This window comes from Cibotium barometz, chromosome 66, assembly GCF_041138505.1.
Source record: "Cibotium barometz isolate CiBa-2024 chromosome 66, ASM4113850v1, whole genome shotgun sequence".
In the NCBI taxonomy this organism is placed as follows: domain Eukaryota; kingdom Viridiplantae; phylum Streptophyta; class Polypodiopsida; order Cyatheales; family Cibotiaceae; genus Cibotium; species Cibotium barometz.
The window spans coordinates 10206968-10279056 of NC_141111.1; the positions used below are offsets into that span (position 1 = coordinate 10206968).

Sequence of the window (72089 nt, forward strand, 5' to 3'; positions counted from 1 at the left end):
GTGCAAAAGCGTGTACTTTGCAAAAGCAAGTTACCCCAAGACACATCGTAGCTCATGCTACTCTGCCTGCTGCTACTGCAAAAGCGTCTACTTTGCAAAAGCAAGCTACCCCAAGACACACAAAGATATTGTCCTCAAAGGAAGTCCCTAAGGAAGCACAAATGACTAGGCACTCAAAGATCGGCACAACGGAAATAGCCGAGCTACTATAAAAAGTGGATCCGACAAGGGGACAACTACAAATGCGTCATCTTCCTCATCTGATGAAGAAAAGATGCTACCATCTGCCCCTAAAACTAGGGATCAATCAAACCCCAATCGTTTGCCCAAAAAGTTAGCTAAATATCCAAACTCGATTGAGGAGAAAGATAGGTTGAAAGCCGCTCACGAGCTAGTCAGGAAATGTCAAGCTTGATTGGAGGAGAAACCTCAGGTAGTTCAAACTATGGAAAGTTCCTCTATGACTAACATAAAACCAATTGCCAGGATCTCAACAGAGGCCTCAACCACCAAGTATTATTTGAGGATATCCCTCAGGAAGTTGACCCAGAAGCCATTATAGCTCCGCACCAGGTGGACCCTGTGTGGCTACATATCTTAAGAATCTGAGGGACTACCACCCAAAAAGATCAGACACACTGATGTTCATATCCCTATACCCTACACTTTGAAAAGCCTAAACATGCACATGGATAACTAGATTCACAAACTTACACCCTCTTCGAGAGATACTGATGGCCTCTCTTCCTTTCTGTCTTCACAAATCTAGATTCCCATTAGCACCTTACTTCAAGGTAGCCCGAATATATGGAAGGATTTAAAGGATTGGATGGAAGGAAGGCTTTGAGTTGAATGGAGGAGCACGTGGAACTAGGAAGTTCCAACAAGACTGATGAAGAAGGATCCATAGAACTAAATGGAATCACAGGCGTACCTATGGTCTGGTGAACAAGTTAGGGCAGTATTTTGAAGGAGATGAACTCAATGCAACACTACCCCTAGCTTTTAATGAACTCCAAGTCCCCGCCATCTTAGGTGGTGGGACAAGTGAGCATTGTTACCAAAAGCAATGCTGGGAAAAATGGATAAAACCTCCTATGGATGACACTACATTGAAACTAGCTCTAAGAGAGTCACTTCAAAGCTCATCGCTATGAATCTGTAGGATTTGAAGATCAAGCTTCTCGAAACCAATTTTTGACACACCTTTGTGGTGATAAACTTTGGCCAGCAGCTTGTTTCCTACGACTGCATCCTAGGACGGCCCTTCATGAGAGAAACCAAGATGATCCATGATTGGAACACGGATCACTTCTACATTCAAAAAAAAGATCATAGAAGTATGAGCAGCAACTCTCCTCCTACTTTGCATTTGTGTGACTGCATTGAGAAAAACTATGTGGATGAAGCCGTCTCGCACACTCAACAAGTTAATGTTGGTGCTCAATTTAACTTCATTCCCTTTTCCAAATATACCTGTTTTCTCAATGGGAAATCCTTATACATGTCGTCTATCCTACAACTTGTGTATATAAGGGAGTCAAGGCAAGGGTACTCATAGGAGTACTTGGTATCCCTTTTTTGATCGAACACTCACCTATTCCAAATATACCTGTTCTCAATGGGACATCCTTATACATGTCATCTATCCTGCAACCTGTGTAAAAGGGAATCAAGGCAAGGGCACTCATAGGAGTACTTGCCTTCCCTTTCTTGATCAAACACTCACCTATTTAGTGAGGTCCAACAAAGTGATAGCATTGCATAGATGGTTGTTTAGACATATTATTTAAGTCTTGCCCTCACATCATGATGTTGTTGCTGCTAGGTATACTGGGTACATGTGCTCACCCTCCATCACATAATGAATTAGGATTTGTGGGATGGTCTAATTGCTTCAAATGGCTCAAAAACAATGTTGTTAGTCACCTCCCCCTCCTCACCTTCTTCAAAAAAATTTGTCAAGGTGAACTGGGGGTCACTCCAGGTAACGGAGGTTATGGTGTGGAAGGATTAGTGGTGGCAAGGGTACATCAGGTACCCTAAGAAGAATAACTTGCTATGCCACTTCATGGCTAGGTTAAGGTGCATTGTGATGTACAAGTGCTAGTAAAGCTAGCAGTTTACCTCAGATTAGGCAGTAAGGCCTCTATGTAAAGGCCTGGCTTGAGAAGCTCTTTAGTGGTAGCAATTAGATGTTTCATGGTTTCCCCATCTCTAGCAGTAAGTGTTAGTAGAGAGTTGGTCTAGGTCACAAATGTGAACATTCCATACTAGTGTGGTTTACTTAATAAATCTAGCACTGCACTAATTCTCTCTTTGGGTATAGATGAGGTTGGCCAGCTTGGTCTCGCAGCCTTGACTTATTCTCCATTGTTGGGTTTGTTGCATCAATGCGGCTCTGCTAACTATTCTACATATGTTGCCTTGAAGAGTTTCCTTCCTTTTCCCTTCATATTTTGTGATTGTTGTTTTAAAGGAAGCTTTAAAAGTGCCTTTGTGCAATTCTTGAAAATGAGTTCCCTTCTTGAAATTGTCTTCAAAGTCCATGGTGCTTCTATAGCACTACTCAAAGGAGGTGTGTCCAAGAGCATATAGAAAATTATGCAAGGCCACATCTTCAATTCCCTCTAGGAATCGACCGATCAGTCTTTCATCAAAGAACTCGTCCGTATCAAGACAACAGTGAGAGTAAAGATATCCCAACCAGTTGATATAGTCTCGGATGGAATCTCCTTACGTTATGCAACTGTTTGACCAGAATCCATTGAATTCCTTGTCTTGAATGCCCTACTTTCAAGGCATCAAAGGTAGCCTTGTCTTCTATTTTTAATGATCAAAACCACTAACCCACTTTTCCATCAAGTGTGAGGCCAAAGGCACTCACCTTAATCTGATCTTATACATGAGCGAATGCTCCAAATGTGCAAAAAATCTACTTCCATTCCTACATAGTGCCTTGACAATGGTCTCAAATCATATGAATAAGATCCGTACAAATGGTGCTACAGACTTTGCAGGTGGATGGCAGACCCCTCTATAGTCACTCTGCAGCGTGGCAGCCAAGCATGGCAGGACATGAGGCTACCGATCATCTGCCAACGTGAGTTGCAAATGGAGGTAAGGTAGATGGGAAAGAAAAGCCTAGAGGGTAATATCCCATCTATGGGTCGTGTCTCAGCCAGCGGGTCAGTGTGCGCGCTCCGTAAAAAGGATCTATATAGTACCCTGGATATATTCCTCAAGGTGGGTACTTACTATACATGGGTACTGAGTGTGAATTGGGATGCTCAAGGCAGAGTCTCTCTCCTTGGTGCGAATTTTTTGGGTTTTGGTTAGCTGGTTCTCTACCTAGGCTTGGCACTCATCTAGGTTCTTGAAACAAATCTGCCAACACGGTAGTCGGTATAGCTCCCCAAATCATTAGATCGGGTTGGAATAGGTTGGCTGATCCCAGCCCAACCTCTGATCTTGGGTCTATCATATCAACGGCATGATGGTTCTCTCCAATTGGTAGTCCATGCGTGTTTCTTGGGAATGAGGCTCTTTTGATTGTGCATTTTGCAAGATAAATTTCCTTAATCTCGAGGCAAGACTCTTGTATGAATGTTTAGGGGATCCTAGTACTTGCTCTTGAGATAATGGTCTGTCCATACACGTTGGGTGCTCAATCCACCTGCCTCTAAGTTAGGGGTGGTTTGTTATGTGCTCATGTTCTCTTCACTTCTTTCACTGGTGCTATCAAAGACCAATACATTCTAGCGCCACACAGTGTTGATCGATGGGTCAGATCTAGCAAGAGATTGTGGGTAGAAGGACTCAATATCGAAGACCAATACACTCTCACTCTACACGGTGTTGATCGATGGGTCAGATCTAGCAAGAGATTATGGGTAGGAGGATTCAGTATCGTCAAATAATTTGTTTTGCACCGATCTCCCTGAGCGTAGGTGCATGAATGTTTTGCGTGAAGGTGCAAATCACACTCTGAAACAGGGATATTTTTTCCTTTGGAAGTTAGAGTATGGGTGTATGCTCACAAAGGAATGGTCATTCTTCTATGTGGGTACAAGCATGGCTTAACAAGAGCAGTGAAATTGTTCATCTTCAAAAGTATATAGGTACAATCGTGGACTTGATTTCGAGACAGATGTCCTCTTGGACAGAAACATACATTCGCAAGTGATTGGGTACAAACGTAGGTATATGTAGGTAGGGAATGGGCATTCTCTTGAGGGAGGAACAAACGTTCAACTTTGAAAAGAGTGCGGCCGTGGGTAGAGGGGAAAATGGACATCGTCTCTTTTACACATCATCATGCCATGTAGCAATCCTTTTCCCACATTCTTTTATATGGCGCTCACCATTCACACAATATCTCATATGGCATTCTTATCTTTCCACAACACATAAGATAATATCTTGCACCTTTAAGGTGTGTTCATTCACTTCAACCTTACATATTTCAACACGCCCTCTTAAGAGAAGGGTGTATTCTTTCCACTCACACTTGACCACTATCCAATTATCCAAACACTCACCTACGACAGTTTGGCATTGTGCCAAGGTCATAAACACACTCCCCCTCGATGCTAAATTGTTCTACTCAGTGCATGTGCATGTGTCTACTAGTCTAGACACTCAAGTCCATTACATTTTACTCGGGTGAAGCCACCCAAGTGCTTTTTAGAAACCCATTTGCCCAAGAGAAGAAGCCAACCCACAAAGTGCATCACCCAAGCGAACACAACTCAACACACACCACATTACAATGCATTTCGAGCATCCGCAGGCTCGGGAAGGGAACCCTCATAATTTGGATGAGATAATTTTACATCTGTTTTATGCATACAAGCAAGGACATGACACCCATCCAATATGGTCAAAAACACCATAGATTTTACAAAAGCCTATACTTGCCCTTTACTTTAGGGCCATGGAGGGAATAAAAATGTACAACTTTTTGTGTCTTGTATAGACACAATTTGTGACTCTTTTCAATGATGAATGCTTCTCTACATCACCATCATCATGCTCCGGGCATTGGCATTCGTAACCTTGATATGATGGTCCTGTTAAAATAACTCTCATATTGTAATAAGATAAGGGATAAGAAGGATGTGGATATCATGTATGTACAAACCCTATATATGGGTGGTGCCCTCTATTTCATTTCATATGAGCTAGATAGAGGGAGCTTTCATGGCTGAAAATCAAGGAACCTAATCTTTGGTTATATCTCTAGTATTATCTCACTCTTATGGCTCTCTCTCATCCTTACCTTGTGACTTATATAAGCTCACACGCATACAATCCATCTCCTTCTCTCTCTCTCTCTCTCTCTCTCTCTCTCTCTCTCTCACACCATAGTTCTCAATGTGTTTCACTTTTGCTGCTATGCAAATATTAACTTGGTATCAGAGCTTCCATGGGTTGTCCTCTCTCTTCTCCCTCACAACAAGCTTTAGCATGAAGGTGTGAAGGTTAAGGATAAGAGTTTGCTGGTGTTATTGTCTCAAGAAGAGAAGAGCTTATGTGCGCAACATAAGCAAGCCATTTCAAGAGATGACTTCAAGAGAAGAGAAGAAGAAGGTCAAGGCAAGCTGGTTTTGTTGAATCTTCTGCAACATCAAGTCTTCTTTAGCATCAAAGGAATCTGTAAATCTCAAGTGTAAGTCTAAACTCTGACTCATCTTACGGATTCATGCGCGAATAGTGCTCATCACATGCGGCTCATCCAATCGTGCTCCAATAGTGCACCAGTTGTGCTCAGCAAGCACCTCGTCCAGTCGTGCTCCAAGCAGTTCGTCCTGTTAACATGTCAATGAGCTAGTCATCTCGTGCCACGTTGTTTCAACAAATTCTGCAGTAACGATGAACCTGCACCACACGTTGTTCAATAAAGCCTTATCTTAATATAAGGCTAATAATCACTCAAACCCTTATCCTTTTTTTATTATCTAAATCCGGTTCACATTAGCCATTTTGCATGCCTTGGCTCCCTTGTACTAAATCCATCTTTTATAACCTATCTTTGTCATCAACTCAAATTGTAGCCTCGTCATCAACTTGAAAGCCACAACTTTATTGTGCATCATTGACAACCCATCACCCTAGCCTCCTCGTCGAGACGAGATGTCTCTATTCAAAGAGTCCACCTCGATCGACAAATTTTTCGGCGAACGACTTCCATACTTGGCAAGTCCAAGCCAAATACATGTTGATGCTTAAGGGTTTGTGGCCTTATGTGACAAGGAAGAAGATAGTGAATCAAAGCTATATGAAGAGGAGGTTGAAGATGATGAGCACACGCAATCAATCAATCACGCTTTATCTACACAAGAGCCTTATTCATCATGTGGCCGCATTGAAGACCACAAAAAGCATGTGGAATGAGCTTCAAAAGCTCTATGGCACCAAGGGTGAGCATTCAAAAATCGCTCTCAAGATCAAATGTTTCACTTGGATATGAAATCAAGAGCGGACCTTGGCACCTTCACTTCTAACATGAAAGGTATCATGGTTTAATTGGCATCAATTGACACCAAAGTGGACGATGAATATGCAATAGCAAAGCCATGCCACCTGAGTATGACTCTCTTGTGATTACTCTCAAGAACCTACTTGATCCATCCTTTGAAGAGCAAAGGATGAAGACAAATGGAGGAGTACAACCAATCAAGCTTTGTATGTGGGTAAGCAAGGTGTAATCAAATTCTCTTTTTGCAAAAAGAAGGGGCATATCAAAGCAAGGTGCTACAAGGAGGACCCTCAAAAGAAGCAGTGTGGAAAATGTGGAGAGCTTAGTCACTTGTCAAGAGAGTGCAAGCAAGGAAAAGAGGAGAACAACTATGCATCCATGACTACTTCAAATGATCAACTCTTTTAACAGAGTGAAATCCCACCTTTGTAACTCTTATCCATCTACATGCCTACCATATAAAGGCAAATTTATTTTTTATCTTAGTAGAAAAATTAGAGTAAGTCCAATGCTCCAATAGTAGCATTAAGAGGGGATGTTAAAATAACTCTCATATTGTAATAAGATAGGAATCCTTACAAGGGGATGGAGATCCCACCTCTAGTGTTACCTCCTCAAACGGCCTTGCCAAGAACTACTCCTACGAGGTTGTAGAGACTAAGCCAATTATTGATAAACCTCCTAATATGCCAAACTTTTATGTTAAGTATCCGGACTTAATAGTTGGAAGCCCACCAAAGGGTGACCACCACCATATAGCCCAACCCATAATTTGATGTTTGACATGCATCGGTTGACCACCCTAATACAAATAGCATCGAGGAGCTTACAAACCAAGGGGTATCAACGCACCAAGGCAAACTCCACTAGATGCCATGGCCCTCACAGAGTGCCCGATTCCCCAATGAGAGCAAATCTAAAACAACTACAAGCCCACCACCTCTGGATAGATGGTGTATAAAGTGTGGCATTGATCACTTGATTAGTGATTGCCTTCTCAAGCCAACAACTCAAAATCCCTCGATGAGGACATCATTGCCACGATGAGGTTAAGAATAGTGAGTGTGTCATGACCAACTTCATTTTTTGATGACGAAAAAGAAATACCATTGAATGTTGTGAGACAAGGGCCCAAGCTAAGAAATTGCAAGATCAAGCAATCCTATCCACAACTTCATCTATATATAAAAATCCCTAAAAGAAAAAAAGGGAAAAGAAATTATAGGGACCATAATAAGGGGAAAGCAGTACCAAATGAACCTAGTCTAAAACATTCGATCTAAGAACGTCCCAAAGTTTTGAGATGGTAAAGGAAATGAAGGAGAAGGACCCCACAAACCTACTAGGTTACTTTGAGATTGAGGATAATATTCTCATAGATAGAACATAAGAACTTAGGGAGAAATCTCGCAGAAGAGCATCACAAGCCCATAGGGACGAGAGACGCAAACAAACCAGGAATTCGATGGATGACCTTGGATACATTAAGATCAAAGATATTCTAGGACCTTCGATTCAAATCACTTTGGATGAGGAACGAGGGACAAAACGGAGTGCTTGATCAATAATGATTTATAGAATGGATGAACTCCTGGAAATGGCTAAGAAGGTAGTGGAAGGAAGATGCAAATCGAGACCCAAGCATTAGGAACCCTTCCCAAAAAGCTACAGGAATATCCTAACTCGAGAGAGGAGATCTCAAGGTTAAGTGAAGCACAAGATTTGGTATAGCGGACCTAGCTAGAAATAAAGGGACTAGCGCAACCCCCATTGTGATGTTTCTGCAAAAGATTTCTACACTAAGACCCCTAGTCTGGGAAACTTGGGGATTCTCTCTAGCAAGAAGAGTTCAAGATTGTCTAAATGAATGAAGAGGTCATGGTGACTCATATTTCAAAAGAGATATGGAGGCATGCTATGCCACAATGGAGGAGATTATTGACAACCTTGATGCTAATTGACTTCCAATCAATTTTTGCTTGTAAGTTCATCAATCTATATTCCCTATGACAATACAAATGTATTTTTGAAACATAACAATCATTTCTTACATAAGATGTAAGTATATAAACTCTCTTTCTATAGTTAAAGTTGGGTGTAGTTGGGTGAAGGTGAAGTTGGGTGCAGTTTGGGAAATTTGAAGTTTGGCCATGAAGTTATCATGCATGGGCTTGAAGGACATGTTACATGATTGTAGGGATTACCTTGCTAAGAATAGTAAGTCCTTATCTAAAAAATCTTATTCTCTTATCCATAAAAATATAAATTTTTGACATCCTGAAAATTTAAAATATTAGTGGCTTTCATGCACGTGAAAATCTCAAAATTCTTTGATTATGGAAAGATTTGCATAATAAATTATAATTGGTAATATTATGCATCAAAAAAAACCTCCAAACCAAATTTCAAGTGGACTTAGTTTTCCACACCACCATAAAAGTCTTTTTCACGCCATAATAACTAGGTAGTTTTTCATGTTGTGAAAAAATCAAGAACTTGACCATTATTGGGACGTTGGAGTAGATTATACATTGAAAATGCATCATTTGCAAGGTAGAGTTATCACCGTGAAAAACTCTAGATTTTTACATTGTGAAAGACCATGTAATTTTCCAAGCCATGAAAAACTCAATTCTTTGGAAACCAAAATATTGACAAAACATTGACACAGGTGTGATAATGAGTGTATCTAGACCCATTCTCATGTTCTTAAAATCTAGGAGACGGACTCACTCCAAAAGATCATGCATCTCACCACCCAAGATCCTCCTATCTGTTAAGTGTGTTATTTCACTATTCCCATTGAGGGGATTGACATAGAATGAGAGTTCCAAGTTACTTTTAATGACTTTGAAGAAAACATCTTGCATAGTTTTCTCATTACTCTATTGACCAATCAATGCAAACTATCACCTTACAACACCCAATGTGTATACATTCATAAGGCTCTTATGAGAAGAGGAGCCGTTGCCAAACATAAAACCTTTACCACCTAAATCCACCCCAATACCTGAACTTGACCCTACTCAACTCTTTTGTGTACAAAAAAAATGTTTTCTATAATCTAAAAACAAGAAACATATGATTTTTTCAATACAAAACTTGACCTGTAAAAAACCCATTTACCCTTGAAAGGCTTGCTGCTAATGTGGGTTGTATCAGGTCAAATAAAGAAGGAAACCTTGACTGAGTGAAAAATCTAGAGTTCTTTTCTATTTTATATTTTTGTATCTTATATTTCAAGTAAAATTCATGACTTGTATGTTTTACATATACTTTTCTCAAATAGTTATAAATATTCTGGGTATGTGTTTGTCTATATAAAAATTAGTAGAAATAAAAATTATACAAAGATATTTTTCAATAATTTAAATTGACATTACAAAACTTTATTAAAAAATGCTATAGATTTATCAACAAGCAAAGCCTACTTGACATTCCCCGACAACACCACCAAAGATGTTATGTAATGCATCCGCGCCTTGCCTCTTGAACAAGTGTGTCATGGGTACTTGTGACATACATTGTGTGTACATCATTCCTACTATACACCGATGTAGTTCCATGAGATGTGTCATCCAATTTTACTCTCCTTAAACCCTAATTCGGAGTTGTAAGAGTAGAGAGCACACTCGTTTTTTTGCAACAATGGAAGATAAACCTTACAAGCGTAAGATTTTGGATTTTATATTTCATAAGTTTTTTCTCACTAGGCTACCTAATCGATCCAAGGCACCCATGACTAGTTACGAGGCTTTTATAAGCAATTAACCTTAGAAGTTAAGTAGCCCATTTTATGGCCTTAACATCTTAAAAGCGCTTGCAATATGGAAGATACAATTTCACCACATACTTTTGTATATAAAGTGCAAGCATTGTCAATGAAGTGCCCATGTTAACCAATAATCAAACGATGGAATGAGAGCTCACAATCACAGAGAGCACGTACACACTAGTCCATTACCGTGGGAAAAACAAATTCTCTTGAATACCCATCCTACGATATTGTTCACCTACATTTCCACCACAAAGAGATGTTGTACCAAGTAACAATGCCACCATACATTGCACATGCTACTTCATCTCACAAGCACTCTAGTATTGAGATAAGCTTACCCCTTCACTCTTTTCTTTACTTCTGTTCTCTTTGTTTGTACATGCATCATGCACTTTACGTTTTGTATGTAGTCGATATATTAGTAGTTTTATATGTTCATTTTCATTTTGGAAAATCATGTCTCTTCTTTGAGTTTCACATTATTTTGTAATAGTCTACTAATACCAATGGCTTCATTTTCTTGAGAATAATCAAATGCTTTCCCCTAGACGAGAAACTTATACACAATCAATCCTTCTCATGCAAACAAAGGGCTTTTTTAAGCACTAGTGGCATGATCCGTCTCTGACGGGCAAGAGACATACACATAGTCATCCTTGGGATGGGAGAGGAGAGAGAGGCCATATATTTGAAGCCCATTTTTTAGCATGGCAGGTTGAAGTTCTCTGCATAAGGACATCAATCAACATACGGAAAATTTAACAATGCATGATTGTCACAAAAGCATACTGCATTATGGTATAGCAAAGAAAGGCGTCTAGACAACGGACTTTGGCGGGTTGAAAAAAATTACATGGGCGAGTTGAAAAAAATTACATGGGCAGTATATACGTCAGCATAAGCAGCATCAACATTAAGGAAAATCACATATTACAAAATTGTCACGTGTGCATGCATGTGGTGCAATCAAAACCCACGACTATTGAAGCCTTCAAGTTAACACTATATGTGAAGGCATTGTGCAGCTACAAAATTTGGCCAAATTCCCCATCAAAAGATAAGGTAACCTGACTATACATACAAGAGCATTGTGACTAAAACAATCAGACTTGACTGACCGGGCATGAGTCCCTCACAAAAATTGCAACATTAGCGAGTTCAGTAATAAATTGTTTGTGTTCTGTGGCACGAAAGCTTTGATTGAAGTGAAATACCTGTTGACCAAAGCCACCAATCTAGCTGCACAGTCAAAATCTACACAAGCAAAAGTTAGCCTGCCTTGATTTTCCCAATAGCCCAACATCCACACTAGTTGTTTAGAGTACCCTTACCTGCCTCCCTATCTTGGCACTCAGCAACTCTCCCAATTTTTCAACTGCTGTTATGGTGCAAGCTCGTATCTCGACCTCCTCTTCAGTACCAGGTGGCAACTCCTTGAAGCTATCCACTTTGCTGGCTAAGGATGGACTGTATGATATTATGCCAAGGTGCCTCAATATAGCTGGCACTATGTAGTCAGCAAACATAGTAAGACTCTTGATGTCTTTGAAAGCCCCAAAGCTCTTGCCTTTGAAAGCACCCCAAAGGTCTGCAACAAATATTTGTGCCCTTTTATAGATAAACACTTGACGCCCCTTATAGACACAGTGATCACGAAACCCTGAGAAAGGTAAAACCAGTTGGAAGTCAAACTGCCAATCTTGAGAGAGCTTTATAGATAAGCCCACATTAACTCATGGTTTCTAGCCATACATCCACCTTAGTTTACTTGGACTTCACATTATAAACTGTAAATGGAGCGGAGTATCACCAGGAAAGTGGCTTGCAATCATATTCACGAGTGTAATTGCAGAACCATTTGCAGCAGCAACAAGATTGGCTGCTTTGCCGCCAAAGCTTCGCTTCAGCTCCACACCAACCTGCTATCTCTCTTAGATTCAGCACCAACATACACAAAGTCCAGGAAATCTACAAAGAAAATAGATCCCAAGCAATCCAGCGGCATCCCTCCCACAAAGGAACATTCACTCTCTTTGTGAACCTTATAAGTTACAACCATCTCGAGAACAAAAATTTACCTCTCTAAGCAGGCGAGCACGCTCATCTTCTAATGGAAGCTCTCTGGGCCAATTGAGAATCTTTCGCAAGTCCATTCCTGCACACAGAAACAGCGCTTTTTAAATCATGTAAAAGCATGATTATTCGCTAAAATACCCAAAACTAGGTTCAAAGCTCTAAGGATTCATAAGCATTTTAACAAAGACATCATCCCCACCTATCCATTTCTTGCATGACCTTCACAACGCTCCTAGAAATGCATACCTGTAATATTTTCAAGGCGATCTGCATCGAAGGTGTATTTGTCTGCCATTAACGCTGATCTTAAACCAAGAGCTAAATGATCATATTGTAGATCTGCATCTATAGATTAAAACAAGAATAGTAAGTAGCTAAGTTTCACAGAAAGCTTGATGAGAACACTACGCATGCAACACCAAGCTATGTAAGTTGAGAAATATGCAGAGATTACAAACAGTTGAGTGTGATCACAGAAAGCAATAGAGCATGCAGGACATTGTGTGGGAAGACCTGGCAATGAGCAAACTGTGCAGCGAGTGCAAAACTATGGTCAGGCCAGACACAACAGGGACAGGAAGGCAGCTGCTAAAAGGTATGCCATTGAGTGTAATCACAGAAAGTGACAGAGCATGCCGGACAGCATATGGAAGGGGTGGTGGCAAAGAGCTTCCTATACAGCAAGTGAAAAACTGTTGTCAGGCCAGATGTGTTTGGGATAGGCAGGCAGGCAGGCAGCACTGAGCAGCTAGAGAGGGATGACTTTAGGAGCAACGATTTCTGCCCACCCTAGGCAAAGTATTAGCTCCCTACTGCCACATTCTGCACCTATCTACTTCATTCACAGTGTACAAGCCTCATGTACAACTTTTTGTATTCCACAATTCTCCTCTGTTTTTGACACAATTCACCCATAGTTGTCAGAACGAGAAACCAAGAAATGGAACCAGTAGTATGTCACATGCACCCACAGCACTTGGGTGGCATGTCTACATAGCCGTACTTGAGTGCAAGTTTTGGGTAAGTACTAGGGTTAAAGATGTGAATTGAGCATGTTGTGAGCCCTAGTCCAGGGTCGGCCACGGTAGGTCAGTAAGCCAACCGTGTGAAGTCCCGCACAAGGCACCCGTGTGTAGGTCCGAACAGTTTTGTAATCCACCTGGAGTTGAAGTGTGCCTAAGGTTGGAAGTGTGAACAATGTCCCAAGAGCCTTATTAAGCCAACTGCAGGGCATTGTACAAGTCTTTTAATGTGTTGGGCAACCTTTTAAAAAGTGATTATGTATGCATGGAGGGCTAATTAACTGGGCACTCTAAATGAGAGGCCGATTGGACTGCAAGCTCTGCGCACTTCTTAGTGGGTCAATAAAGTGGCACACAAAACAAGGGACTCGGAAGGGGCTGAGGAGTCGATATAAAACAGTCGAAATAACAAAAGCATTAGATAGATTGTGCATTGCAATCCTACATACTCGAGGAACTCATCCAGGTGGGGGACTGATGGTGGGTTATTGGGAACCAATCACGCGTTTGGTGCGTTCTCTTTTACCCTTCACTTCAAAAGTGAATCAAAAATGAGAGTAAAGCACTGAAAGACATTGCTGCATGCCTTACCACTCAAGCTTCTGCATGTGCATGTAGAATTATATCAAAGCTAAGGCTTTCTTGACACTGTGCACAATCTTGTGCAGAAAAAAAAATCCCTGGTAGATTATTTTATTGTGCTCAGAATAAACCATCGAGCCACCCACAGTGAGTCATCAGGAAGAGAAAACTCCCAGTGAGCCAAAGGGGTCTTCTCAGGACATAACTCTTGCAAAGGCCGAGTTGGTCTTGAACTCGCAGGCTGAGCTGGAGCTCCCCCCCGTCTGCGCACCTGAGTTCGCCATCGCCCTCCGCTTCATGCTGCCCTGCCCTCCGCCAGCCTCACACTGCCATTTCCTGTTCCGTCTCAACATCGACCTGCTCCCTCCTCTAGTGTCCGCCCCAGCTCCCCCCTTATCCTCTTCCGCCATTGAGTCCCCACCTCATCCTTTCGTGGCCTGCACCTCTGTGCAGCCATACCTATCTTCACCCGGCTCCTGCCTGTTTGCCCCATCCTGTTGAGCTACCGTCTCCTGTTCTGGCCAACCTTTTCGCCACCCCTTCTTCCTCGCCTTTGCCCACTGATCATTCCCCCCCTCCCCCCCGGCCCCGCACACCCTAGCCCTAGCCCTCTCCAAGTGTTTCCGCATTCGAGTTGTTCTTTCTCTTGAGGAGAGGACTCCATGGCTCATGGACCCGCTGCCTTCTAGTCTTGACGCCCTTGAGCAGATCTGTAAGATCCACCGAGGGGTCAGAGAAGCGAGGAACTAGAGGTCCGCTTTTGAGAAGGAAGGGCAAGGGATGGCCTCGGTCGGGGATGACGGACCAACTGCCATGGAGTCCTCCTGGAGGTTCGAAGACTAGAAGATGCCGTACCAACAAGGTCTAGTCTAGTGTTCTGAATCAGAGTCATGGTTCCCTTCCTGCTCAAAGCATCGGCCACTGGGTTGGCCTTTCTTGAAAGGTACTCAATCATGCTACCAAATTGCTGGAAAATTCGGCTCCGATGGTGCTGACGGTCACTCCTGCATGTTTCCCCCATCCTGTTGAGCTACTGTCTTTTGTTTTGGCCCCCCTTTCCACCAACCCTTCTTCCTCGCCTATGCTCGTTCATCACCCCCCCCCCCTCCCTGGGTCCCCCGCGCCTGTCGCCCTAGCCCTCTCCTCAAGTGTTTCCGCTTTTGCGTTGTTCTTTCTCTTGAGGAGAGGACTCCATGGCTCGTGCAGTCATTCGGACCCACTGCCTTCTAGTCTTGATGCCCTTGAGCTAATCCGTTAGATCCGCCAAGAAGTCAGAGAAGCGAAGAGCTAGAGGGCCGCTTCTGAGAAGGAAGGGCAAGGGACGACCTCAGTCATGGATAACGGAGCGACTGCCATGGAGTCCTCCAGGAGGAGCGAAGACAAGAAGAAGATGCACCAACAAGGCTTAGTCTAGTGTTCTGAATCAGAGTCAAGGTTCCCTTCTTGCTCAAAGTATCAACCATTGGGTTGGCCTTTCTTGAAAGGTACTTGATTATGCCACCAAATTGCTAGAAAATTGGGCTCCAACGGTGTTGACGGTCACCCCATTGTGCACTTGGCATTGTCTAAATCTAGCGCAATGCCTCATAGTCAATGCGAACCTCAAATTCTCGCCCATAAAGGAAATGCTTCCAATGTTTCAAGGCCTGAATTACTACTAGGAGTTCCTAATCATATACTGAGTAATCCTTTTCTACAGGTAGTAGTTGTAAGCCCAACAGAAGTGCCATGACAGATTCAACCACATATCCAAGAGATAAAGATATACAAGGATAAGAAAGAGAGAGAAATGAAATGAAATGATATATTAACGTCTCTAAGAGGCCATAATGGCCTATGAGACCAAAACTGAGAGTACATCTGAAGTTGGTGTCTCATCAAAGAGAACAAGACTAAAAAGTACAATAAACTGATTGTCCTACAATTATAAGAACAGAACTGCAAGACTCCGAGATGATACTGAGTAGAAAATACTGGAATATACTGGAAAATGTATATCAGGTAGATCCATGTATGCTGATCAGTTGAAGTGTTGCCCTCTCCTTAGATCAAGTATCTCCGCCATGGGGCTGTCTAGAATGGAGAGGTCGTAGAAGCGAGGTAGGCGCCTCCGATGCCGAGCAATAATGGCTCTGATCTGGCGATGGTGAGGATGCCGTGGTCGGGATCCTAGTGGGCGTGGGCGACGAGCACAACATAAGATAACTGCTCTATCAGTGGTGACTCCCTGGGAGTGTGGTCGGTGCTCTGATGGCCCAATGGAGGAGGTATTAGGAGGTGTGTGGGCTGGGTTGCTGGTGCTGGTGCCGAAGAAATCTGTCAGGGTCCTCTATCTAGGTACATCATGGCTCGGCCTCCTGTCTGCCAAGAGGGTCTCTCTATGTCTCCTGAGCTCAAGTAGAAACAATCCGAGGCATCTCTGATCCTCAAACTCCATGACCCTGCGTAACGGCCCAAAACCCTCTCGGAAGAGGCAGTGATATCTCCCTCGGATCTCATAATAGACTATACATCGGCAAATGTAGTGTTCCTCTGTCTCTACCTCCTGGTAGCATAGCTAACAAATGCGGTCATCCACGATCTAATGCACATATCGCCCTGTCTCAATCCGCAGCTGGTGTGATGAGGTCCGGATCTGTCCAATGGCACAACGTATCCCATGTGATAGGTGTACATCCATGTACGCCGGGCGGGTGATAAAATCATCCGGTGAGAGGTGTAGAAAATGGCTCTTGTAATGAGTCATTTTCGTGCCCAAGGGCTCAAGGGGGCTAGTCCATGTCCTCTCTGTGTCCACTCTGATGATATCCATCCTGATCACGCGGTTTTGCTCTGAGCCGGTGAGATCCAAAAATGGACAATCCAGACTGTACTGAAAGGGTGGTAGTGCCTCTATCCGCAAACCATGTAGGTCAAACCATGATCTCATCTGAGCGTACCAACAATGAGTATCTCCATCCTCTGCCAACTGTATGGATGAGGTCAATGCCAAACGGGAGTACCTCTGTTGAGGGAGCTCCCATAGCCACTGTAAAAAGGTAACTGCCTGGAATAGGGACTCGGTTACTACTGGTGGGGCACCCAGCTCAGCCCGAACAATCTCATGTGGTACTGATGATTTGCTCCGAATCATGCGGGCCATAATCAGTGGTCTCTCCATTCGCCTCCATCCCTCATCTATCCCTCTCTGAGATTTGTGATGTATACTTGGCCCCCAAATTGGAGCTCCGTACAGGAGGGACGGTGTGACCAGCGTATCAAATAGCCACAATTTGGTGCGTGGCTCCTGAAACTGTATTGTGCACACTGCCTCTCAAAGTGCCCCCAAGGCTGCATGCCCTCGAGCTAATCTAGCTGCTACTAATCTAGCTGCATGCCCTCGAGCTAATCTAGCTGCTGCTGCCTCCTTCAGGGAGAAACGTGGTCCTGTGAAAGTAACTCCCAAGTAGACATATGACCTGACGTACTGTACCGGCTCCCCTCGGAAAGTGAACTGAGACTCTGATCTCGTCACCCATGCCTGTGTGGTGTTAAACACCATAACCTTGGTTTTCCCAAGGTTCACTGTCAGATCTCTATCCGCACAGAAAGCCTGTAATGCACCCAGGTGTCTCTGTAGTCCTCCCGGAGAGTCTGAGATTAGAACAATATCATCAGCATATAACAAGATGGGTATCAACACCCCTGCCAGGCATGCCCTTGGGCCTCCCAATCTGTCTACATAATCAGAGACCGCATCAATGTACAGTCCAAAGAGGGTAGGCGATAGCGGGCATCCCTGCTTCACCCCTATCGTGCTAGTCACCCTGTCAGATAGTCCGCCTGGAGGTCGGCAATAGTACTCTCCACGCAGCCAGCCGACCCCCCTTCCAAAAAGCAAGAGAGAGAGAGAGAGAGAGAGAGATGGAGAGGGAGGCGTGTACTCTAAAAGTAGAGTAGCCCTCCCTCCATAAATATTCTAGTGGCCCTTTAAAGTTTATTAAACTTTCTAAGGGCAAGGATCATGGTCACTAATGATAGACGAAGGCAAGCCATGATACTTGAAGATGTTCACCATGACAGCCCTCAAGACCTCTTAGCATAGAGGATTCACATACAGATCTGTGTCCCACAAAAGCAACACACAATGGTCTCCTCTAATCAACCAAGACAATACAACAGGGCAGCCTTGAGCACGCATCTGGCAGTTCCATGTTCATGGCTTCAAACTCAGCCAAAGTACAAATCCATTGTCCAACTCTGTTTCCACCCTTCAAACTGCCATACCCCTCCTCTCACAAAAGGCCAGAAGAAACAACTCTGAAGCAGACATAAGCCAATGGAAAGAGAGAGAGAAAGAAGTGTTCAATGTATTCCAACTGCTCTGCACAGTTCTGCACTAGTCGACTTGACCGTACGAGACTGTACTTGCAGCCGCCAGCGTCAGCAAATCTGCAGCAGCCACCTGTACCTGTCCGTACCAGTATGTACAGCCACCTACGTCAGCCAGTCCGCAGCAGCCGGACTGAACCTGTCTGTACCCGTATGCACCTGCAGCCGCCTTTGTGATGCACCGCCTGTACCAGCTGGACTGAACTGAACTGTACCCGCCTCCTGCTGAACATGACTGTCTGTACCCACCTGGACCTGTCCGTACAGGTCTACCTGCAGCACACGTGTGTACGGCTTCTCTTCAGGCGACCTGTTCCAGCCTTCCTCCACGCAGCGCAGCCAGCCAATAGTACTCTCCACACAGCCAGCCGACCCCCCTTCCAAAAAGCAAGAGAGAGAGAGAGATGGAGAGGGAGGCGTGTACTCTAAAAGTAGAGTAGCCCTCCCTCCATAAATATTCTAGTGGCCCTTTAAAGTTTATTAAACTTTCTAAGGGCCACCCAAGGTTTATAAACTTTATGAAGTGAACACCTTGGTCCCCTTCACACTTGGGGTTGTCCACACATATTACTTTTGGCCGGACACCCAAGTATGCATCTTGAAAAATTTATTTTGCTCACCAACCACCATGCTCACACTTGTGCTGTTCCACTTTCACATAGTCATGACAGCTATATTCCTCCAGAGAAGCAAAGACAGTATCAGTCAGAAAACCGATGTTTTTTTTGTCATACCATTGGGCATGGTAAGAAGGATTGTCCAAAAAGGCAAACGGAGCAAGCCTCCAAAGAGGCTTCTGCCACACTTACCGCAGTATCCCCCGCTCCTCCAAACCCACCTGCTACCACCAATGCAGTTCAGATTTTACCTTCTATGCATCCCATGCCATCCGTGGTACTTGATGCTAAGCAGGAGGGTGTGCGACAACCACACAGAAAAGCCTGATCCGAGCTTATGGCTCTACCAAGGGCCGCCAATTCATAATCCTTTTTGACATGGACAATTCTGAGGACGGCATCTCTCCCCAGTTGGCTACCAACATGAGTTGTACCTTAGTGCCCTATCATTTGGAGGTAGACGGGTTTACACCTGGTCTCCGCACCCACATATCTTAACAAGCACAGCAGTTTTCTTTTCAGGTTCAAAAGGCCTCATTCCAACAAGATTTCATTCTCTCTCCTCTTTTGGGGTGTGACATGATCTTAGGAATCCAGTGGTTTCATCAAAATGAGCCTATTCCCAATTGGGGGCATGACACCTTTATTATCTGTAAAGGTTTTCCCGAGCATGTCATGATTCGTGAGGATAGGAGAATTCTTGGCATTCCTATGATTTCTCATCTCCAGGGCCGACGAGCTATCCGCAAGGAAGCGGAAAGAGCATTGATTTATGCTCAGACAGCTTCTATCTCATCGATAACATTTGTCTCATCTTCTTCTCCAGTTCCTCAGTTGGCAGATCTCCTTTCTCATTCAGATAGTTTTAAGGATGATCTCCCACCCAGTACCTGCCGCCAATTGGGAATAGGCTCATATTGATGAAACCACTGGATTCCTAAGATCATGTCACACCCAAAAGAGGAGAGAGAATGAAATCTCGTTGGAATGAGGCCTTTTGAACCTGAAAAGAAAACTGCTGTGCTCGTTGAGATATGTGGGTGCGGAGACCAGGTGTAAACCCGTCTACCTCCAAATGATAGGGCACTAAGGTACAACTCATGTTGGTAGCCAATTGGGGAGAGATGGCATCCTCAGAACTGCCCATGTCAAAAAGGTTTATGAACTGGCGGCCCTTGGTAGAGCCATAAGCTCGGATCAGGCTTTTCTGTGTGGTTGTCGCACACCCTCCTGCTTAGCATCAAGTACCACGGATGGCATGGGATGCATAGAAGGTAAGATCTGAACTGCATTGGTGGTAGCAGGTGGGTCTGGAGAAGCGGGGGATACTGCGGTAACTGTGGCAGAAGGCTCTTTGGAGGCTTGCTCCATTTGCCTTTTTGGACAATCCTTCTTACCATGCCCAATGGTATGACAGAAAAAACATCGGTTTTCTGACTAATACGGTCTTTGCTTCTCTGGAGGAAGATAGCTGTCATGACCCTATGAAAGTGGGAACAGCACAAGTGTGAGCATGGTGATTGGTGAGCAAAATAAATTTTTCAAGATGCATACTTGGGTGTCTGGACAAAAGTAATATGTGTGGACAACCCCAAGTGTGAAGGGGGACCAAGGTGTTAACATCATAAAGTTTATAAACCTTGGGTGGCCCTTAGAAAGTTTAATAAACTTTAAAGGGCCACTAGAATATTTATGGAGGGAGGGCTACTCTACTTTTAGAGTACACGCCTCCCTCTCCATCTCTTCTTCTTCTCTTGCTTTTTGGAAGGGGGGTCAGCTGGCTGCGTGGAGAGAACTATTGGCTGACTGCGCTGCGTGGAGGAAGGCTGGAACAGGTCGCCTGAAGAGTAGCCATACACACGTGTGCTGCAGGTACAGACCTGTACGGACAGGTACAGGTGTTAGAAGTCATCTCCTGTCTAGATTTATACACCAGGGCCTTTGTTGTGGGTGTGCCCGCCCTTATGAGGTGTTTTATCATTTTTCCCCACTCTCCGTATTTTTCCCCTATTTTTTCCCATTTTTCTGAGGCTTGGGAGGGCTGCCAGGTGATGCCAGGAGCACTCTGAAGCTGGCCGACTGCATCTGTAGCAGTCGTGGGCTGTCTGAGTGCTGGCCGACTTGTTCTGTGCAGACATGGGGCACCAGATGCTGGCCGACTGCTGTTTTTCAGCAGTCGTTGGTTTTGTCCAGTCGTGGGCCTCTTCCAGTGCTGGCCGACTGCCCTCTAGGGGAGTATATATAGCTCCTCAGCCCCCATACCTCATTTGTATCATATCTCGGGATCTTCTTGTGTATATAGAGCAGAGTTACACGCCTACATCTCTCTCTTTTTGTGCTGTTTTTTCTGCCTGCGTTTTTGCTCTTGTGTTCCCAGATTTGGTCATCATTTCCGCTGCATATTCTGACATGGTATCAGAGCCTAGGCTCTAGATAGGTCTTGGGATTTGTGTGAGCAAGAGGGGGCTGTTTTGTGGCTGATTGGTGGACTGTTTTGGGCTGATAGGGAAGAGGAGAAGCAAGAGGAAGGCGGGCTGATTTGCTGGACAGCCACTTGCAGGTATCAATTCTTCTTTGTTCCCACCCACCCACCCTTTTCAGAGTACATCCCCGCTATGGCAGATCTGTATGAGATGGCCGAGAGACATGTGAAGATCCCGACACTCCCCACGTTTCCGGTGGACCGTCAGTTAGACAGGAGCAACTACGGCATATGGAAGGTGATGATGGAATCCGTTCTGGAGTCTTACGACCTCGCCGATTTTGTCGTTGTTGGTGTTCCACGGCCGGAAGTAGAGGAAGGGGAGTTACCGTCAACCCGAAAGGACCGGGAGGCCTAGACGCAGATGTGGGATCGCGTCAACGCCAGGGTCCGTTCGTTTATTTTCCTCAATTGCACACCACAGGTAATCAATCATGTAAAGCACATGACGCTGGCCAGAGGTATATGGCAGCATTTGGCTTCTCTGTACAACAGGGTATCACCCATGAAGAGGATTTCTTTGGAAGTACAGATGCAGGTTATGAGCCCTGCAAAGTCGGCGACGATGCGGGAGCATATTAACAAGCTGCAGGCTCTTCAGCAGGAAGTTCTCCAGGCTGGGAAGGAGATATCGTCAGAGGACATGGCCATCACGTTGCTGTCACATTTGCCCTCTTCGTACTCAGCATTCTACTCGTCGTTGATTACCAGTGGCAGGCTCAGCACCATCACGTGGGAGGAGCTTGTGCCCATGGTCTTGGACCAGGAGGAACGATTTACGAACCCTCCTCAGGGTGGAGGTTCGGAGGCCTTTACTGGCCAACGGTCGAAAGGCCGTAACTCGGGCAAGGGGAAGGCTTCGTCGGAGAAGTCTTCTGAGAAGATGTCCGTTAGTGACCGCGAGAAACTGAAGGCAGAGAGGACCTGTAATGATTGTGGCGAGAAAGGCCACTACTGGAGGCAGTGTCCCAAGCGGAAGACCGAGAAGGGTGAAGACTCCTCAGCAATCATGAAGACTCCGGCTTTTGTGCACCTGGAGGTGATGGACACCGATGCTTCATTTTCTTCAGGCAGGGAGGAGATTGGAGGACTCTCCGCAATGGATACTCGGGAGTGGATTCTCGATAGTGGTGCTTCTAGGCACATGACTCCTTCCCGTTCCGGTTTACAGGATCTCTGCAGGCTTTCTGGTCAGATTCTTACTGGGGATACGTCCACTATCCCAGTTCACAGTGAGGGCAGGATGGAGATAGTTCCCGATGGCAGAGGGGGGAAGCATTCCTCCCAGGTGTTGTATGTTCCGGCACTTGGTTTTCATCTGTTGTCAGTGCATCAGGTTTGCAAGACTGGCGTACGGGTGGAGTTTGATGAGCATTGTGTTGCTCTCCGGGACAAAGCAACAGGCCAGGTGGTTTGGGAAGGTGGAGTGGAGAATGGAGTCTACAGGCTTTCAGCACTCTCTCTCCCAGGTCCTCAAGATTGTGATGAGTGGCAGTGTGGTAATGGCTACTCAAGTGTGGATACGCTGCAGGTGCGGGCTTTCCGGGACCAGATGGTGGATAGCGTACCAGTAGATGGCAGCAGTTGGCAGGAACTTTCCAGTACTGAGGTTGGTAGTTCTTGTGTTCGTGAGTCAGAGGAAGCTGAACAGGTCACTTATGCTCTGATGTCTCGTAGTGTTCGGGACATAGAACTTCCAGTAGTTGAGGATGTTCTTTCCACGGGGACCTTTCGGAAAGCCAGGCAGGTGACAGGTGTTTGCTTGCAGAAGGAGGTGGTTTCTCCAGGCTTTGTGGTTCCGGATTCAGAGGGGATGGTTGACAGGTTTCATCAGGTTTCCAGGACTTGTTTATGCACCGTAACAGGTGTTGATCCTTGTGAGCAGTGTGATGTCTCTGTGACTCAGAAGCTGTATGGTTCATGGATCTGGTTGATGGACACCGGATTGGACGGGAGCTTCCTGATGAGGCAGTTGAGCTCTTGGTTGCAGATGTCTCTTTGTGAGGCAGGATTGCGTTTCCTGTGGTTTCTGCGGCATGCGAAGGATCATGGACTCTTGTACACAGGAGGGGGATTGTTGGATGGAGTCCGACTCCGCGGTTGGAGTGACTCAGTTTGGGGAGGAGATTCGGACACGAGGGGATCTACTTATGGCCCAGGAGCAGTTTTACGGAGCAGGAGGAGGTTACATTGCAGGTTTGGGCTTCCACTGGAGGAACCCATGGTCATCCAGAGGCACTTTGTTCGTGAACAGATTGTTGCTGATGACATCTTGCTGGAGTTCTGTTCGACGGAGGACAGTACGGTGGACCTCTTCACGAAGTCGCTCTCAGGATTTGCTCAGGCGGCACCCCAGCTCCAAGTGGTTGGTCACACAGCCAAGAGCTGAGAGGGGGTGTTAGAAGTCATCTCCTGTCTAGATTTATACACCAGGGCCTTTGTTGTGGGTGTGCCCGCCCTTATGAGGTGTTTTATCATTTTTCCCCACTCTCCGTATTTTTCCCCTATTTTTTCCCATTTTTCTGAGGCTTGGGAGGGCTGCCAGGTGATGCCAGGAGCACTCTGAAGCTGGCCGACTGCATCTGTAGCAATCGTGGGCTGTCTGAGTGCTGGCCGACTTGTTCTGTGCAGACATGGGGCACCAGATGCTGGCCGACTGCTGTTTTTCAGCAGTCGTTGGTTTTGTCCAGTCGTGGGCCTCTTCCAGTGCTGGCCGACTGCCCTCTAGGGGAGTATATATAGCTCCTCAGTCCCCATACCTCATTTGTATCATATCTCGGGATCTTCTTGTGTATATAGAGCAGAGTTACACGCCTACATCTCTCTCTTTTTGTGCTGTTTTTTCTGCCTGCGTTTTTGCTCTTGTGTTCCCAGATTTGGTCATCATTTCCGCTGCATATTCTGACAACAGGTGGGTACAGACAGTCCTGCCCAACAGGAGGCGGGTACAGTTCAGTTCAGTCCAGCTGGTACAGGCGGTGCATCACAAAGGCGGCTGCAGGTGCATACGGGTACAAACAGGTTCAGTCCGGCTGCTGCAGACTGGCTGACGTAGGCGGCTGTACATACTGGTACGGACAGGTACAAGTGGCTGCTGTAGATTTGCTGACGCTGGCGATTGCAAGTACAGTCTGGTACGGTCAAGTCGACTAGTGCAGAACTGTGCAGAGCAGTTGGAATACATTGAACACTTCTTTCTCTCTCTCTTTCCATTGGCTTATGTCTGCTTCAGAGTTGTTTCTTCTGGCCCTTTGTGAGAGGAGGGGTATGGCAGCTTGAAGGGTGGAAACAGAGTTGGACAGTGGATTTGTACTTAGGCTGAGTTTGAAGCCATGAGCATGGAACAGCCAGATGCGTGCTCAAGGCTGCCCTATTGTATTGTCTTGGTTGATTAGAGGAGACCACAGTGTGTTGCTTTTGTGGGACACAGATCTGTATGTGAATCCTCTATGCTAAGAGGTCTTGAGAGCTGCCAGATTGGACATGCAGGTTTACTTTCCTTGACTGGCTTTGTTGTACTCAGTTAAACTTTTCCATTGAATTTGAATAAAGAAATACCGAAAGGGGCGTCAAGCTTTGGGGCCAACAGGTGTCGTTTTTCCTTTTTGTTCTAGAGCATTCTAGCTCTTGTTCACTTCTTAATTGTCTGGACTACAATTGGATAGGTGACTGCTAGTCTACCGCACTTTGGTTTCTACCAGAGGCCGGTTTCAAGGTTCCGTTTCGGGGACCTATCATCGACTTTCTTAAGGGGGTGAGCTCGTGGTTGTCTCGAGGAAAGCCATTGCTGAAAAATTCAGCAACATGTCAGACACAAAAGATGAATATTTTTATGATGAAGAGGAAGAGCAAGAGGCCTCTCTTGAGAGAAATGAATGTGAGGATATTTTTGCAAGAGAACAGGCTGCAGACGATGCACAATATGAGGATGTAACACAGCCAAAAGCATGCCTAGTAAAGAGGAAGATGATGCTCAATTTAAAAATTGTTTGGCAAGGGTAATGGATGTGTTTATGGCATTTGCAGCTCACTCAAAGTGAGAAGTTTGCTGAATTTATGAGATCCTCTTCTGAGCCTGAGAAGAAGAAGAAAGTGCGTTCTAGGAACACACCTCAGGGCATTAGTGCTGCCTTCCCACAGGATCCTTCTTTTGGACAGTTTCCGAACATGCAAAACACTTTTGGTGCAAACTCACAGAGTTCCTTTTTCGGACAGCCACCTATTCCGCAACAGTCTATGCATCCAGGCTATTTTGGTGGTGGCTCTGTGTTCCAATCTATGACTGGGGGTTACCCTCAGGGAGGCATGGGTATGCAAGGGAATTTTGGAGCTGATTTTCTGCCTGGTATGCAAGGGAATATGTATGGTGGAATGCAGCCCGGAATGCAAGGAAACATGTTTGGGGGCATGCAGCCCGGAATGCAAGGAGACATGTATGGGGGCATGCAGCCCGGTATGCATAGTGGTATATACGTTTGGAAACATGGGAGGAATGTATGGTATGCCAGGTGTGGGAACTGGCAATGTTGACCCTATGATGGGCATGAATGCTGGGGGTAGCAATCTTGTGAAGCCACTTCCTTACGATAATCTAACACCTATGGGTAAGGCGAAGGATTATAAGGAAGGGGGAGCTACAGTGAAGTTTGACACATTCAATGGGGCCAAAGACAAGCTAAAGGCACTTACCTTTTTACAGCAGTTTGATGCTGCTTTTTCTGGTGGAAATTACACAATATCCTCTAAGGTGAGAAAAGCTGCGACTTTTCTCAAGGGCAATGCATTGCAATGGTGGTCCACTCGTTTTTTACAGGGCATAGCACCATCTACTTGGATACAGTTTAAACAGGTGTTCTCTTCCGTGTGGCTCACATCTACTTTTGAGGTGGATGTAATGACAGCATGGCACAAGTTGGATGCATCGAAGTGTGAAAATCTTGAGGATTATAATAAGAAGTTTTGGGAAGCTTTACTCCCAGTTACTTCTTATCGTGCAGTGCCTTTGTCTGAGTAGGTGAAGAAGTATTGTTGTGGACTACACAAGGAAGTGCGTGACTATTGCATAAAGACTCGAGTAACAAATATGTCGTAGATGATAGAGAATGCTATGACGGCAAACGCGTTACTCACTAGAGTCTCATCCGGATTTGAAGGAAGTAAAAGCTCAAGCAAGAAATCTGAAAAGTCAGGGCATGCTTCGCGTGATGCAAAAGGGTCTACAGAAAAGCGCTATAAGAAGTTACCAATGCCCAAGAGAACTCTCGAGGAGAGACAGGCTTTGATGGATGCTCGGAAGTGCTTTTACTGTACAGAGGAAGGACATATGTCTTTTAATTGTCCTAAGCGTAAGTTCCAAAAGGACTCTGACACTAAAGGGGAGCCCAAGTCTAAGAAACCAAAACCTTCTGCAGGGTTAGTTCCTGATCTTGTTGGGGAACAGCCTGGTGGTGAAGAGACTGAGTTGTGCAGGGCATGGGGCAAAGTGAGATCAGAATGCCTGGATTTTCTTTAACACGGGTGCTAGAGCCAACTTTATCTCACCGGATTTGGCTGGCCGATTGGGGATCCGCACAGAGGAGATGGGGCTTTTGTATGAGGCTAATATGGCTTGTCCTGGGTATGCAGAACCCGTTACCCCTATTATTGGGAAGCTCAGGCTTCATGTGCAGAGTTATGTGGACAGTGAGGAGTTCTTCATCATGCCATTTGATGGATGTGATGTTTTGTTGGGTATGCCATGGTGCCATAGAGTACATGCGAGGGTGGATACGTATAACAGGAAGATTACTTTGACTCATAGCGAGAAAGAGCATATTTTGGATGTAAAGCTTAAAGGGGAATCTGTTCCTATTGTATCAGCTTTGGCAATTTCATCAGTAATGAAAAAGCATCTTTCCGCGTACTTGGTCTTTGTAAAGGATGCAAAAGATGATGAGTCTAAATCTAATTTGTCTATGTTAGATAAAGACAGGACTGATTTCTCACGTGAATTCCAAGATTGTTTTTCCGAGTCATTGCTAGGAAAGCTTCCTCCGGAAAGGCCAGAAGATCATGCTATTGATCTAATTCCGGGGAGTACCCCACCAAATAGACCGGCGTACCGTATTGGTTACCAGATCTCCAAAAGGCTTTTGTTGTCCAATGTGATGCATGTGGGAACAGCATTGGGGCAGTTCTCATGCAGGAAGGACATGTGATAGCCTATGAGAGTCGTATATTACAGAATGCCGAGAAGCATTTGCAGGTTTATGCGAAAGAGATGTTGGCTGTAATTCATGCTCTTTCTACATGGAAACACTATTTGCTTGGGGCTTATTTCACTGTGCAGACAGATCATCAGACCTTGCGTTATTTCCTCACGCAAACTAAACTTTCTTAGAAGCATATGAGATGGGCCAACTTTTTGTCTATGTTCCACTTTCAGATTGTACATGTGGAAGGCAAAAAGAATGTTGTGGCAGATGCTTTGTCACGCAAGCCACAGGTCTCAGCAGTTTCACTTGCTTATCATCATGAGCTTGATGAGATGAAAGAGCAGTATGCCCATGATGAGGATTTTGGAAGGCTCTATGATCAGATGTATGAGGGTCAGCGGCATGATCATTATACTCTCAGGGATGGTCTTTTGTTGATGCATGGTAGACTGTGTGTTACCAGGCAATTACAACTCAAGGTTATCATTGAAAGTCATGCTCCACCATATGCAGGTTATAGAGGTATTGACGCTACGCTAAAGGCAGTTGAGATTTTCTTTTATTGGCCGACCTTGAGAAGAGATGTTGATGCTTTTGTTAGGCAATGCATCGTATGTCAGAAGGTGAAGTTTGACCATCAAGAGACACCGGGGTTACTTCACCTTTACCTATTCCAGATAGACCATGGGAGAGCAGGTTGCAGAAGATGCACAATATGAGGATGTAACACAGCCAAAAGACATGCCTAGTAAAGAGGAAGATGATGCTCAGTTTAAAAATCGTTTGGCAAAGGTAATGGATGTGTTTATGCAGCTCACTCAAAGTGAGAAGTTTGCTGAATTTATGAGATCCTGTTCTGAGCCTGAGAAGAAGAAGAAAGTGCGTTCTAGGAACACACCTCAGGGCAATAGTGGTGCCTTCCCACAGGATCCTTCTTTTGGACAGTTTTTCCGAACATGCAAAACACTTTTGGTGCAAACTCACAGAGTTCCTTTTTCGGACAGCCACCTATTCCGCAGCAGTCTATGCATCCAGGCTATTTTGGTGGTGGCTCTGTGTTCCAATCTATGACTGGGGGTTACCCTCAGGGAGGCATGGGTATGCAAGGGAATTTTGGAGCTAATTTTCAGCTTGGTATGCAAGGGAATATATATGGTGGAATACAACCAGGAATGCAAGGAAACATGTTTGGGGGCATGCAGCCCGGAATGCAAAGAAACATGTATGGGGGCATGCAGCCCGGTATGCATAGTGGTATGTTTGGAAACATGGGAGGAATGTATGGTATGCCAAGTGTGGGAACTGGCAATGTTGACCGTATGATGGGCATGAATGCTAGGGGTAGCAATCTTGTGAAGCCACTTCCTTACGATAATCTAACGCCTATGGGTAAGGCGAAGGATTATAAGGAAGGGGGAGCTGCAATGAAGTTTGACACATTCAGTGGCGCCAAAGACAACCTAAAGGCACTTACCTTTTTACAGCAGTTTGATGCTGCTTTTTCTGGTGGAAATTACACGGAATCCTCTAAGGTGAGAAAAGCTGCGACTTTTCTCAAGGGCAATGCATTGCACTGGTGGTCCACTCTTTTTTTTACAGGGCATAGCACCATCTACTTGGATACAGTTTAAACAGGTGTTCTCTTCCCTGTGGCTCACATCTACTTTTGAGGTGGATGTAATGACAGCATGGCACAAGTTGGATGCATCGAAGTGTGAAAATCTTGAGGATTATAATAAAAAGTTTTGGGAAGCTTTACTCCCAGTTACTTCTTATCGTGCAGTGCCTTTGTCTGAGTAGGTGGAGAAGTATTGTTGTGGGCTGCCCAAGGAAGTGCGTGACTATTGCATAAAGACTCGAGTAACAAATATGTCGCAGATGATAGAGAATGCTATGACGGCAAATGCGTTACTCACTGGAGTCTCATCTGGATTTAAAGGAAGTAAAAGCTCAAGCAAGAAATCTGAAAAGTCAGGGCATGCTTCACGTGATGCAAAAGGGTTTACAGAGAAGCGGTATAAGAAGTTACCAATGCCCAAGAGAACTCCTGAGGAGAGACACGCTTTGATGGATGCTCGGAAGTGCTTTTATTGTACAGAGGAAGGACATATGTCTTTTAATTGTCCCAAGCATAAGTCCCAAAAGGACTCTGACACTAAAGGGGAGCCCAAGTCTAAGAAACCAAAACCTTCTGCACGGTTAGTTCCTGATCTGGTTGGGGAATAGCCTGGTGGTGAAGAGACTGAGTCGTGCAGGGCATGGGGCAAAGTGAGATCAAAATGCCTTGATTTTCTTTGACACAGGTGCTAGAGCCAACTTTATCTCACCGGATTTGGCTGGCCGATTGGGGATCCGCACAGAGGAGATGGGGCTTTTGTATGAGGCTAATATGGCTTGTCCTGGGTATGCAGAACCCGTTACCCCTATTATTGGGAAGCTCAGGCTTCATGTGCAGAGTTATGTGGACAGTGAGGAGTTCTTCATCATGCCATTTGATGGATGTGATGTTTTGTTGGATATGCCATGGTGCCATAGAGTACATGCGCTAGTGGATACGTATAACAGGAAGATTACTTTGACTCATAGAGAGAAAGAGCATATTTTGGATGTAAAGCTTAAAGGGGAATCTGTTTCTATTGTATCAGCTTTGGCAATTTCATCAGTAATAAAAAAGCATCTTTCCGCGTACTCGGTCTTTGTAAAGGATGCAAAAGATGATGAGTCTAAATCTAATTTGTCTATGTTAGATAAAGACAGGACTGATTTCTTACGTAAATTCCAAGATTGTTTTTCCGAGTCATTGCCAGCAGAACTTCCTCCGGAAAGGCCAGAAGATCATGCTATTGATCTAATTCCGGGGAGTACCCCACCAAATAGACCGCCGTACCATGTCAGTGTAGCCCAACAAGAGGAAATTATAAGTCTGATACAGGAGTTGTTAAATAAAGGGTTGATCCAGCCTAGCTCATCACCCTTTTGCTCACCTGTGCTCTTAGTACAAAAGAAAGATGGTTCTTGGCGCATGTGTATAGATTACAGGGCGCTAAACAAGAATACCATCAAGAATCGATTCCCTATTCCGAGGATCGATGACATTTTGGACCACTTACAGGGCTCAACAGACTTTAGTCGGATAGACTTGAAAAGCAGGTATCATCAGATACGTATTAGACCCGAAGATGTGCATAAGACAACATTTCGGACCACTTTTGGGCTATATGAGTTCTTACTTATGCCCTTTGGTTTGACAAATGCTCCTGCCACAATTAACAGGATGATGGACAGGATTTTCCGGCCTCATAGAGCGTTTGTGGGCACATTCTTTGATGATATGATGGTTTGCCTTCGTCTATCATTAGTGACCGTGATCCATGCATGACGAGTTTATTTTGGAGAGAGTTGTTTGACAACCTGGGCACAACTCTCAAGTGTTCATCTTCGTTTCATCCACAAACAGATGGTCAATCGAAAGAGGCTAATTCTACAGTGTTAGATCTTCTTAAGTGTTATGTATCAGAGCACAAGCAACAATGGGAAAAGTATCTTCCTTTGGTGGAGTTTGCTTATAACAACACCGTCCATACCTCGACGGGCAAGGCGCCTTTTGAAATTGTGGAAGGAGGGAAGAAGGTACCACCTAATAAGATCTTTGAGGCTGATCAGTATGTGGAGAACATGGATGAAGCTTATCGGAGAGTTAAGTTGGCACTCCAGAAAACTCAGCAAAAGCAAAAGAAAGCAGCAAACCGTCACAGACGTGCATTAGAGTTTGCATTGGGTGATTGGGTTCTTTTGCGATTTGAAAAAGCTAGGCTCAAGAAAACGAAGGGTAAAGAGCGCTTATTCCCTAAGTTGAGCATGCGCTATTATGGACCTTTTCAGGTATTGGAAAAGATTGGTGAGGTGGCCTATCGCTTGAAGCTACCAGATCACTGGAGGATTCACAATGCATTTCATGTGAGTCTACTTAGACCTTTCCATGGGGATGTGCCTGAGGATGTATCAGATGAGGCTCAGCCGGAAGTTGAGGAACTTGATGAGGTTCTTATTCCAGAGCAGATACTGGCACATAAGGGAAGAAAGGTACGAGGTAAAGTTTCCCGTCGCTATCTTGTGAAGTTCAAGAACTATTCACCGATGGATGCGAAGTGGATGGAGGAAGGTGACTTAACAGATTCACCTCAGGTTTTGCAGCTCTATCTCAATGCCTTTGAGTTGGAGCCGACTCTTGTTACGGCTCATTCAGGTTCAGCAGAGCATGAGTCTGGAGCATTGCCTGATGCTCAAGAGGGGGGTAGCACCTCCACTCCCTTGATACAGATAGGCTCCGATGACATCTAGAGGTCGCTTGGTGCAACTTTTCTCACCCGAAATGTAGTGATGGCTGACAGTACATCTGTTTATGGGACTTCTATGATATGTGTACTAGTCACATTGGATGTTGCGGTTGTGTATGGTTCACAGTGGTATACAACTTGGACGACTACTACACCATTGGTTTGCAGTGAATGTTGTTACATATGCATGGCTTAGAGAGATTGGGACGTTGATCACTTTTCACTTTGGATATTTTGCTGTATCACCAGATTGCAATCGAGGACGCTTGCCATTTTTCAAGAGGGGGGTATGTCATGACCCTGTGAAAGTGGAACAGCATAAGTGTGAGCATGGTGGTTGATGAGCAAGATAAATGTAAGATAAATTTTTAAAGATGCATACTTGGGTGTCCGGACAAAAGAAATATGTGTGGACAACCCCAAGTATGAATGGGGACCAAGGTTTTTAAGTTTCTAAGGTTAACAAATCTTGGGTGGCCCTTAGAAAGTTTAATAAACTTTAAAGGGCCACTAAGATATTTATGGAGGGAGGGCTACTCCACTTTTGGAGTACACGCCTCCTCTCTCTCTCTCTCTCTCTCTCTCTCTCTCTCTCTCTCTCTCTCTCTCTCTCTCTCTCTCTCTCTCTCTCTCTCTCTCTCTCTCTCTCTTGCTTTTTGGGGGAAAGAAGAGTCGGCTCGCTGCGTGGAGAGTACTACTAGCTGCGCTGCGTGGAGGGGAACTGGAACTGGTCGCCTGCAGGAAACCGTACACACACGTGTGCTGCAGGTGCAGACCTGTACGGACAGGTACAAACGGGTACTGACAGTCCTGTCCAACAGGTACAGGCGGGTATAGTTCAGTCCTGTACAGCTGGTACAGGCGGCGCATCACAAGGACAGCTGCAAGTGCATACGGGTATAGACAGGTTCAATCCGGCTGCTGCTGACTAGCTGACGTAGGCGACTGCAAGTACCGTTCTGAGGCGGCTGTAGGGTGAATAGTACAGACAGGTACACACGTGTGCTGCAAGTACAAATCTATACGGACAAGTGCACACGTGCTGCAGAGTTGCTGACACAGGCGGCTGCAAGTACAGACTGGTACGGTCAATTCATCCGGTGCAGAACTGCGCATAACAGTTGGTAAACTCTGAACATATCTTTCTCTCTTTCTTTCCACTGGCTTATGTCTACTACAAAGTTGTTTCTTTTGGCTCTAGGGTGGAAACAGAGTTGGACAGTGGATTTGTACTTGGGCTGAGTTTGAAGCCATGAACATGGAACAGCCAGATGCGTGCTCAAGGCTGCCCTGTTGTATTGTCTTGGCTGATTAGAGGAGACCACAATGTGTTGCTTTTGTGGGACACAGATCTGTATGTGAATCCTCTATGCTAAGAGGTCTTGAGGGCTGCCAGATTGGACATGCAGGTTTACTTTCCTTGACTGGCTTTGTTGTACTCAGTTAAACTTTCCATTGAATTTGAATAAAGAAATACCAAAAGGGGCGCCAAGCTTTGGGGCCAACAAGTGTCTTTTTCCTTTTTGTTCTAGAGCATTCTAGCTCCTATTCATTTGTTATTTGTCTGGACTACAATTGGATAGGTGACTGCTAGTCTACCGCACTTTGGTTTCTACCAGAGGCCGGTTTCAGCATATCATTCATCCATTCATTGCAAAAGCCTTGAAATAGCATCTGGCAGCCTTAGAATATTTATTAGGATTTATCTGGCATTTTTTCCATAATTTCCAACATTTATTACTATTTACCATCATCTACAAGTCGTGTAGCATTTAATGTTGAATCGGCCAACATCTAGTGCCAACCGACCAACCTCAGTGTAGTATAAATAGGAGTGCTTTGCTCATTCATTCATATCATATCAGAATTCAGCAAACAAGTCTCAAGCGTTGGAGCCTTCAGCCTAAGGAGCATCAACGATTGAAGATTCAGCACCCATAGCACTTCAGCCTTCAGCGTTTTCAGCCAGTGTTTCATCCTTCAACCACTAGGAGCATCAACACATGTGCTTTCAGCATCCATCATCGAAACGCAGCAGTTTTCAGCATTCAGCCATCAGTAAACCTTGCGTTTTCTACATACACACAGTTTTCAGCATTCATCTCTTCATCGTTTTGCTACAGCCAATTGGTGAAGGTAAAACTCAGCATTCATATTCATTTACAGCATTCATACATAGCCTAGAACAGTCCCAAACAACCCCTATCTCAACCTCAAATTTGCAGCCCTTCTTCATTCCATTGGGAAGAGTGCATAGGCTCGAGATTGGACATCAATGGTGTTTCTACAGACGTGTACAGTTCAGCCCGACGCTTGGTCCTCCGAGATCTTGCGTTTGGCTTATCGTCAGTCCACCGTCAGTCTCTTCAAAGATAATAAAGCAAATACTATTCCGGTAACGGGATAGGGGGCCCTTCAGTGGGTAATTCGGGACCCCATACGGTGTACAGTTTCCATCTCTCTCTCTCTCTCTCAAATCTCTTAAAGTTTGAAGTCTTAAAGTGGATTGCTAAACTCGCGAAACTTAAGATACAGAAGACGGTGTGAGCATTTGTGTGACAGGATCCTCAATTACGAATACTTCCGTTGAATGTTACAAAGGTGAAGCAAATAGAAAACACAGATGTAGGCCCAGGTACAAGACCAATCAATGCTGGAAACTGATGTTTATTGCTGAAAACTGAGCATGAGGGAAGCTCGTAGGTGCTGTACAATGGTAAGAAGCAGAAGCAGCTGCTAATGACCTCAACTAAATGCAAAAGAATGAGATAAGCTGGGGGGAAAGGGAGCCAACCCTTATATATTCCCCCAGGATGTTGGTCAGCCAGCTGTAGCAGACCGACAGCAAGACAGTAGCATAAAATGCTACAAAAATGTCTAAAAATACCCCCAAAAAAATGGTAGAAAAATGCTGAATAATCTTTGCTAAGATATGCCAATGCACGGCCTCATAAATGGCCAATACAAGCATGAAAAAAAGTGATGTAGACCCTCGAGAGATGATATAATCCAACATGTCTACGCTGGAGGAAGCTCTATCGAATCCAGCTCTTATCAAATACCTATTGTGGGATTTGAAAGAATGGGAGTGGATATCCACATATAATCCTCTCACTAGTAGACAGGCCTATTTTTCATGTACAGTCTGGAATGTTGCATGACCCAAAAACCAAAGCAAAAAGAGGATATAAAGAAATGTGTATGAAACATTTCATTCCCAGGGAATGAAACGTGTTTCATTGCTACTATGGTAAAGACCCAAGCAAGGCCTAAACCTTGGCTCTAGCCGGACAAAAAGGGGGTGTGGGCTACAGTGTATGGGACGTCGTAATCTTACTGTAGAGCATGGTCGTGGTGTCGGCCTAGCCTCATGGCTCAAGAGTGCTCTGTGAGAGCTATGCTTGGGAGGTGAGCCATAACCTATCCATGGGTCCACACGTGTGTGTTGCAAGAGACGCTCGGGAGTTCAAGGTGTATTACACGAGATGTTTGGGAGTTCAAGGAGTTGCTTTGGTTGGTATCACAGCCCCACCAAGGCATCATCATACGTGCATACATCATCTCGAGGTCTCTAGCTTGTTTGTTATTATTGCTTTTTTTGCAATAAAGTCTAGAGATGGTGCTTTTGAGCTGTTCATAAGCATGTCCTAAGAGAAGGAGAAGGAACCATTGGTGTGTGCTAATCACAAGTGAAACTCACGGCGGGTGCCCGGGGGACTAGGGGCCTTTGACACACTTGTTGATACCATCAATGCATGTTAAAACACTTAAACATGGCCACAACCTTAACACATATCCATCATCACTTTGCATAAAACATAAAGCTGGACAAAACATCCACAAATGCTGAAAATGGAGCTTTCACGTGTGACACCGCATAGAGGCCGGAATGGGCCGACCCCCCCCTTGGAGTATTTTATTACCCAAGGAGAATAATATCATATACAAGCTTTGAGGGCCTTACTCTCCCCACGGGAGATGCCGGATTATCCCTATACAAATGCCATAACACAGCCCAACACGAGGCAACCAAGCCGGAACATAGGCTGTAGAAATGCCGAGCCAACAATATAATCCATATACCTCCATGTGGATACTGATTCTTCCCCAAAAACCCACAGGTCTTCATGCAATAGAGCTGGTACAGCAAGTACAACTCTCCATTCAGCCGGTACAGCAGATACAATGGCTGGTACAGCAAGTACAGTGGCTGGTACAACAGGTACAGTGGTTGGTACAACCAGAACGATGGCTGGTACAGCAAGCATAGCAAGTACAAATGCTGGTACAGCAGGTACAATGACTAGTACAGCAGGTACAATGGCTGGTACAGCCGGTACGGTGGCTGGTATAGCAAGTCCAATGGTTGGTACAGTCGGTACGATGGCTGGTACAGCAAGTACAGCAAGTACAAATGTTGGTGCAACAAGTACAATGGCTAGAAATCATAATAAATGATTAAATACCCTTGCCTTCAGTATTTCTTCGCGATGGAAGCCTCCAAAACAGTCCCCAACAGCCGGTATTCTTCATGGGCAGCCTTCAAGAGAGAGAGAGAGAAAGAGAGTAGCCATCATTAGGGCAGCCTGTAACGGTGGTAGAGGCTAGTGTGCAGCAAGAGAGCCTCTATTAACGAAGAGAGAGGGCTCCAATTTATAGATTTGGGCCTCCCATGTGCTAAAATGGCAAGAGAAGGCTACGATGACAAGTGGAGAGCCACACAATAGCTGAAGTGACAAGTGTGAGGCCACTTGTCTCACTTTGATCCACTTTCTAAAACAAATGTCAGGCCACTTGTCTCACTTTGGTCCACCTCCTTGCCACATGTCCCAATCTAAGAGATGGGTCCTTCCACTCTAAAAATATCCCAACTGGTAGACATTCTGTCATAGGCACTTTGCCAACTCTTGGTATCTGCTCAATTCAAGATGTAATGACGCGAACAGAATTTCCATCGGAGTCGGACCAAAAATAGCAACTCTCCTAAATTTTAGGAGTGTGGTCCTTTGTATTCTAGGATAATCCCCCATTCCCAAAGCTTGTACTTTCCAAATATTTAAACATCATGGAGTCCACCAGACCCCTTTCAGACTGGGAAATGTCCAGGCTGGTGACATCCTCCCCAGCTTCTTAAAAGTTGTCCGCAACTTTAAGCTTCAAGCCATATATTCAAGATATAATCATGTCCCATCGATTGGGCGAGACGAGACAGTCTCAAAAATCCAATATAACTGAAGAATCCATGTCCCAAAGAAATGGGCGAGACTAAACAAGTCTCCATAATACCAATATCAAAATCATGTCCCAAGATAAATGGGCGAGACAAAAACAGTCCCATAAGTCCAGATATCATAATCATGTCCCAAGATAAATGGGCGAGACAAATCAGTCCCATAAGTCCAGATATCACAATCCATGTCCTAAGTAAATGGGCGAGACAAAACAATCCCATAAGTCCAGATATCATAATCATGTCCCAAGATAAATGGGCGAGACAAATCAGTCCCATAAGTCCAGATATCATAATCCATGTCCCAAGTAAATGGAGACAAAACAGTCCCATAAGTCCAGATATCATAATCCATGTCCCAAGCAAAAGGGCGAGACAAAATCCATGTCCCAAGTCTCCTGCCAACAAGACATTGGTCCACATGACCCTTGGCATAGACATAAGTCCTGTCATGTCGACTTTACCACTTGCACTCCGTGTTGGTACTCTGACCACACACCTTGGATGAGAGGTGGGCTCAAGTAACAAGATAAAGCAATCACTCGCAAGCGTAGATAACCTGGTGTTCCATAAGCATTTCTGCTACACATAGTTTATAGGCATTTCGGCCACCAATAGTTTGTAGGCATTTCGGCCACCAACTCACACTACCCTCTCAAGTGCCCATGTTCCCTTCCATCTGCTCTCTATTGTTCCACCCACACATGGTAGAAACAATCTTCAAGAGAGCACGTAGGACAAGAGAACACTACACAGGGTATGTTGTGCTTGTCACTACCCTTTGAAGTGCCCATGTTCCCTTCCATCTGCTCTCTATTGTTCCACCCTCACATGGTAGAAACAATCTTCAAGAGAGTACGTAGGACAAGAGAACACTACACAAGGTATGTGAACCATGAGTTCCATAAGTCCAATGCATCCCAAATAAAGGGAGCCATAAAGAATAATCCATCCCAATAAAAGGGAGTCATAAACATAATCCATAAACCTGAGGATGAATTCAAATCCCTAGAAAAGAAGTCCAGGAATCCATAGACCTGTATACCATACCTCTTACCACATACTCCGTGCTAACCACACACCTTCGAGTAGAGGTGGACTTTATCCATAAAAGCATCATATCCATGAGATATCCAAAGATTTCTTCTCTATAAACTCGGACAGATTCGTCCATAGAAATTGCTTGTGAAGCCCAATATCTATATAAATCTCGTCCAAGAAAGAAATCTCCATAGATATAATCCATCCCAATAAAGGGAGCCATAAACAATGTTTCCCTGAAACCATCTCAAGGCAAACAACACCACCTTTCTCCTTGCATGGCTATACAAGGGTTAGTGAACATCAAAAATACTTCATAGTAAATAGCAAAATCACCAACTTTGCAAACTCAAAGTATACTTAGCTTTTTCTTTGCCAGGTAGATCATGAAGCCAAAAGAAATATCTCCTCACCATATCCTTAAGATATCCCGAGATATATCTCCATATAGCTTGCCTGTAAGCTTGATAATATAATCCACAATATCCATATGGAAAGAGTGCTAAACGTGTGCACATAAAGCCAACTCCGTACTTCCAAGATAAATTTTGTGAATTCATAAATCCTTAGACCAAGCTGTCTATTGCTCATGCTCTTGCTTCATAGGCTCTGAAGTGGCTGGCCATGCTTAATAGCAATGATGGTAAGTGTGGTCCCCACTTGAGATCTTTTCTCTTCCTTATTGATAGAAGGAAGCCTCCGCTTCCAAGAAAGCATATGCTCTGATACCAATGAAACTCGCGGCGGGTGCCCGGGGGACCAGGACCTTTGACACACTTGTTGATACCATCAATGCATGTTAAAACACTTAAACATGGCCACAGCCTTAACACATATCCATCATCACTTTGCATAAAACATAAAGCTGGACAAAACATCCACAAATGCTGAAAATGGAGCTTTCACGTGTGACACCGCATAGAGGCCGGAATGGGCCGACCCCCCCCTTGGAGTATTTTACTACCCAAGGAGAATAATATCATGTACAAGCTTTGAGGGCCTTACTCTCCCCACGGGAGATGCCGGATTATCCCTATACAAATGCCATAACACAGCCCAACACGAGGCAACCAAGCCGGAACATAGGCTGTAGAAATGCCGAGCCAACAATATAATCCATATTCCTCCGTGTGGATTTCTTCCCCAAAAACCCACGGGTCTGTTAGAAGTCATCTCCTGTCTAGATTTATACACCAGGGCCTTTGTTGTGGGTGTGCCCGCCCTTATGAGGTGTTTTCCCATTTTTCCCCACACTCCGTATTTTTCCCCTATTTTTTCCCATTTTTCTGAGGCTTGGGAGGGCTGCCAGGTGATGCCAGGAGCACCCTATTGCTGGCCGACTGGATCTACTTCAGTCGTGGGCTTCAGGGCTGCTGGCCGACTGCTCTTTATCAGTCGTGGGCTTCATTATGCTGGCCGACTGCATAAATGCAGTCGTGGGACATATTCAGCAGTCGTGGGCTTTCCTGATGCTGGCCGACTGCCCTCTATGGGAGGTATATATTGGTCCTCAGCCCCCATACCTCATTTGTATCATATCTCGGGATCTTCTTGTGTATATAGAGCAGAGTTACACGCCTACATCTCTCTCTCTCTTGTGCTGTTTTTCTGCCTGCGTTTTTGCTTTTGCTCTTGTGTTCCCAGGCTTGGTCATCATCTCCGCTGCGTATTCTGACATGGTATCAGAGCCTAGGCTCTAGATAGGTCTTGGGATTTGTGTGAGCAAGAGGGGGCTGTTTTGTGGCTGATTGGTGGACTGTTGTGGGCTGATCGGGAAGAGGAGAAGCAAGAGGAAGGCGGGCTGATTTGCTGGACAGCCACTTGCAGGTATCAGTTCTTCTTTGTTCCCACCCACCCACCCTTTTCAGAAGTACATCCCCGCTATGGCAGATCTGTTTGAGATGGCCGAGAGACATGTGAAGATCCCAACACTCCCCACGTTTCCGGTGGACCGTCAGTTGGACGGGAGCAACTACGGCATATGGAAGGTGATGATGGAATCCGTTCTGGAGTCCTACGATCTCGCCGATTTCGTCGTTGTTGGTGTTCCACGGCCAGAAGTAGAGGAAGGGGAGTTACCGTCAACCCGAAAGGACCGGGAGGCCCAGACGCAGATGTGGGATCGCGTCAACGCCAGGGTCCGTTCGTTTATTTTCCTCAACTGCACACCGCAGGTAATCAATCATGTCAAGCACATGACGCTGGCCAGAGGTATATGGCAGCATTTGGCCTCACTTTACAACAGGGTATCGCCCATGAAGAGGATTTCCTTGGAAGTACAGATGCGGGTTATGAGCCCTGCAAAGTCGTCGACGATGCGGGAGCATATTAACAAGCTGCAGGCTCTTCAGCAGGAAGTTCTTCAGGCTGGGAAGGAGATATCGTCAGAGGACATGGCCATCACGTTGCTGTCACATTTGCCCTCTTCGTACTCAGCATTTTACTCCTCTTTGATTACCAGTGGCAGGCTCAGCACCATCACGTGGGAGGAGCTTGTGCCCATGGTCCTGGACCAGGAGGAACGATTTACGAACCCTCCTCAGGGTGGAGGTTCGGAGGCCTTAACTGGCCAACGGTCGAAAGGCCGTAACACGGGCAAGGGGAAGGCTTCGTCGGAGAAGTCTTCTGAGAAGATGTCCGTTAGTGACCGCGAGAAACTGAAGGCAGAGAGGACCTGTAATGATTGTGGCGAGAAAGGCCACTACTGGAGACAGTGTCCCAAGCGGAAGACCGAAAAGGGTGAAGACTCCTCAGCAATCATGAAGACTCCGGCTTTTGTGCACCTGGAGGTGATGGACACCGATGTTTCATTTTCTTCAGGCAGGGAGGAGATTGGAGGACTCTCCGCAACGGATACTCGGGAGTGGATTCTCGATAGTGGTGCTTCCAGGCACATGACTCCTTCCCGTTCCGGTTTACAGGATCTCTGCAGGTGTTCAGGTCATATTCTTACTGGGGATACGTCCACTATCCCAGTTCACAGTGAGGGCAGGATGGAGATAGTTCCCGATGGCAGAGGGGGGAAGCATTCCTCCCAGGTGTTGTATGTTCCGGCACTTGGTTTTCATCTGTTGTCAGTGCATCAGGTTTGCAAGACTGGCGTACGGGTGGAGTTTGATGAGCATTTTGTTGCTCTCCGGGACAAAGCAACAGGCCAAGTGGTTTGGGAAGGTGGAGTGGAGAATGGAGTCTACAGGCTTTCAGCACTCTCTCTCCCAGGTCCTCAAGATTGTGATGAGTGGCAGTATGGTAATAGCTACTCAGGTGTGGATACGCTGCAGGTGCGGGCTTTTCGAGACCAGATGGTGGATAGCTTGCCAGTAGATGGCAGCAGTTGGCAGGAACTTTCCAGTACTGAGGTTGGTAGTTCTTGTGTTCGTGGGTCTTCATGCAATAGAGCTGGTACAGCAAGTACAACTCTCCATTCAGCCGGTACAGTAGGTACAATGGCTGGTACAACAAGTACAATGGCTGGTATAGCAAGTACAGTCGGTACGGTGGTTGGTACAACAAGCATAGCAAGTACAAATGCTAGTACAACAAGTACAATGACTAGTACAGTAGATACAATGGCTGGTACAGTCGGTACGATGGCAAGTACAACAAGTACAAATGATGGTGCAACAAGTACAATGGCTAGAAATCATAATAAATGATTAAATACCCTTGCCTTTAGTATTTCTTCGCGATGGAAGCCTCCAAAACAGTCCCCAACAGCCGGTATTCTTCATGGGCAGCCTTCAAGAGAGAGAGAGAAAGAGAGTAGCCATCATTAGGGCAGCCTGTAACGGTGGTAGAGGCTAGTGTGCAGCAAGAGAGCCTCTATTAATGAAGAGAGAGGGCTCCAATTTATAGATTTGGGCCTCCCATGTGCTAAAATGGCAAGAGAAGGCTACGACGACAAGTGGAGAGCCACACAATAGCTTAAGTGACAAGTGTGAGGCCACTTGTCTCACTTTGATCCACTTTCTAACAAATGTCAGGCCACTTGTCTCACTTTGGTCCACCTCCTTGCCACATGTCCCAATCTAAGAGATGGGTCCTTCCATAAACTTTATCTCTAAAAATATCCCAATTGGTAGACATTCTGTCATAGGCACTTTGCCAACTCTTGGTATATGCTCAATTCAAGATGTAATGACACGAACAGAATTTCCATCAGAGTCGGGCCAAAAATAGCAACTCTCCTAAATTTTAGGAGTGTGGTCCTTTGTATTCTAGGATAATCCCCCATTCCCAAAGCTTGTACTTTCCAAATATTTAAACATCCTGGAGTCCACCAGACCCCTTTCAGATTGGGAAATGTCCAGGCTGGTGACAACAAGACACTGTAAGCGTATGTATGTGCTGGTACACTTCATGTGTGGCACACGTGTGATGGGCAGCACCTACAGTGTGGATACACACATACGGCTTATGAAGCCTTGCGTGTGCGCTACAAGCTATGACCTGTTTTATGTGTTACAAGCTAGTCGAAGGTGTATGTGGTATCGATCATCCAAATGGTGGTGAGCTAGGAGCCCAACGAGGCGATGTGGGCATGACCCTTTGAGACAGTCAAGCTGGTTGCCTAGGCCTTAAATGGCGCTACGTTGCTCCTTGTGCTCACCGCCCTGCCTGGGTGTGGTGCAACCGCATGGCCTCCCATACGTAGGTGCCTTTAAGGCACCTGGATGATTGGCCGCTATTTTTTTGGGAGAGAAAAGCATGTTAAAAGACAAAGAAATAAATCCTTTAGGCACTTTTTCCTATCCCCATAAATAGCCAATCCCTTTTTACTCATCACATCTCTCTCCCTCTCTCTCTCTCTCTCTCCTGCTCGCTTAACTGAAACATTCTAGATACAAGGTTTGATTACAAAAGTGTAAGTTGCAACAAGTGTGGTAATATTTATCTAACAATGGCAAGTGCAAAATGATGTTTGATGAGCGCATGCATGAAATGACAAGCGTATACATGGATCTTGACAATGTGGGCAACCTCATAAACTTAGCCCTGGGATTAGGAAAAGCAGGTGAATTCAAGTGGCTAAGGTTCAGACTGACTTATAAATCCAAGGCTATTTGATTGAACTATTATTTATAAGTCAGTCTCCGGTTATTATTGATTCATTGTGGTCTGGACCTGGACCGAGATGCTTACTCCTGCCATGGACATGGCGGGTAATCTTGCCGAAGGCCCCTATGGACAGGCACTGGTGGTATGGGACACCAGGGCTAACTGGCATGGACTCGTGTAAGTGGAACCTTAGCCCCTAGCTCAAGGGAGGTTTGCAAATGTGAACCTACAATTGGGTGGTGAGCTTGCCTGCATCCCTTCTATTTGGTTTCTTTAATCTTGTTTATGCATGTGTATTAGGTGGCTTCCTAAACCTCGCGTTTATCCTGCATATGGCTTATGAGCGGAAAGTTACATATTCTAGGCTCACACTCGATGACTAAAGGCACCTTGGACACATTTCAAAGAATATGAAAAATGTGCCATTCCCAGTCAATGTCTAGGGTGAGCTTGTGAAACCAACGAATGCCTAATATTATGTCTGCTCCAACAAGAGGAGCAACCATGAAATCTCGCACAAACTCCGTGCCCTAGATGACCAACTTTACTCGTACTCATTCCTATGCTAATCCCTCCACTTGTCTGTCTATCAAGGTCAAAGAAAAACCGGATCGCCGATCAGCCTATTCCATAATCACATCCTCCGTGTTGCCGCTGACAAACAAGACAATGTGAAACCGGCCTCTGCTAGAAACCAAAGTGCGGTAGACTAGCAATCACCCTTCCAATTGTAGTCCAAATAAATAACAAATGCTAGAATGCTCCAGAACTGAAAGGAAATCGACACCTGCTGGCCCCAAAGCTCGGCGCCCCTTTCGGTATTTCTTTATTCGAATTCAATGGAATGTATAACTGAGTACAACAAAGCCAATCAAAGAAAGTAAACCTGCATGTCCAATCTAGCAACCCTCAAGACCTCTTAGCATAGAGGATTCGCATACAGATCTGTGTCCCACAAAAGCAACACACTGTGTTTCCTCTGATCAACCAAGACAATTCAACAGGGCAGCCTTGAGCATACATGTGGCTGTTCCATGAACATGGCTTCAAACTCAGCCTAAATACAATTCCACAGTCCAATCTCTGTTTCCACCCTTCAAACTGCCATACCCCTCCTCTCACAAAGGGCCAGAAGAAACAACTCTGTAGCAGACATAAGCCAGTGGAAAGAAAGAAAGAAAGATATGTTCAGAGCTTACCAATTTTTATGCGCAGTTCTGCACCAGAGGGATTGACCGTACCAGTCTGTACTTGCAGCTGCCTGCATCAGCAACTCTGCATCACACGTGTGCACTTGTTTGTACGGATCTGTACTTGCAGCACATGTGTGTACCTGTCTGTACTTTTCCCCCTTGCAGCCACCTCAGAAACAGTACTTGCAGCAATCTTCTTTAAGCGCCGCCTGCACCTGATGATGCGCTGCCTGCAGCTGTTCAGGACTGAACAGTCCCGCTTGTACCTGCTGGGCAAGACTGCAGTACCTACCTGTACCTGTCCGTACAGGTCTGTGCCTAGTCGCCCTGCAGCCGCCTGTACCAGATAGCATGTAGCTGCCGCCTGTACCAGCTGTCGTACAGCAGCTGCCGCCTGTACCAGTTGTACAGGACTGCACCGTACCTGACTGTACCTGCTGTCCGTACCCTGGTCGCCAGCACCGCCTCTACCAGTCACCAGTCCTGTTCTGTACGGCCAACAGTCGCCTGTTCTGTAAGGCCTACTGTTCTGTACGGCTACTCTCCACGCAACCAACCCGTCTGCGTTTCCCTTCTCCTCCACACAGCTAGCTTGCACGACTTCCTCCCAAAAGCAAGAGAGAGAGAGAAGAGAGAGACGTGTACCTCCAAACGTGGAGTTGCCCCCTTCCATAAATATCTTAGGCCCCTTTTTTAATGTTCATTAAAGTTTCTAAGGGCCACTTATGCCTAGGGGCCACCCAAGGTTAAAACATTATAAATAATAAATCCCTTGGTCCCCCTTCACACTTGGGGATGTCCACACATATTACTATTTGTCCGGGCACCCAAATATGAATCATTAAATATTTATCTTGCTCACCAACCACCATGCCCACACTTGTGCTGTTCCACTTTCATAGGGTCATGACATACCCCCCTCTTGAAAAATGGCAAGTGTCCTCGATTGCAATCTGGTGATACAGCAAAATATCCAAAGGGAAATGTACAATATGGCAAGATCAGTGTCCTAATCTCTCTAAGCCATGCATATGTAGCAACATTCACTGCAAACCAATGGTGTAGTAGTAGCCCAAGTTGTATACCACTGTGAACCATACACAACCACAACATCCAATGTGACTAGTACACATATATCATAGAAGTCCCATAAACAGATGTACTGTCAGCCATCAGTACCTTCGGGTGAGACAAAAGCTGCACCAAGCGACCTCTAGATGTCATCTGAGCCTGTCTGTATCAAGGGAGTGGAGGTGCTACCCCCCTCTTGAGCATCAGGCAATGCTCCAGACCCATGCTCAACTGAACATGTATGAGCCGTAACAAGAGTCGGCTCCAACTCAAAGGCATCGAGATAAAGCTGCAAAACCTGAGGTGAATCTGTTAAGTCACCTTCCTCCACCCAATGCAAACTCTAATGCACGTCTGTGACGGTCTGCTGCTTTCTTTTGCTTTTGCTGAGTTTTCTGGAGTGCCAACTTAACTCTCTGATAAGCTTCATCCATGTTCTCCACATACCGATCAGCCTCAAAGATCTTATCCTTCGTGTGCAAAATGGGTGGTACCTTCTTCCCTCCTTCCACAATTTCAAAAGGCGCCTTGCCCGTCGAGGTATGGACGGTGTTGTTATATGCAAACTCCACCAAAGGAAGATACTTTTCCCATTGTTGCTTGTGCTCTGACACATAACACTCAAGAAGATCTAACACTGTAGAATTAGCCTCTTCCGATTGACCATCTGTTTGTGGATGAAATGAAGATGAAAACTTGAAAGTTGTACCCATGTTGTCAAACAACCCTCTCCAGAATAAACTCGTCATCCGTGGATCACGGTCACTAATGATAGACGAAGGCAAGCCATGATACTTGAAGATGTTCGCCAAGAACAACTTCCCCAAATGATCAACTTTGATCGTCTTACGCACGGGAATGAAATGAGCCTGCTTACTGAACCTGCATATGATAGTCCAAATGCCATCATTCCCCGTTTGTGTACGTGGAAGATCAAATATAAAATCCATGGCAATGCTCTCCCATGGTCTATCTGGAAAAGGTAAAGACTGAAGTAACCCTGGTGTCTTTTGACGGTCAAACTTCACCTTCTGACATACGATGCATTGCCTAACAAAAGCATCAACATCTCTTCTCAAGGTTGGCCAATAAAAGAAAGTCTCAACTGCTTTTACTGTGGCGTCAATACCTCTATGACCTGCATACAGTGGAGAATGACTTTCAATCACAACCTTGAGTCGTAATTGCCTGGTAACACACAATCTACCATGCATCAACAAAAAACCATCTCTGAGAGTATAATGATCATGCCACTGACCCTCAAACATCTGATCATAGAGCCTTCCAAAATCCTCATCATGGGCATACCGCTCTTTCATCTCATCAAGCTCATGGTGATAAGCAAGTGAAACTGCTGAGACCTGTGGCTTGCGTGACAAAGCATCTGCCACAACATTCTTTTTGCCCTCCACATGCACAATCTGGAAGTGGAACATAGACAAAAAATTGGCCCATCGCATATGCTTCTCAGAAAGTTTAGTTTGCGTGAGGAAATATCGCAAGGTCTGATGATCTGTCTACACAGTGAAATCAGCCCCAAGCAAATAGTGTTTCCATGTAGAAAGAGCCAACATCTCTTTCTCATAAACCTGTAAATGCTTCTCGGCATTATGTAATATGCAACTCTCATAGGCTATCACATGTCCTTCCTGCATAAGAACTTCCCCAATGCTGTTTCCACATGCATCACATTGGACAACAAAAGCCTTTCGGAGATCCGGTAATACCAATACGGGATCCGAAGTAAGCTTGTCTTTAAGCTTTTTAAAGGCTGTAATTTCCTGATCAGCCCATCTAAACGGAGTTGCCTTCTTTATTAAGGCATGAAGAGGCGAAGCAATCTCAACAAAATACCGTATGTACCGCCTGTAATAAGAATACAATCCCAAAAAGCTGCGTACTTCATGCACGGTCCTCAAATCTGGCCAATTAAGAATTGCTTCCACTTTCGAAGGATCCATACGGACTCCATGCTTAGACACAATATGCCCCAAGATACTCACTCTTCTTGCCATTAATGACCAGCCTATGCTTCTGGAGTTCTTCAAACACAATGGCCAAATGCTTCCTATGCTCCTCCTCAGTGTGTGAATGCACAATCATATCATCAAAGAATGTGCCCACAAACGCTCTATGAGGCCGGAAAATCCTGTCCATCATTCTGTTAAATGTGGCAGGTGCATTTGTCAAACCAAAGGACATAACCAAGAACTCATATAACCCAAAAGTGGTTCGAAATGCTGTCTTATGCACATCCTAGGGTCTAATACGTATCTGATGATACTCGCTTTTCAAGTCTATCCGACTAAAGACTGTTGAGCCTTGTAAGCGGTCCAGTATGTCATCGATCCTCAGTATAGGGAATCGATTCTTGACGGTATTCTTGTTTAGCGCCCTGTAATCAATACACATGCGCCAAGAACCATCTTTCTTTTGCACTAAGAGTACAGGTGAGCAAAAGGGTGATGAGCTAGGCTGGATCAACCCTTTATTCAACAACTCCTGTACTTGACTCATAATTTCTTCTTGCTGAGCTGCACTAACACGGTACGGCGGTCTATTTGGTGGAGTACTACCCGGAATTAGATCAATAGCATGATCTTCTGGCCTTTCCGGAGGAAGTTCTCCTGGCAATGACTCGGAAAAACAATCGTGGAACTCACATAAGAAATCAGTCCTGTCTTTACCTAATATAGACAAATTAGATTTGGACTCATCATCTTTTGCATCCTTTATAAAAATCAAGTACGCGAAAAGATGCTTTTTCATTACTGATGAAATTGCAGAAGCTGATACAATAGGAACAGATTCCCCTTTAAGCTTTACATCCAAAATATGCTCTTTCCCTCTATGAGTCAAAGTAATCTTCCTATTGTATGTATCCACCACCGCATGTACTCTATGGCACCATGGCATACCAAACAAAACATCACATCCATCAAGTGGCATGATGAAAAACTCCTCACTGTCCACATAACCTGTCATGACCCTGTGAAAATGGAACAGCAGAAGTGTGGGCATGGTGGTTGGTGAGCAAGACAAATATTAAATGATTCATATTTGGGGTGCCCGGACAAATGTTATGATGTGTGGACATCTTCAAGTGTGAAGGGGAACCAAGAACATTAATATTTTTAATGTTCTAACCATGGGTGGCCCTTAGGCATAAGTGGCCCTTAGAAACTTTAATAAACATTAAAGAAAGGGGCCTAGGATATTTTTGGAGAAAGAGGCAATTCCACTTTTGGTACACGCCTCTCTCATCTCTCTCTCTCTCTTGCTTTTGGGAAAGCGTGCAAGCAACCTGCGTGGAGGAGAAGAGAATTCCTAGTCGACTGGCTGCATAGGAGGGGCTGCTGGTTTCCGTACAGAACAGGCCGTACAAACCCTGGCCGTTCAGTCCACGTGCGTGGCTGCAGGCCGTACAACGCTGGAGGTTGTTGCCCGTACAGAGCAGGCGCATCTTCTGCAGGAGCAAGCTGCTGCGCACAGGCTGGTTCAAGCGACGCTGGCAGGTACGGACAGCAAGTACAGTCCGTACTGTTGGCTGCTGTACGACTGCAGGTACAGGTTGCTGCGCACAAGCTGGTTGCAGGCGATGCTGGCGACAGAGTACTGACAGCAGGCGGACAGGTTCAAGCGATTGCAAGTACAGTCCGTACAGTCCTGTACGGACAGGTGCAGTCAGGTACTGCAGGCCTGTACGGATAGGTACAGGCGGCTACAGACCTATTCCGTCCTGAACAGTGGTAGGCGGTGTTTTATCAGAGCATAGTTGGTGCATCAGTCAAGTGGTTGCAGGGAGGAAAGTACAGACAGTCTTTGGCAAGTACAGACTGGTACGATCAGTCCCACTGGTGCAGATCCACGCATTGAATTGGTAAGCTCTGAACTTGTCCGTCTTTCTTTCTTTCCACTGGCTTATGTCTGCTGCAGAGTTGTGTCATCTGGCCCCTTGTGAGAGGAGGGATATGGCAGTTTGAAGGGTGGAAACAGAGACTGGACAGTGGATGTATATTTGAACTGAGTTGTGGAACCATGTTCATGGAATATGCCAGATGTGTGCTCAAGGCTGCCCTGCTGAATTGTCTTGGTTGATCAGAGGGAAGCACAATGTGTTGCTTTTGTGGGACACAGATCTGTGTGTGAATCCTCTGTGCTAAGAGGTGTTGAGGCCTGCAGATTGGACATACAGGTTTATTCTCCTGGCTGGCTTTGTTGTACTCAGTTTTACATCTCATTGAATCTGAATAAAGAAATACGAAAGGGGCACCAAGCTTTGGAGCCAACAGGTGTCGATTTCATTTCAGTTTTGGGGCATTCTAGCTCCAGTTAATTTTGTTATTTATTTGGACTACAAGTGGAAGGGTGACTGCTAGTCTACCGCACTTTGGTTTCTACCAGAGGCCGGTTTCAAGGTTCCGTTGCCGGGACCCATCATCAACTTTCTTAAGGGGGTGAGCTCGTGGTTGACTCAAGGAAAGTCATTGCTGAAAAATTCAGCAACATGTCTGACACAGAAGACGAATATTTTTATAATGAAGAGGAAGAGCAAGAGACCTCTCGAGAGAAATGAATCTGAGGATATTCTTGCAGGAGAATAGGCTGCAGATGATGCACAATATAAGGATGTAACACAGCCAGAAGATATGCCTAGCAAAGAGGAAGATGATGCTCAGTTTAAAAATTGTTTGGCAGGTGTAATGGATGTGTTTATGCAGCTCACACAAAGTGAGAAGTTTGCTGAATTTATGAGATCCCGTTCTGAGCCTGAAAAGAAGAAGAAGAAGGTGCGTTCTAAGAACCTACCTCAGGGTCATAGTGGTGCCTTCCCACAGGATCCATCTTTTGGACAATTTCCGAACATGCAATATGCTTTTGGTGCCAACTCACAGAGTTCCTTTTTCGGACAGCCATCTATTCCACAGCAGTCTATGCATCCAGGTTATTTTGGTGGTGGCTCTGTGTTCCAATCCATGATTGGGGGTTATCCTCAGGGAGGCATGGGTATTCCAGGGAATTTTGGAGCTAGTTTTCAGCCTGGTATGCAAGGGAATATGTATGGTGGTTTGCAGTTCGGAATGCAAGGAAACATGTTTGGGGGTATGTAACCTGGAATGCAAGGAAATATGTATGGGGGCATGCAGCCCGGTATGCATAATGGTATGTTTGGAAACATGGCTGGAATGTATGGCATGCCAAGTGTAAGAATTTGTAATGTTGACCCTATGATGTTGACCCTATTAAAAGACATGTCCCTCCTCTGTACAGTAAAAACATTTCCGAGCATCCATCAAAGCCTGTCTCTCCTACGGAGTTCTCTTGGGCATTGGTATCTTCTTATACCGCTTCTCTGTAGACCCTTTTGCATCACGCAAAGCATGCCCTGACTTTTCAGATTTCTTGCTTGAGCTTTTACTTTCTTTAAATCCAGATGAGACTCCAGTGAGTAACGCATTTGCTGCCATAGCATTCTCTATCATCTGTGACATATTTGTTACTCGAGTCTTTATGCAATGGTCACGCACTTCCTTGGGCAACCCACAACAATACTTCTCCACCTGCTCAGACAAAGGCACTCCACGATAAGAAGTAACTGGAAGTAACTTCCCAAAACTTCTTATTATAATCCTCAAGATTTTCACACTTTGATGCATCCAACTTGTGCCATGCTATCATTACATCGACCTCAAAAGTAGATGTGAGCCATACGGAAGAGAACACCTGCTTAAACTGTACCCAAGTAGATGGTGCTATGCCCTGCAAAAGAAGAGTGGACCACCACTGCAATGCATTGCCTTTGAGAAAAGTCGCAGCTTTTCTCACCTTAGAGGACTCCGTGTAATTACCACCAGAAAAAGCAGCATCAAACTGCTGTAAAAAGGTAAATGCCTTTAGCCTATCTTTGGCTCTGTAGCAGACATAAGCCAGTGGAGAGAAAGAAAGAAAGATATGTTCAGAGCTTACCAATTTTTATGCGCAGTTCTGCACCAGAGGGATTGACCGTACCAGTCTGTACTTGCAACTGCCTGCATCAGCAACTCTGCATCACACGTGTGCACTTGTCTTTACGGATCTGTACTTGCAACACATGTGTACCTGTCTGTACTTTTCTCCCTTGCAGCCGCCTCAGAAACAGTACTTGCAGCAATCTTCTTTAAGCGCCGCCTGCACCTGATGATACGCCGTCTGCAGCTGTTCAGGACTGAACAGTCCCGCCTGTACCTGCTGGGCAAGACTGCAGTACCTGCCTGTACCTATCCGTACAGGTCTGCACCGCCTGGTCGCCCTACAGCCGTCTGTACCAAATAGCGTGCAGCTGCCGCCTATACCAGTTGTACGAGACTGCACCGTACCTGACTGTACCTGATGTCCGTACCCTGTTCGCCAACACCGCCTGTACCAGCCGCCAGTCAACCTGCAGCCGCCTGTTTTGTACGGCCAGCTGTTCTATACGGCTACTCTCCACGCAACCAGCCCGTCTGTGTTTCCCTTCTCCTCCACACAGCTAGCTTGCACGACTTCCTCCCAAAAGCAAGAGAGAGAGAAGAGAGAGACGTGTACCTCCAAAAGTGGAGTTGCCCCCTTCCATAAATATCTTAGGCTCCTTTTTTAATGTTCATTAAAGTTTCTAAGGGCCACTTATGCCTAGGGGCCACCCAAGGTTAAAACATTATAAATAATAAATCCCTTGGTCCCCCTTCACACTTGGGGATGTCCACACATATTACTATTTGTCCGGGCACCCAAATATGAATCATTAAATATTTATCTTGCTCACCAACCACCATGCCCACACTTGTGCTGTTCCACTTTCACAGGGTCATGACACAATGACCAGTTGCCCACTTATGTAGCCAAAACTCGAGTAACTCCTTGCAATCATGCTGTTGGTCCTAGGCACCCTTATGCTTATCTACGAGCTCCCCACTAACAATGCCGCCAACCGCGGAACTAGGATTTCAAGAACTTGGGGCATCCTCGGGGTTTGTGGAATCTTGGCTCGCCGTAAAGGCTGGGGCTATGGTCTAGGCAAGGGGGTTTCTTAGGACAAGCCTTCAATGCATGCCCTACTATGTGACAACAAAAACAACACCCCTCTTTTTTGTACTAAGACATCTTGATTCAATTAACTTTCTTGCTTCCTCTCCTTTTCTCAAGTGGCTCTCTATACAATCAAACTCTAGCCAACTCCCCCTCCCAAAAAAATAATAAAATAATAAAAAAGAAAAATAAAGCTTAGTGATGAAAAAGTTTGGTAAACAAACCAGGCCAAAAGCAGAAGTTCAAAGCATCCAAGACAAATAAATATTGAACAGTTAGTGGACCATCATCAAAATAATGAATGCCCTCAAAATCCCACAAATCCATGTGTATATTTCCGTCCAAATCCTCCACCATTTTCTCTATTTCTGCATACACACCCACACACAAACACAAGAATAACCATTAACACCACAAAAGCGCTAGAAAGCAAGTCATAAGCTACATGCACCTCATGCATATTAAGTTGAATCATTTTAAGGTCTCAATTTGTAGATCAATTTTTAAAGCTCTTAATGTGTCATGTATTTTGACTTTCACCAATTTGCATGGAATGGGACTTAAAAAACCCACGATGGTGCATTAACCACAACACCACAAAGAAAGAAAATCTACTTGAGTACAATCATAATGCAACAAGACCAAGTGGAGAAAAGATGGGGATGCACATGAATTAAAACAAGGGGTAGATTGAGTTGAAGAGTGAGCTGGTAACAAACAAAAACAAAGCTGAATAAGAAGGAATAAACATGATCGTCTGATGCTGCATTGATAAACATTAAGAGCTATCATCCATTTTCTCCTCCACCTAGGTGTGCAAAAAACTAAGGTTTTTGCGCAACTGCTACGATCAGAACCTGACCTACCTACAGGCAAGCAATTCCCCTCTGCTCAACTATGCCTAAGCAACAAATTATGCCCACCACCCAGTTATCGAGTCCTAGGCCAAGTAAAATCTGACCAATTAAGACCTGCCTTCCTGCTGTCGCCAAAGAGCACTTAGGCATGTGGGCTTATCATTGGAGAAAGCAACTGGATAAGTGAAATGTGGCACATTAATTCTAAAACCCATCAAAAATATATTTCACACTTGGGGCAGCTAACATTTTCTGCTGTCTTTGGTCAGCAGCATAAGGTTTGTGGCAGCATGATCCATTTGTTCTTCACATGCCCAACCCCTGGCAGGGCTTTGGATGGCTGGTGCACTGCCAGTTTATGAACTAGAACGTAACACAGGTTCTCTGAAATATCGTGCCCATCAATCAAAATAGCCCCTGGGATTGATGTTGTTACAGATTGATTGGCACTGCACTTTTGCAAAAGTGAAGCCTGTATTTTTATATCTTGAGTACAACTAGCAAGCTCCTCCTTTTAAAGGCACTGCTCCATGACTTTGACATACTCCAGAGGTAAAAGCACAAAGAGAAAAGCATGTGTATAGCTTTTTCACGCAGCCTCTGACTACTTCTTTCACACGAGAGGACATCACATGGCAAAAAAAACTATGCATCAAAGCTGTGTGTAGGTTTCTAGCTGAAATAGAATTTAGCTTTATTTCTGTAAAAGGATACAGGAAATGAGCATGCAAGGGTTCATGTGGCAAGCCATGTTTTAAGAGAGAGAGAGAGAGAGAGAGAGAGAGAGAGAAGGTAACAAGAATGCTTAAGTTTATTCAAAAAATAGAAAAAAAAACTCCTCAATTCTGGGGAGGAATTGAAACAAAACAATTAATTGTGGTGCCTAAAAACTATTTGCAGATGTGCGCTAGAAGCTCAAACTGATCAATTCCTAAAGCTAGAGAACAATTTCTGACACATGCACCAGGACATCAAGGTATAAAGTGCAAGGAGTGATAACAATGTTTTTGCAGAAAACAAGGTGCAGGACAAATGACCAAAATTCTATGGGAAGAATGATCATATTTCAACAGGAAAATGACCACATTTCAGAGGAAAGATGGATGTAATTCTGCAGGAAAAATACCATGATCCTGCAAGAAAAAATGGACGCGTTTCAGCAGGAAAAATGGCCATATTTTAGCTGGTTTGCCAAACTTGGGCTAGGAGTAAGGCCATATTTCAGCAGGAAAAAATGACCACATTTCTGGAGGAAACAAACCCTAATAGGATTCTCTGCAAGTCTAGAGCGGATAAATGAGAGAAAATAACACATTTTTGCAAGGTCTGCACAGCAGACGTGAAAGATAGAAGAGCCTGCCCGGTGATCAAAAGCAAGGAGAAAAAAGGGTTAGGATTTATGTGCCATGCCTGATTCATTGATGGAAACATGCGAAGCGTGGCTTGCGACCCAAGCTGATGATGCCCTCACCACAGAAGCTTCTCCAGCGGCGGCCATGGCTACTGCAAGCTTTTTCTGCTTTCGTTGCCTCTTCGGATGATGCACTGTATTCAGCAGATTTCCTCGCTTGCTTGTGCTTTTCTCGGAAGCCTTCAACTTGCAAGAAACGTTGCCTTTGTTGAGAAGGTTGCCTTTACAGTGCCTCCTCCTCCTCCTCTTCTTCTTCTTCTTCACCCTTTGCTGTGAGCTCCGCCCTGCTCTTGCAAACAGTATCAACGGCTCTTTCTCTGCTTACACTGTGCTGTAAAGTACTGTGTTATGCGCACGAATGCAGTAGGCAGGCTGCTGCTTCTTCCTTTGTTGGCTTTGTTGGTGTACCTCGCCTTCTTGGTGATGGCGTAACACGTACTGAGCTTCCACGCTCTTCTATCTTTCTGTTTGCTTTTCTGCTTTTTCTTTCTGTTGCATGTGTTCTGTGCCTGTCTGGAATACGGCGGGAAAAGTCGGAAGTCGGTGACCTGCTGACCAATCTTCTAATTCTCTTGTCATTTATATTTTACTAAAATCTCCCTAAAAAAGCATGTGTGCAGAAACTTTTTGGTGACATTTTCGTGTACGGTACTATTTTATGTAGAACAAGTTCCATAAATGTTGGATTGGAGTTTGGGGTGAGACTTGAGCCGCCACGACCCCAAAAATAAATAAATAAATAAATAACACACACACTCTCTCTCTCTCCATTTTCGTGTACGGTACTATTTTATGTATAAATGTTGGATTGGAGTTTGGGGTGAGACTTGGGGCTCTCAGCCGCCACTACCCCAAAAATAAATAAATAAATCACACACACACTCTCTCTCTCTCTTCATCTCTCAAATTAAAAGTATTTGTTGCTATTTTTGAATAATTTGAATGTATTTTTTTACTAAAACCTCCCAACAGTTCAGAATTTAACCCTAATTTTGCAAGTGTTTTTCAAATTACACCTCTGTTTGCATACACTCAGGTATTGGAATTCGGAAATTGTGATCGTCATAATTTCATAAGACCAATTCCCACACTTTGCCAAAAGAAAATCAATTGCAGAGATATAAAGCGGATCAAGATAAAATAGCCCACCATTTGTGTGGTGGTGAGCTCAACACATAGGATTTGTTTAGCGTTTTTTCTATAACAACCACACATCCTCCATGCCTTCTATGGAAACGGGCCCATAGAAATAGATTGACATCTCAACACTACCTCCTAGTGTTGAGAACCTTGCTCTCTATGTTGAGGAGCTTAGGCCCATAGAAATAGATTGGGTATTTTTACATCTCAACACTACCTCCTAGTGTTGAGAACCTTGCTCTCTATGTTGAGGAGCTTAGGCCCATAGAAATAGATTGGGTATTTTTACATCTCAACACTACCTCCTAGTGTCGAGAACCTTGCTCTTGATGTTGACGAGCTTAGGCACAAAAGAACACCTTCTTGACAACGTGGCTACTCAAAAACACTACACATGAGGATTTGCAATGGGTGGTTTATTCCTACAACTTGGATAGGTGGGTGCCATGCTTGCTAGAAAAAGTGTGTAGGTGGGTGCCATGCTTTCTAGAAAAAGTGTTTGTGCCATTTTCATTAAATTGTGGCCATAGTCACCCTCTGTAAAAACTATGGGGCATGTTTTTTTAATCCAACAAAAGATCTAAGGTTAATGATTTCCAAACCATACATCAACCCTCAAGCTATGTAGTGAATGAATAAATCATTCATTTGTTGCTTGCTTGCATATTATCATTCATTTGTTGCTTGCTTTTACATATTATCAACACCAATATTGTTGTTCAAATAATGCATTTATCAATGTACACGAAAAGTGTGCGTTCACACAAGCACATGGAGAGAGAGAGAGAGAGAGAGAGAGAGAGGTATTTCATACTGGAGGAGATTAAAGTTGCTTTTACATATTATCAACACCAATATTGTTGTTCAAATAATGCATTTATCAATGTACACGAATAGTGTGCGTTCACACAAGCACATAGAGAGAGAGAGAGAGAGAGAGAGAGAGAGAGAGAGAGAGGTATTTCATACTGGAGGAGATTAAAGGTAGGCTTAAATGAAATTATTTATGCTAATGGTGTATCTTTTAGAAATGTCTTTCCTTGTGTATCTTTTAAAAGGTAGGATCGAGGCTACTGAAGTTATGTTCAAGTTTGCATTTTTGTTAGTCTGTATACTATACTAAGGCTATTCATGCATTACAATCACGGATTAGGTGATTCGGATCATTGAGGATATCCTAATGCTCCTTGAATGCTAGCAGGTATGTACATGGGATGATGTCAGAGCAAAATATTTATGGCCTTGATTGAGAACCCCCTAGGAAGAAGACCAAAGGGGAGGACTTTGAAGAACAGTCACCCAAAGGCTTCATGGTATGTGGTTTTCAAGTAGAAAGCCTTTTGTAAAAACCAGTGACATTATTGTAGATATTAATATATTAATAAATTATTGTTCCCAAAAAAAAAGCTTTCCTCATGCATTTTTTATTTGAAGCCTCATACCTTACACTTGCATTTTATCAAAGGCTTTGCCAAGGTAAGAAGAACCAACACTTTGATGTAAATGCAAGCCAAAAGGTCAAAGGGGTGTGCTCTTTTAATTCAATTCATCCCACCCTACCTAAGAGGTTAGAAATTCAACCTTGCACCTTACTAAAAAAAGGTCAGAGGGCTATAAAATACAAACAATTAAACACATAACTAAAAAAAAGCATGAGAATATACATTCTTTCTAGAGTAGTGAGAGGGAAAGTAACTTTGTGCACATCATCTCTTCCACAAGGAGTAATAAAGGGGTTATATATAGCTTACAAAGCATTCATGATGAAAATGTGGAATAGAATGGTATGGTTGAAAATAAGAAAATTGCCTATTGTGAACCTTGAACTCATGTATACAAAAAAAGTGAAAGGCACTAGACTTTTGTACTTTATCTAGAATCGTACTGTTGGAAATGAGAAAATTGCCTATTGTGAAACTTGAACTCATGTATATAGAAAAAGCACATACAAACTCTTGTAAATACTATATCTAGATCTTATTCTTTCAAATCTCTCATAAACTCTCTCAATGTGTACCCGTAAACAACCTTTATTTTACTTGTCCATACTTTCCGATGAATCTATAAGATTTGCAACCTTTATTCCAAAATTATTTCATACTTACTTCTATTGCCTTATATATTCATCGTTAAGGCCATGTAAAGCAATACATTGTTTTATAATCTTCTTTAAAAAACAACACAAATTTAAGCACAAATTTAAGGGCCACCTTGAATACAAAACTAGCACATGACCTCACAATGAACTTGAATGATCAAAAATCTAAGCTACAAGCTACTTTTATAAACAAACACTTTTTGTATGATTATTAAAAGCTCTAAAACCATAAAGTATACTTTTATATGCAGTTGAGTAGTAAAATACCATGTAAAAGCTATAAGCATTTTAGACTTAATAGTTCTTCAAGCTTATCATATAAGTGAGACCGTGACAAGAGGTAGCAAGAAGTTGCATTAGCATGGTTAAGACTAGTATGACACTAACAAAAATTGCTCCCATTTACACAATTGATGAATTAAAATGTATAAGTCATCATTAGAGATGGTCCCTTTGATAAGTTACATAGATGCTAGACACGTGTACTTATAACACACATTCAAAAAAGGGGGAAAAATAATTTGAGTGTAAGAATAGTAGAAACTATTGCCATCTTACAGAATGGAGAAGAGATAATCATGTACAAAGAAGCCTCTTATGCATTAATTTTTTCCACAATGCTTCATCATGATGGTCATTCTATAGAATTAGCACTGCCAATGCAAAGAGATTCAGGACTTATTAGCTCTAACTCTCAATACTTTAATTATTCAAGGGTTTAGCATTTGACACATCTCTCTCTCTCTCTCTCTCTCTCTCTCTCTCTCTCTCTCTCTCTCTCTCTCTCTCTCTCTCTCTCTCTCTCTCTCTCTCTATATATATATATATATATATATATATGTTTATTTATGGAATTATATTTATATTTACACTTACATCTTGATTTTTCAATTAGCAAAAAACTTATGCAAGTTCTTGCTTTATTGATAATTCAAGAAACCTTCTCTTATAACATGACCTTTTTTATTGATCAGGTTTTTTACCTATCACTCATAGGTTTAACCTAAATCAAGTTATTAGATTGCAATTAGCTTTTCTCATACCTCCTAAGTTACAAAGTTTATAGAATTAAAATGTGTTTGTAATAGTAATTTGAACTTTCATCCTAGTTACTCTATTAGAGGAAAACGACCCGTCAATAGATTGGAAAGTAATAATTAACATGTCATAGAGTAAAATTTACACATAACACAAGATTGGGTCCAATTTGCCCCAAAGCAAGAGTGATTCCATGCTTCGTCTTGGTGTATTTTAATCATATTGCTTGAAATAACTTATGAGGCTCCAAATAGTGTCCACTTTTATAAAGATGTCAACTTCAACAAAAATAGCTTGCTTTATTGAACGTGCAAGCCAAACTACTCAAAATAGGTATAAGCCTCAAACCATATAAATGTGTACATCTCTTGTAAAATTAAATATGCAAGGATCTTTCACATATCCCAATAAATATATCCACTGACAATAAATATAGCGCCACCACCCAAAATAGAATAAATGGCACGCGTTGTACAAAATCAATTAGTATTCCACCGACACCCAAAGTTGAGTGTCCTAAAATCTTCCTGACCACCACCAGCTCACCTCCATCATCTAACCCAAGGATATGCACTCACAGCAACTAAGCCAATTAATTAATAAATTAATTGATAAAAATACAAATAACCATACAAAACTCAATAAATCAAGATGATGCAACCCATACTCTCACGTATGCACGAAATCACTGCATACATGTAAAGTAAGCTACGATCGCGCTTGAATTTAGAAGGCATCCCAATATAACCTAGTTTAAGAGAATTCGTAAATAATGAAAAATATGAGAATAAAAAATTTCATGAATTTACTCCTCATAACATTGCCCCAATGGTAATAAACAACTATCCTCGGTTGTCACAAAAAAAAAAACCATGGATGAGTATAAAGATAAGATGCAATCAAGGATGGATAGGCACCAAGAGGGTGTGATCAAGTAGCCACTGAGACTCTTCAATAGGGTGGCCTTTATACTTTACTAAATATCTATGATAAATGTTTCCTCTTCTTGTTGTAGTCTGAAGGCCTGGAAGAAAGGGTTATAGTATAAGAGCATATTCGACAAAGAAAAAGTTATTACTATGAATTAAAAAATGGTAGAGAAGCTTAATGTTAGAATCAAACAATTGTGAAGAAGAAAAATAACATCTACATTCATGTCATGCTAGATACACAACATAGATTTAAAAGTAACTTAGATTGATCGTGAAGTAAAAGAATCTCACTATTAATGGATGATTTGTGTGTTACAAAATAAAATGTGGGAAATTTGTTATAATATAAAGTGTAAGACATTTTATAGTGCTCTAAGAACATGTGTATTATGAGCTGAGACAAATATCTTTTTAGGTGGTAAGTGAGATTGAAGATAATGTAAATGAGTAAGAAAGTCTTCATTGCTCAATGTCATATTATCTTCGATGTTGTATTCTCGAATGATTTTGTGTCATTCCATGAGTCGACAATAACAAATGTAACTTAAGTGTTACCAATAGGGATCATGATAACACTCCATGATCTCGCATCTAGATTTTCGACCATTCATCCTCGGGTTTGTTGTTGAAGATGCATAAAAAATGCTCGAGATAAGTTTGAATTTTATTTTGATATAGAAGCGAGTCAGAGACACTCCACCATCATAAGTCGTAGTAGGTTCTGACAGTTGATGAGGATTATAAGGAGATGTTCGAGTCATTCCGATATGAAAAAGAAATTATGATTTATTATGATAAAAGAAACTTTCAAGTAATTCTCCTATTGGTAGGTGGATTGAAATTGACATATGTAAGTGGTTGGAAACTTGCCCAATTTTTAGCAAAAGCTCAAGAAAATTTGTTTTAAAAATTAGAGAAATTTTTAGATTTTTGGCTATTTTTTAGGGCACTTTTGGGCTTAAAATGTCAATTTTGGGTAACAATAAGGTTTTTTGGTCAAGAAATAGCTTTGAAATTTTTAGGAAATTACTAGGGATGGAGAAAATTACAGGGGTCGAACTTTTTAAAAATAATTGGTGGGTTGGAAATAATAAGCTTTGTGGCTTATATAAAAACTTTAAGTTAAGCTTATAAAGTTTTAAGCTCTTTAAAAAGAAAAGAAGAAGTTGTGGGGGCAACCTACGCAAACCTCTTATTTGATCAATAATTGTTATGAGCTCAAAAGCCCATAACATGTTGGGATTTATTACTGAGGTTATTAGAGTTATGATGGACATGCCATGGGGAGCACCCATTGTATAAAGGACCTTTTATAATAAAGCTCATAACATGTTGGCTTTATTACCGAGGTTATCAAAGATAGGATGATGTGAATGACCTTTTATAATAAAGCTCATAACATGTTGGCTTTATTACCGAGGTTATCAAAGATAGGATGATGTGAATGACCTTTTGTAATAATATTAGTCCTTTTATTATGGATGTGTGCCTGTATAAGTGAGTGGATTGCAGATTATTGGGGGTCACTTGACTTGAAATGCATGAAAAATAATGAGTCTAGGGGAAATCAACCACACAATCAAATCCATGGCCTAATCAACCTTTCGATTTAGAACCTTTGATCATGCGCTATATACATAACCTTTGGTACGAGGCCTTTTATACCTCCATGCATGTAGCCTCATGTGCTCCCTCTCAAATACACATCTTCCAACAACGCTCCCCCTTAGTGCTGGATTCCCCTAGCACTCGCGAACGCCTGTTTTTATAGTCCAAGTCACATTAAGGAATGGGTAGACTAGGTAGATTATTTTCAATCCGACCTCTCCCATAACCTTGTCCACCCTCGTAACAATAACAAACAAATCTTACACTTTTGATGGAAACATGACAAACACAACAAAAGGTAGAAACCATGTCCTTACTACTTCTTTGCTCGTGGGTAAGTTTGAGAGCCCCCTAGCTCCCCGCCCCACAGATCATAGTTACACATGATTACAACCATTTTTTAATTGTGGTCCTAGCAAGGTACTCATAGAACATGCCGCTTTCCTCTAATGGGAAATCTCGGATGAACCACAAAGTTTGATTATATTTAATATTCATGAAGATTTTAAGGTTAATGAAAGCATTAATCTCAATGATAATGAAACCCATGTTGACAATACCAAGGTTGAGATGAAGCCTACTTTTGATGCCAAGGTCATCATGGCCTTTTGTGCATTGATTTGAACTCTTTTGCATGTGAACATCCCTAAACATTTTACACCCAATTTTAAGGACCTAATGAAAACCTTAGGTAGTGCAGAATGAAACATTAGAGAGAGCAACCCCCTTTAAATATTCACTTAGCCACAAAAGGGTTAGAATTAAAATTAGGGTTAGGATTAGGATTTAAGTTCCATGCTTGTTTGATATGGAAACATGTGAAGCATGGCTGGTTAACCAAGCTAATGATGCCCTCACTAAAGAAGCTTCTCTAGCGGTGGCAACAATAGCTAGAGACAACAAGCTTTTTCTGCTCTTATTAAGACTTTGCACAAGTTGTGTGTAGTTCCTCCTCCTCCTCCTCCTCCTCCTCCTTTTTATTCTTTACACTTTGTGAGCTATGTCCTGCTCTTGTAAACAATATCAAATGCAGCTTACCTTGTTAGGTCTTCCCCGTAAAGCTTGGCAAGCTATTGCTTCTTCAAGATTTTCCCTTTAATACCTTTGTTATTCTACCTCAACATTCCTTTTTGAGACCTTGGTGATGGTATTACAAGTACTGAGCTTCCATGCTCACGTGTTTTTCTATTTGCGTATAGCTTTTCTTTTTGTTGCATGTGTTTTGTAGTCATGCTTGAAGTAAAGTTAGTGACTTGCCCCTTCTAATTCTCTCTCCAATGTTGGAGGGGTGAGAGGGAGAGGGGAAGAGGGGGTCCTCTAGGCTAGGGTGGAGATGACTGCTTTATTTATATTTTACTAAATCTACCTAAAAAGCATGTGTGAAAAAAGAGGTGGGGAGGGTGGTTAAGGCGGTAGCCTTCTCGCTGGTTTAATTCTAGCCCACCACCCTGCCCCCTTGCTCCACAAAGGGGTTAAAAAAGCATGTGTGTTTCCTCCTTTTTTTTTTAAGGGGTGAAAAGCATGTGTGTTGCTCCTTTAAAAAAAATATATGTGAATAAACTTTGTAGTGACATTTTCATTATGTAGAGTGGTAGTGTATTATTATGTAGGCCTACTTTATTCATTGTGCACAAGTTCCACAAATGTTGGATCGAAAATGGCACTAAGCCAATTTAAAAAAAAAGGCTAATGATCTCCATTCAAAGGCATTTCTTACTTACTAATATTGAGTAATTTTAAGATATATATGACTAAAACCTCCCAAAGCCTATAAATTTTAAAACTTTCAACTCTAAAATTTGTAGCTATTTTAAAGGTGAAAAATACACTATATCTCAGTTTGTGCAAACCGAGCTATAGTGTATTTTGCCAATTTCAAAGGTGCAAAATACACTATAGCTCAATTTGTGCAAACTCATGATAACTTCTTAGGGTATTAGAATTTGGAAATTGTAATTATCATAATTTTCATAGAAATATGTTTAGGTGTTTTTACATCTCAATGCTACCTTCTAGTATTGAGAACCTTGCTCCCAATGTTGAGGAGCTTGGCATATACAAAAAATCCTTCTCAACAATGTGTTGTTCAAACTACTATACACATCCTTCTCGACAATGTGTTGTTCAAACTGGCATTTTGTTGCTAGGGTAAAGGGGGCAATACTATGACACCATGATTTTTACTCAAAATCCTTCCAGAGACCTAGTGAATCTACATCTTTAGCTATCACAAGACATCCCAAGCTATGAGAAAAAATTTCATGGTTGATAAGTATTTGAAATGAGTAGATAAACACATATTTTAGGGATTAAGGATAGAAGTGGGCCGAAAAGATTGCATTTGGAAACTAGTATACGCCCATTATCAATAAATTGTATATAGACACAACAAGAATATTCTCCAAAAAGTGTTCTTACATTGGGGTAGGAATGAGAGGGTTTTGAAATCTGCCTCCTTGTCGGCCTCTTTACCCAAGTTGGTTAATAATAACTTGAGTAATGCTTGCTAGAAAGTGTGTTGAAAAGCATCCCCTTTGTGCCATTATTATTGAATTGTTGATAATCCCTAGTCACCCTTTATTCAAGCTACGGGGCATATTTTTTTTGTATCTAATGAGATAAACCTAGAAAGGTTATCTTGTCAATAACTTCCAAGCCATACATTAGCTCTCAAACCATCCACTTGTAATCAAGTAAAGAATATTTTCATATTTTCAACACCAATATTGTAATTCAAATAACTGCATTTGTCAATGTTTATGAAAAGTGTTATTTCTCAAACTTGTGCACGCGTGCACACGAGAGAGAGAGAGAGAGAGAGAGAGAGAGAGAGAGAGAGAGAGAGAGAGAGAGAGAGAGAGAGAGAGGAGAGAGAGAAGAGAGAGAGAGAGAGAGAGAGAGAGAGAGAGAGAGAGAGAGAGATGTCAATACGTGAATCACTTTGCTAAATCCTTGAATAATAAAAAGTATTAAGAGTTAGAGGTATTAAGTCATGCCTTTAAAGAAATTAAGAGATGGGAATCTCTTTGCATTGGCAGTGTTAATGTAAGATTCTTCCTCAAGTATTATAGAAAGACCGTCAATTGGGACAAAGGGAAGGATAGAGAAAAAGATCATGCACAATTGAAAGAGGATTCTTTTTATATGATTATCTTTTCTACTTTCTTTAAGATGGCTATGGTTTTTACTACTCTTGCAGATATAGTTTTTTTAAAAACTTTTATTCATACATGTGTCTTTTTTTTATAAGTAATTTCCTTGTATTAGTTTTATCTTCTAAAAGGAGACCGTCCTCTCTAATAATGACTTGTACGTTTAAATTCATCAATTATGTACATGGGTGTAAATTTTGTTACTACTACCACACTAATCTTAACCATGCTCATGCAACTTCTTACTACTTCCTGTCATGTTCTCACTTGTGTGATTAGTTTGAATAATTATTTAGCCTTTAAATGATAAGGATTTTACATGGTATCTACTCAATTGTATGAAAGTCTACTTTATAATTTTAAAAAATATATAACAATATAAAAAGTGCTTTTCATAAAAGTAGCCTATCACGTAGATTTTTTATGACAATATAAAAAAGTGTTTTTAATAAAATTAGCGTATCACGTAGATTTTTGATCATGTGAAAGTTAAAAATATCATGTGAAGTCTACTTTATAACAATATAAAAGTGCTTTTAATAAAAGTAGCCTATCATGTAGATTTTTTATCATGTGAAAGTTTGGTATAACGTTATTGTACCAAAAATATAAAATATGACTTCAAGTCCGCTATGATCTCATGTGCTAGTTTTGTATTCAAGTTGAGCCTTAGACTTTTTAGAAGAACGTAGAACAATGTGATTTACACATAGGCTTAACGGTGTGAATATAAATAAGGGAGGTAGATAGAAGCAATATTTGAAACAAAAAAAATGCAAATCTTACTGATCCATCAAAAAGCATGGGCAAGTAAAATAAAGAATGTTACGGATACACATTGAGAGAGTTTATGAAAGAATTGGGAGAATATGATCTTGATAAAGTGCTTACAAGAGTCTAGTGCCTTGCACTTTTTCTACATACATAATTTCAATGTTTCAATAGCAGTCAACATTTTGAATATGAATGTTATGGGTACAAATTAGAGAGAGTCTATGAGAGAATTGGGAGAATATGATCTTGATAAAGTGATTACAAGAGTATAGTGCCTTGCACTTTTTCTACATACACGAGTTCAAGGTTCAAATAGCATTCCACATTTTGAATATGGATGCTTTGTATAACCCCTTTATTACTCCGAAAGAGGTGATGTGCACAAAGTCAATCCCTTCTCACTTTTATTTTCAGCATTTAAAAATGTACACTCTCATGTTCTTTTTTAGTAATATGGTTTTTTGTTTGTATTTTGTATCCCTTTTACCTTTAAAAAAAATAAGGTGGCAAGGTTTGAATTTCCAACCTCTAAAGGTAGGGTGGATCAAATTGAATTAAACCACTCACGGCAAGAGCCCAGCCCGTTGACTTTTAGCTTGCCTTCACATTCAAGTGCTCTTTCTTCTTTCCTTGGATAAAGGCTGTGATGAAATTCAAAGAATAAGGTGTCATGCTTTAAATAAAAAAATGCACCATTAGCACAATTCCTTATTTGAACCTAGCTTTAATCTCTAATGTGGAAAACCTCTCTCTCTCTCTCTCTCTCTCTCTCTCTCTCTCTCTCTCTCTCTATTGTTACATATTTTTGATGAGGTGCCATGGTTTCACATTCAAGTGCTCATTTTTCTTTCCTTGGATAAAGGCTGTGATGAAATTCAAAGAATAACTTGTTATGCTTTAAATAAAAAAATGCACCATTAGCACAATTATTTATTTGAACCTAGCTTTAATCTCTAATGTGGAAACCCCCCTTCTCTCTCTCTCTCTCTCTCTCTCTCTCTCTCTCTCTCTCTCTCTCTCTCTCTCTCTCTCTCTCTCTCTCTCTCTCTCTCTCTCTCTCTCTCTACTGTTACATCTTATTGATAAGGTGCCAAGGTTTCAATTTCCAAGCTCTTAAGTAGGGTGGATCAAATTGAACTAAACCACTTGGGTAAGAGCCCACCCCAAGCATTGGTTCTTGCCTTGGACAAACGATTTGATGAAACTCAAGATTAAGGCATGAATAAAATTGCACGAGCAAAGACTTTTCAAAAAAATATACCATTAGCATAAACTATTTCATTTGGACCTAGCTTTAATTCTTAGATGTGATGTGAAACCCCCACTCTCTCTCTCTCTCTCTCTCTCTCTCTCTCTCTCTCTCTCTCTCTCTCTCTGTGTTTACACTTACATCTTTTCAATGAGGTGCAAAGTTTTGAATCTCCAACCTCATAGGTAGGGTGGACCAAATTGGATTAAACCACTTGAGCAAGAGACCACCCCTTTGACCTTTTGGTTGTCCTTCAAATTCAAGTATTGTTCTTCTTATATTTGCTAAAGGCTTTGATAAAAAAGAAGAGTAAGGCATGAAGTTTAAATAAAAAATGCACGAGTAAAGACATTTAAAAAAATGCACCATTAGCTCTAATCATTTCATTTAAACATAGCTTTAATCCTTTTGCTAATGGTGCATCTTTTTAAAATACACCATTAGCATAAATCATTTCATTTGAACATAGGTTTAATCCTTTGATGTGAATAACTTTCCTTTCCTCTCTCTCTCTCTCTCCCTCCCTCTCTCTCTCTCTCTACTTATATGTACATCTTCAAATTTATTTGTTTTGAACAATAAAAAACTTATGCTAAGTTCTTTTTTGACAATTCAAGAAATTATATGTTATGACATGGCAAGTCTTATCGAATCAAGTTTTTTACCTGTAGCTCATGATTATTTCCAAAGTAAAGCTCTTAAATTAGCTTTTCTTGCACCTTTTTAATTTCAAAGTGTAGTTATAATATGTTGCAATATTATTATGAAACCTCACCCTAGTCAATCAATGTCATATTGTCACATGGAGGAGCTTGTTTGACAGTGTTTATTATGAAACCAAAAGCCCATAACATGCTAGATTTATTACCGAGGTTATTAAAATTAGATTGGACATGCCATATTGGGGGCACCCATTGTGTGAAAGATTTATTGTAATAATATGACTAGCCTTTTCACCATGTAAATCTCCTAGCTTCCTTGATCATCTCTTGAGCTTGAGTAACCTTGGGATGGTGCTAAAGATGACCATTACCTAGAACTTGGGGACTAAAGTGGTACCATCGCTCTGTCTTCCTTTGTTTGTATTTGGATGGTTGGTTCTTTCCATTGTATGGAGCAGTCAGTTACACCAATCCACACTCTTCCCTATAGTACTTGCTCGTCCATAACCTTACAGGCATAACATATACCTTTCTGGCCATAAGGTTATTATTGATGACAAGGATTTGCACATTTAAACCGCTTTCAAACTTTATCACATTAGCATGGAAACTAGGAGCACTTGCATTTGTCAATTCCACATATAGTTTACCAAGAGCTTCCCATGTTTCATAGGAAACTACGAGAACTTGCATTTGTCAGCTCTAAGTATAGTTTACCCAGAGTTTCATAGGACATTGAGTTGTGCCTTGCTCCCATGTCAATCAAATATATGATCGTGTTGTTATTTTTTGCCAGACACTTGAATGTTGACCCTTGCAACCTTAATATCTAGGTCATCATCCTCCATGGATTATAGCATAGCCATGTTGGTTGTTAGTGTCTTTCCCATTTGTTATTTTTATTTGTTGATTATGGTCATAGCCTATTCTTGGGTGAGTCTTTTCACCCTATCTTCAAATTTGAAATTTGCGTGTGATTTTACCCTAGTACAGTATTTTACAGCACTCAAAATGGACATTGGAATAAGCCTCTACGTAAATTTTTAGTTAAAGTACGATAAACTTCCGAGTATCCCTATGACCAGGGAAACATCTTGGACAATTTCATCGAAAAACATTTTCGTAGCCGTTGGATGCATTGGCACGCATATTGAGATTGACGCCCCAAAAAAGAAACCCCACCCTAAAAGATGCATCCTTCGAAAGCGTGCAAGGACCTTACCCTAGACCATAGACATACCAAGGGCCTGCATATGGACCGAAGGCTGGCTACCATATAGGCACCACCCCTTTCCTCAGATTTATGCAGCCACAAACCAGTGTACTTTCGTCGTACACCATCATTTGCTCTCTCCTTACTCGTGCGCGTACCTGTACACCAGCACCTATATAAAGCCCCCACTAGCACCCCCCTATGCCCGACAGTCGCCTCTGTGCGTGTAGGCTCTCTCTGACGACTCTTTGCAGCCAAGCTCTATTCAGTAGCCCTCTCTAGCCAAGCTCTCATAGCCAGCCCTCTAGTCTTGTGGAGGGGTGTCCTACACTACTCTCCCTCCCCGTGTGAATAGACTTAAGGGGAGAACCCTTCTCCTCCTCCCAGCCCTCTGGTTCAGTTTCCAGCTAGCCCATGCTCTCAGCTTAAGGACACTCTACTATTTACTCCCCCCCCGCGCAATATAAAGAGACTTAAGCAAGCACACTTTTTCTCCAAGAGGTGGTTTCCAGCTAGCCCATGCTCTCAGCTTAAGGACACTCTACTATTTACTCCCCCCCCCCCCCCCCGCAATATAAAGAGACTTAAGCAAGCACACTTTTTCTCCAAGAGGTGGTTTCCATGGAAGAGTCTTTTGCTTATAAAGTGAGCAAACAGACTCCAAATCACAATCCATCTGGAGCGTTGAGTTGGCAATCGTGCGAGCTACAAGAAAATGGGTAGTATGGCTCCTCCTCAAAGAAGCCAAAATGCTATCTCGAGAAGCGTGCATGACAACGATGCAAGAGGGAATGCTCCAAATGTGACCCCAACTCTTTCCTTGTTGGGAGTCCCTTATGGAAGAAATGGCCAAGTTAGCTTAAAAAGCATTAAAAAAGAGGTTTTTGGATTAATCCTTGATGTTAGCATTAATTAAAAAAAGATAAAGGATGCTATTTTTTCCCCTTATTTTTTGAAAATATTAAATCTCTTATAGAATTGTAGCCTTTAAGCTCAAGGAGCAACTTCGCCAACTCGTTGAGCAAGGATTTGTATGCCCCAGTAGCTCTCCTTGGGGAGCACCCAATCTTTTCCAAAAGAAGAAGGATGACACTATTCATCTTTGCATAGATTATCGAGGGCTAAATCAGGTTACTGTCAATAACAAGTACTCTCTCGCATCAACGAGCTTCTTCATAGGCTTCATGGGGCCAAGGTTTTCTCTAAGATAGATTTAAGGTTTGGCTACTATCAGATCAGAGTCAAGGAGGTAGATATATCCAATACAGCTTTCAATACCCGTTATGGCCACTATGAGTTTACTGTGATGTCATTCGGGTTAACCAATGCTCTTGCAACTTTCAACCGCTTAATGCAAGATATATTCCGTCCTCCCTACTTGGATGATTTTTTTTAAAATCTTTTTTTTAAAGACATTCTAGTCTACTCCAAGTCGATGGAAGAGCATGAGAAGCATGTACGTAGAGTTTTGTAATTGCTGCGTAGACATAAACTCTATTCTAAGAAAAGTAAATGTACGTTCTTTACTCACTAGATTGACTATCTTGGATTCATTGTTTCCCAAGATGGTATCTCAGTAGATCTCACCAAGGTCAAAGATATACTGGAATGGCCACCCCCTAATTCAATCCACGAAGTTTGTGGATTTTTGGGAATCACAGGATGGTACATGATTTTCATTAAAGATTACTCCCTGGTAGCTACACCCTCCTTGACCGATCTTCTTAAGAAGGATTACAAAATAGTGTGGTTGTTGCCAATCCATCAAGTCAGCTTTAATCATCTCAAAGCCATCATTACCTTAGCACCAATCCTGAAACTTCTTGATTTCACCAAGGAATTTGAGGTGGTTATTGATGCCAGTAGTCTAGCACTTAGTGTTGTCTTAGTCCAAGAAGGAAGACCGATGGATATACTTCTTGCAAGTTGAAGCAATATGAGGCAAACTATGCCACCCATGATTTGGAACTCCTATCAAGTATTCATTGCCTCAAGTTATGGAGACATTACCTCTTGGGATGCAAGTTCTAGCCTGTAATGGCCACAAGAGTCTAAAGTGGATCTTCACACAGCCTAACCTCAATATGAGGTAGAGAAGATAGGTTGAAATCATGCAAGAATATAACTTCAACATCAAATTTTGCCCTCAGAAGGATAATGTGGTAGCAGATGCACTTAGTCGCAAATCTTTCTTGAGTGCAATTTCTATACCAAATGATCCCATACTGGTCAAGGTGAAAGAAGCCTCATTTCATGATCTGGACTACCAAAGAATGGTGAACTTAGTTGAAGAATGGGGAACTTCAGAGAAAGAGAAAAATTTAATTAAGGGATACTTCACCCATAATAGGTGCCTCTACTTCAATCATAGGCTATGTATTCATAAGGACCCTTCCCCAAAGAAGCTAATCCTCCATGAAGCTTATGATAGCGCTATTGTAGGGCACCCAGGCTATGCAAAAACCTTGAATGCTCTAAGGAGGAGCTATCATTGGGTAGACTTGAAAAATGATGTCCTTTGATACTTGAAGTAATGTTTCTCATGTCAAAGGATCAAAGCTGAAAGAGTCAAGATGCCTGGAAAGCTTCAACCCTTGGATATCCCTCAAATGAAGTGGGAATACATTAGTATGGATTTTGTCACAAGTCTCCCCATTGTACAAGGAAGATACGATTCCCTTTTTTGTAGTGGGTGGACTTTCTTATACCGTCAAGAAAACCTTCAAAGCTTCTGATGTTGCCCGATTATTCATCAAGCAGGTCTTCAAGCTTCATGGTTTACTGAAAAGGATAGTCAGTGATTGGGACTCTGAATTCACTTCTTCAAAGTTTTGGAAGTCCTTATTTCAGGCCTTGGGTACTCAACTTTGCTTTAGTACAACTTACCATCTAGAGATTGATGGTCAGACTGAGAGATTCAACCAAGTAATTGAAGACATTCTGAGAGCATACTGTGGGTAGGAGCCAAGAAGATGGATATAATACCTTTCTTTAGTAGAATTTGCCTATAATGATTCTGGGGTTCTTTAGATTGGTCAACCCCCACAGAATCATGGGGGATAAAGATCCCTTCTAACAGAAGAACATACAGAACTCATTTTATCAGAGAATAATTCATTCATATTCTTAACACAGTTATGGTCCATCAGACCGAAAATTCCATCTGATCATTCCTCCACGGGAATTTGAGTTATACAGGTTTTCAATTTGTCATCCCTTAATTAGATCCACTAGGTCAAGGGTCAAACAGCAGCAATTTGTTAGCACAATCCACTAATCTCGTAGTGATTTGCTAAAGTCACAATCGTCATTCTAGTTGCTATCATCATCACTGGGATTCGTCCCAGTGATGATGATAGCTCATAATGGCTTTGTTCA

The 72089-nt window shown here is 43.0% G+C and overlaps 1 protein-coding gene across 2 annotated transcripts; it reads right to left on the reverse strand.

Moving 5' to 3' along the window:
- Positions 1 to 11150: 11150 nt before the first annotated feature.
- On the reverse strand, positions 11151 to 55383 carry LOC147602755 (uncharacterized). Of its 2 annotated transcripts, XM_086797538.1 has the most exons (7): positions 54845 to 55383; positions 52802 to 52945; positions 12582 to 12680; positions 12338 to 12414; positions 12070 to 12178; positions 11591 to 11919; positions 11151 to 11513 (listed from the first exon to the last, which is right to left on the reverse strand). In XM_086797538.1, exons 1-7 carry the CDS (start codon positions 54930 to 54932, stop codon positions 11418 to 11420), a joined length of 942 nt encoding a protein of 313 aa, XP_086653664.1. In that variant the 5' UTR covers positions 54933 to 55383; the 3' UTR covers positions 11151 to 11417. The 2 variants fall into 2 exon arrangements, with proteins under 2 accessions (XP_086653664.1, XP_086653665.1); XM_086797539.1 differs by lacking the exon at positions 52802 to 52945.
- Between the last annotated feature and the right edge of the window lie 16706 nt (positions 55384 to 72089).

Excerpts from the sequence above, each read along its gene's own strand:
- LOC147602755 (XM_086797538.1), bottom strand. The coding sequence starts at position 54,932 with ATGGCCGCCGCTGGAGAAGCTTCTGTGGTGAGGGCATCATCAGCTTGG. Across the intron at positions 12,415-12,581 it reads TCGCCTTGAAAATATTACAG|GAATGGACTTGCGAAAGATT; the intron begins GTATGCATTTCT and ends TTCTGTGTGCAG. Across the intron at positions 12,179-12,337 it reads GTGCTCGCCTGCTTAGAGAG|GTTGGTGTGGAGCTGAAGCG; the intron begins GTAAATTTTTGT and ends GAGAGATAGCAG.